The sequence below is a fragment of the Maniola hyperantus genome, chromosome 28, assembly GCF_902806685.2.
Source record: "Maniola hyperantus chromosome 28, iAphHyp1.2, whole genome shotgun sequence".
NCBI lineage: Eukaryota > Metazoa > Arthropoda > Insecta > Lepidoptera > Nymphalidae > Maniola > Maniola hyperantus.
Window position 1 is genome coordinate 3790045 of NC_048563.1, and position 72089 is coordinate 3862133.

General features: G+C 37.2%; 2 protein-coding genes and 1 long non-coding RNA gene across 4 annotated transcripts in view; all 3 read right to left on the minus strand.

The window, feature by feature from the left end:
* Positions 1-6767: 6767 nt before the first annotated feature.
* On the minus strand, positions 6768-9433 carry LOC138404471 (uncharacterized). Its single transcript, XM_069508515.1, has 3 exons — positions 9148-9433; positions 7231-8819; positions 6768-6908 (listed from the first exon to the last, which is right to left on the minus strand). The coding sequence occupies exons 1-2, from the start codon at positions 9223-9225 to the stop codon at positions 8349-8351; spliced, it is 549 nt and encodes a 182-aa protein (XP_069364616.1). The 5' UTR covers positions 9226-9433; the 3' UTR covers positions 6768-6908; positions 7231-8348.
* A 20001-nt stretch (positions 9434-29434) lies between these two features.
* LOC138404473 (uncharacterized) lies at positions 29435-35990 on the minus strand. Of its 2 annotated transcripts, none has more exons than XR_011238397.1 (3): positions 35771-35990; positions 34797-34992; positions 29435-30725 (listed from the first exon to the last, which is right to left on the minus strand). It is a non-coding gene; the product is annotated as an uncharacterized lncRNA (long non-coding RNA). The 2 variants fall into 2 exon arrangements; XR_011238398.1 differs by lacking the exons at positions 34797-34992; positions 35771-35990 and adding exons at positions 33353-33524; positions 34357-34543.
* A 31532-nt stretch (positions 35991-67522) lies between these two features.
* LOC117994956 (uncharacterized) overlaps positions 67523-72089 on the minus strand; it is a 13017-nt gene continuing 8450 nt past the window's right edge. Inside the window, exon 4 of the mRNA XM_069508120.1 lies at positions 67523-67638. Within this exon, the coding sequence (XP_069364221.1) occupies positions 67523-67638 (116 nt within the window). The remainder of the gene's footprint in view (positions 67639-72089) is intronic.

A 72089-nucleotide genomic window follows, 5' to 3' on the forward strand; every position in this document is an offset into this window, starting at 1 on the left:
CAAAGACATTACGAGTGTAAGACAGTCAAATTGATTTGCGATGCTACCGTATCGATATTTTAAAATATATCGATAGTTTTGCGTGACGTCTTTCCTGTGATGTTATTAGCAAACTGCCTTTCAAGAAGTTCTTTATTGGAAACTCCAATATTTTCTAAAATTCGTTTTTGTTCCTTGTCAATTAATAAATTTTTATTTATGATTTTTAAAATGTCTTGTAGAGAAGCTACTCTTTTTTTAAATATCTGTTTTTGGACTGGAGCCTTTTAATTTTTTTAGTTTGGTTGTCAATTTTCATTTTCATTTTTTTTTCCTTGGTGTTAGTTCGATGTTTGTTTCCTTGATTGATGGTGGAGTAGTACTAGAAGGACCTGGTTCCTGAGATTTATAATTCTCTACCGACTTGAACACCTGAAAAAAAATTTGTCGAGCAAATTGATATCCAAAGTATAAAATGTTTATCACAAGATGTTGCCGACGGCCTAATTTCATCAAAATCGGTTAATTATTCATCATAGTAGGTTGTTAAAGCGTAACACAAAAAGACACACAGTCAGACACCCTCAAAAATTGTTTCAAATTTTACATGTAAACACATAATATGGAAACACTTACGGTATCTGCTAAAAGCAATGTTGGTATGGCATGAGAGACTAATTTGCGACGTTTATTAGGCAAACATTCAAATTGGGACGAATCAAAGTGCGCCGAACAGATAGTACTTGTGCGGGTAGGTTCCCAACTACGTTTTCGATCGCACAATTGTGCCCACTTCATTTTAAAGTGGGCGTCTTTAGGAAATCTGTAAAAATAAAACGATTATGATAAATTATTACCTAATCCTCATCCTTGAGAAAGGTACACCTTTTAGCTACATATTACCCAGTTCAGAGACACCCTACCCCGTTTCGCGCCTATCACTAAAATTGCGTTGCTTTAATTTTTTTTTAAATGTATTAAGTACGTGAAATCACAGAAATCGACCAGTTTTATTACACGTATAGGTAGCGAAAAAATTGTGGTAATTAATAATAACTATTCTTTACTTGACTTGAAGACGGTAATTTAGTCGACGGTAAGAAAATGTTTTCATCGATATCGATAATCGAACCGCAATCACTATCACATGATTCTTAAAAATCGAACCTTATGTCCTATGCATTTAAATCTAATACTGAAAATTTTTGTAAAAATAACACTATAGTCTCGTGGGGAGTGCGGTATACTATAGACGGAGAGCCAGGGCCCAAAATACTGTTTGAATTTATTAAGGCTAATTTTTTTATAGTTCATTAGAATGGTTGCGTACACAAACATACTGCGGTCAGTCAAGTGAACCTGAGAACAGTGACTCAGGTGCGCTATCAAAGGTGTCGTACCTGCGAGGTAATAAAATGAATTTACTAAGGCTGAAAATTGTTATATAACTTGTATATTGCATATAAATAAAAGTTGTAATGGTTAGTCAGCAGAATATGGGAACAGAGCTGGTCAGTATGCGCAAAAATTAGCCTTAGTAAATTCAAACAGTTTTTTGGGCGCTGGCTCTCCGTCTATAGTATACCGCACTCCCCACGAGACTATAGTGTTATTTTTACTACTATGTAATTAAATGCTGTTCACGCGTATTCAAATTTTAACCTAATTTGTATATATCGAGGGTTGCAATTGTTTAGAAAAAACAAAATATAGTCTCGTGAGGAGTGGGACTCGTTTCTACCGAATTATTACGTACTCAATTACTGAATCGGTAAAGTTCTCGATTGTTATTTTATTATAATAATTTATGTAATTTAATTTATAGAAAGCGTATATTACACCAAAAATACTTACTTATGAAATGAAATTCCATCTTTTTGTAAATTTGATGTGTTTGATTTGTTCTTGCACTCACTAACGGCACAAACAGGCATTTTTCACCCAGCGTGTAAGACGTCGTCACACATCGAAAACGATTCTGACAATGACAAAATCGATTCCGCAAACAGTGTTTATAAACGCAGTGAATTAAAAATCCATTACTATTGACAGAGGGGAATAATCATGCGATGCGCGTCCTTAGGTTAGATCGTCTAAGAAGAAATAGCACCTAATTTTCATGGCAGACATTATTTTTATTACTTACTAGCGACCCGCCCCGGCTTCGCATGGGTGCAGTGTAGATACTAATGTGGTGTCAGTGAGATTTCAATTTTTCTAGGGATCTCTAATTTTTTGAAACTTAAACTATACCTATAAACCTTCCTCTTGAACCAGTCTATCTATTGGTGAAAACCGCATTAAAATCCGTTGTCTAGTTTAAAAGATCTTCGCGTTCATACATACAGATAGCGGGAAGAGACTTTATTTTAAACTATACTAGCGACCCGCCCCGGCTTCGCATGGGTGCAATGTAGATACTAATGTGGTGTCATTGCCTTGGAAACCCTCAAATGAGGGGATTTTTTTTCCAACCTAATTCACATTATTTCAATTTCTCTAGGGATCTCTAATTTTTGAAGAATTAAACTATAGCTATAAACCTACCTCTTGAATCACTATCTATTGGTGAAAACCGCATTAAAATCCGTTGCGTAGTTTAAAAGGTCTACGCGTTCATACATACAGACAGACGCGGGAAGCGACAGTGATAATGCGGCCTAAGATGGGACGCGTTTACCTAGAAGATGTCTATTCACTCTTGTTTCAAAGATACCCGGGTTGTAATTGGTAGGAAACATATATCATGGAAGAATATTCCAAACCTTAGCCATGCATATGAGGAATGATGACGCAAAACGTTTCGTGCGTGTAGATGGAATGTCGACGACATAAAGATGGAAACTCGCCCGACGTCTTGCGGTTCAGTGGTAAAATGGTGGGGGGACAAGATAGAAAAGTTCCTGAGCACACTCTCCAAATATATATTCTATAAAACACCGAAAAGCCGGCAACCTTGCGGCGGTGATCAAGACTTTGTAGTTTCGCCAATAACGGAGAGTCTTTACCTATGAGTCTCTTAGCTCGACGATCAACGGCATCCAGAGCCGCTAGCTGGTGTTTAGCGGAGCCATCATAGAGGTGACTGCAGTACTCCATGCACGACCTGACTTGAACACCAGGTATTGTATTTCAAATACCAGGTATTTCGTCGTACCTTTCATAACAAAATCCCGCAAACTATTTTGGACTTGCATTTACACAAGTTTAAAACATCTATTAAAAGTACGCTGCTGAAAAAACCATATTAGGTACTAGCTGACCCGGCGAACTTCGTTCCGCCTAACAGTCGATTCAATTTTTTTTTTTTTTAAATATCAATTCACTATCTGAAATTCTAAAATCCCCATACTTTGCAGCATCAGGATTGAGGAGTTAGGATCCGAAGTTCAATGATGTAGCCTATGCTTGGTACCTAAAATAATTTTGCATCATCCGCAGTTCCTGAAACATTATAGTTTAGGAGTGCTGTACATCATCAGGGTTGAGGAGTTGAGACTTGAAGTCTGAGAATAAAGTCGTTGCTTGGTACCTACAATATGAATTCACTATGAACACTTCCTGAATCTTGATAACTCAGGCGGGCAGTAACCCTGCAGCATCAGGATTAAGGAGTTGAATCCAGAATTTTTTATGTGACCACTACGAAAACTTTTTTGTTGATTTAAAAAAAAAATTTGCAAATCGGTCCAGAAATCTCGAAAAAATCGATGTAGAAAAAAGAACCACCTCCTTTTTGACAGTCGGTTAAAAGCCGATGACCTTGAAATATTTACGGAACAATTTTTAAAATATCCCCTTTCTAACAAAAAAAAGAATGAATAAAATCGGACTACGCGTTAATGAATTACAACTCAGTATACATTTTAACTTTCATCCCCTCTCCTACGGGAACCATGCTGAATTTCGGGATAAAAAGTATCCTATATTCTTCCTCATAGTATGACCTCAAATCGTACCAAGTTTCATTGGAATCCATTCAGTAGTTTCAGCGTGATGCGCGGCCGTGATACAGACAGACAGACAGACAGACAGACAGACAGATAAAAATGAAAAAAAATACAGTTTTGGGTTCAGTATCGATTATAGTGCCCTCGAAAAAAAAATTTCAAAATATCTTCAATGTATAGAATTTGACCTGTTACAGTTTTATTATAAGTATTGATACAATTGAAGATTACCTAAATGATAAAAGAGCGTAGATTTAACCTGCAGCTCGTTCCAGCAACGCGCAGGACTGCAAATACTTTCTTATACATGGCATAATATTGTATATATGTCAAATCTTTGAAAAGAGCCACCACCGAGTTTCTTGCTGGTTCTTCTCGGTAGGAAAGGCATTCCGAACCAGTGGTAGATGCTGTTGACGATTCAAAAATAGTTGTAAAAGTTTAATTGAATACAAAATATTTTTATTTATTTATTTATTAGTACGTAAGAATGTCTCCTCACATGTCTGACACATATCTCCTCTGTATATACAATATGATATGACAGCCTTCTGAATGGTAGTGATTAATTTTTTTCAAAAAATTAAAACGCCATAATTATAGCTTTTCGTGCCTTTCCTGTAAAGATATGCGGTTCTTATGACTTTTCTCACATTCGGAACCAAGTTTTTTGAGCAAAGAGCGTAAAGTGCTCAAACATCCGTCAAAACCAATTTTTTCTCTCAAAATTGACTTAAGTTTTGCTAAAGATGGTATCTTTTTGTGTTCGATCTGAAAATTTTCAATTGTAGTTCGAATAATCTCTGTTTTCGCATCGTCCAACATGAATTTGCTGCGCCTTTTACGTCGTTTTGTCATGGGTGAAGTGAACTTGGAGGAAGGTGACGCCAACTCCTTTTCTTCTTTCAATATTCTAGATACGGTGCGCTCAGAGACGCCTGTTGCCTCCGCAGTACGTTTAAGTAGATTAGCCAAAGGACTCAAATCACATTTGTCACTATTACTCGCTTTCATAAACTTATATTCTTCTTGATAAAAGTGAAAGACTTTAGCGATAATTGCTCGTCCCTACAAACAACAAAACAAACGATTAAATATCTAAAACACTTAGAAAATTGTTGCATCTCAAATGACATCTATACGCGGCCGAAGGTAATGTACATCGACCTTTAGAATGCTATTTCGGCTTTATAGAGCGTTATCTCTTTCACTCATACCTATATGACGTTTTGTCAGTCTCACCGACAGAGACAGTGCTCTACAAATTTGATATCTCCTAAAGGTCGATGCACATTTTTTTTCACCGTCTATTGCCATCTGGAAAGATCAAAATATACCTAATACTATTCCTGAATTAATCAAAAAACGATTCAAAATAAAAAATGAATTACCTCACTATGAACAACTTGGCGCTTTGACATGCTGACGGTACTTCGTGGTAATGAGCGTCGTGGAAACAACAAGCACATGTGACCATAGCGACGGACGGCTCGGTCGCAACTGATCGCTCCGTCAGAGTTCAGGCACTCACACTACCGCATTGAGCACGATCAACCACGAGTAAAAGTCGCTCGCCCTCGTGAATTGCAAAAAGTTAAACTGTGTTCGAATTTATTTTTAAAACGATTATATCTAGCTACTTATACCGATGGAAAGTTATTCCTATGGACTTATTCGTATTCCTTGCCTATTCGTACAATATACCGGCAAAGCCGAGCCGCCAAGCGATTTAGCGTTCCGGTACGATGCCGTGTAGAAACCAAAAGGGTATGGGTTTAGTAAAAACTGTCATACCCCTTCCAGGTTAGCCCGCTATCATCTTAGACTGCATCATCACTTACCATCAGGTGAGATTGCAGTCAAGGGCTAACTTGTATCTGAATAAAAAAATTAAAAAAAAAATTTAAGTGCATACCACGGTATATTTAACAAATTAAAAGGGGTTTTTTAGGGTTCCGTAGTAGACAAGGAACCCTTATAGTTTCGCCATGTCCGTCCGTCCGTCCATCCTCGGTTAATCTCAGACACTATTAGTGCTAGAAATCTGTAGTTTGGCATGGGTATGAATATTAATAACGCCGGCAAAGTCGTGAAATAAAATTGTGATAAGTATTTTTTAGGGTAGCTCCCCTACATGTAAAGTGGAGATGATTTTTTTTTCTCATCTACCCCATAGTGTGGGGTATCATTGAATAGGTCTTTTAAAAATACTGCGGGTGTGGGAGCACCATTTTTCGATTTCTAGATCCGTTTGTAAAATATGATGTTCTAAAGTGCTAATTTTTTTAATTTTAAAGAACAGAATTCCGAACCAGTGGTAGATGCTGTTGACGATTACAAAATACTTAATTTTAATTTAATTTAATTTAATAAAAACATTTTTATTCATTTATTTATTAGTACGTGAGAAGTCAGTACACATATTTATCTCCTTTGTATATACAATATGATATGACAGCCTTCTGAATGGTAGTGATGATTTTTTTTCAAAAAATTAAAACGCCATAATTATTGCATTTCGTGCCTTTCCTTTAACGATATCCGGTTCTTATGACTTTTCTTACATTCGGAACCAAGTTTTTTGAGCAAAGAGCGTAAAGTGCTCAAACATCCGTCAAAACCAATTTTTTCTCTCAAAATTGACTTAAGTTTTGCTAAAGATGGTATCTTTTTGTGTTCGATCTGAAAATTTTCAATTGTAGTTCGAATAATCTCTGTTTTCGCATCGTCCAACATGAATTTGCTGCGCCTTTTACGTCGTTTTGTCATGGGTGAAGTGAACTTGGAGGAAGGTGACGCCAACTCCTTTTCTTCTTTCAATATTCTAGATACGGTGCGCTCAGAGACGCCTGTTGCCTCCGCAGTACGTTTAAGTAGATTAGCCAAAGGACTCAAATCACATTTGTCACTATTACTCGCTTTCATAAACTTATATTCTTCTTGATAAAAGTGAAAGACTTTAGCGATAATTGCTCGTCCCTACAAACAACAAAACAAACGATTAAATATCTAAAACACTTAGAAAATTGTTGCATCTCAAATGACATCTATACGCGGCCGAAGGTAATGTACATCGACCTTTAGAATGCTATTTCGGCTTTATAGAGCGTTATCTCTTTCACTCATACCTATATGACGTTTTGTCAGTCTCACCGACAGAGACAGTGCTCTACACATTTGATATCTCCTAAAGGTCGATGCACATTTTTTTTCACCGTCTATTGCCATCTGGAAAGATCAAAATATACCTAATACTATTCCTGAATTAATCAAAAAACGATTCAAAATAAAAATGAATTACCTCACTATGAACAACTTGGCGCTTTGACATGCTGACGGTACTTCGTGGTAATGAGCGTCGTGGAAACAACAAGCACATGTGACCATAGCGACGGACGGCTCGGTCGCAACTGATCGCTCCGTCAGAGTTCAGGCACTCACACTACCGCATTGAGCACGATCAACCACGAGTAAAAGTCGCTCGCCCTCGTGAATTGCAAAAAGTTAAACTGTGTTCGAATTTATTTTTAAAACGATTATATCTAGCTACTTATACCGATGGAAAGTTATTCCTATGGACTTATTCGTATTCCTTGCCTATTCGTACAATATACCGGCAAAGCCGAGCCGCCAAGCGATTTAGCGTTCCGGTACGATGCCGTGTAGAAACCAAAAGGGTATGGGTTTAGTAAAAACTGTCATACCCCTTCCAGGTTAGCCCGCTATCATCTTAGACTGCATCATCACTTACCATCAGGTGAGATTGCAGTCAAGGGCTAACTTGTATCTGAATAAAAAAATTAAAAAAAAAATTTAAGTGCATACCACGGTATATTTAACAAATTAAAAGGGGTTTTTTAGGGTTCCGTAGTAGACAAGGAACCCTTATAGTTTCGCCATGTCCGTCCGTCCGTCCATCCTCGGTTAATCTCAGACACTATTAGTGCTAGAAATCTGTAGTTTGGCATGGGTATGAATATTAATAACGCCGGCAAAGTCGTGAAATAAAATTGTGATAAGTATTTTTTAGGGTAGCTCCCCTACATGTAAAGTGGAGATGATTTTTTTTTTCTCATCTACCCCATAATGTGGGGTATCATTGAATAGGTCTTTTAAAAATACTGCGGGTGTGGGAGCACCATTTTTCGATTTCTAGATCCGTTTGTAAAATATGATGTTCTAAAGTGCTAATTTTTTTAATTTTAAAGAACAGAATTCCGAACCAGTGGTAGATGCTGTTGACGATTACAAAATACTTAATTTTAATTTAATTTAATTTAATAAAAACATTTTTATTCATTTATTTATTAGTACGTGAGAAGTCAGTACACATATTTATCTCCTTTGTATATACAATATGATATGACAGCCTTCTGAATGGTAGTGATGATTTTTTTTCAAAAAATTAAAACGCCATAATTATTGCATTTCGTGCCTTTCCTTTAACGATATCCGGTTCTTATGACTTTTCTTACATTCGTAACCAAGTTTTTTGAGCAAAGAGCGTAAAGTGCTCAAACATCCGTCAAAACCAATTTTTTCTCTCAAAATTGACTTAAGTTTTGCTAAAGTTGGTATCTTTTTGTGTTTGATCTGAAAATTTTCAATTGTAGTTCGAATAATCTCTGTTTTCGTATCGTCCAACATGAATTTGCTGAGCCTTTTACGTCGTTTTGTCATGGGTGAAGTGAACTTGGAGGAAGGTGAGGCCAACTCCTTTTCTTCTTTCAATATTCTAGATACGGTGCTCTCAGAGACACCTGTTGCCTCCGCAGTACGTTTAAGTAGACTAGCCAAAGGACTCAAATCACATTTGTCACTATTACTCGCTTTCAAAAACTTATATTCTTCTTGATAAAAGTGAAAGACTTTAGCGATAATTGCTCGTCCCTACAAACAACAAAACAAACGATTAAATATCTAAAACACTTAGAAAATTGTTGCATCTCAAATGACATCTACAGTACGCGGCCGAAGGTAATGTACATCGACCTTTAGAATGACATTTCGGCTTTATAGAGCGTTGTCTCTTTCACTCATACCTATATGACGTTTTGTCAGTCTCACCGACAGAGACAGTGCTCTACAAATTTGATATCTCCTAAAGGTCGATGCACATTTTTTTTCACCGTCTATTGCCATCTGGAAAGATCAAAATATACCTAAAATACTATTCCTGAATTAATCAAAAAACGATTCAAAATTAAAAATGAATTACCTCACTATGAACAACTTGGCGCTTTGACATGCTGACGGTACTTCGTGGTAATGAGCGTCGTGGAAACAACAAGCACATGTGACCATAGCGACGGCTCGGTCGCAACTGATCGCTCCGTCAGAGTTCAGCTTCAGGCACTCACACTACCGCATTGAGCACGATCAACCACGAGTAAAGCTCGTTCGCCCTCGTGAATTGCAAAAAGTTATACCTACTGTGTTCGAATTTATTTAAACGATTATATCTAGCTACTTATACCGATGGAAAGTTATTCCTTTGGACTTACTCGTATTCCTTGTACTATTGCGAAAAAATAGCTGTGATAGCCTAGTGGTTAGGACGTCCGCCTTCTAATCGGAGGTCGGGGCTTCGATCCCGGGCACGCACCTCTAACTTTTCGGAGTTATGTGCGTTTTAAGTAATTAAATATCACTTGCTTTAACGGTGAAGGAAATCATCGTGAGGAAACGTGCATGCCTGAGAATTCTCCATAATTTTCTCAAAGGTATGTGAAGTCTACCAATCAGTGGTAATGGCCAAAACCCTTCTCACTCTGAGAGGAGATCCATGCTTGGTAGTGACCCAGCGATGGGTTGATCATGATGATGATGATGATGATGTACTATTATATTCGAACAATATCTAAGTGCACACCACGACATATTTAATAAATTAAAAGGGGGTTTTCTCGTTTACGTGTGTTTTAACGTTTGATAAAAAGATACTGCAAAGCATGCTTGAGGTCCATTTGTGGTGCGAATATGATGGACAGCTGCCGGCCTTTATTTAAATGTCACGGCATACTCCCCTTACCTAGTCTCTATATATTAGAAATATGTTTACTTGTTAAAAAAAATCCAGGATTATTCTTGGCTAATGAGGTCAATCCAAACTTGAAAAGCAGAAGAAGGAATAATAAAATTCAGCTACCTCACACGAGGATAAATCTTTTTTCTAAAAGCGCATACTACATGGCAATAAAAACTTATAACAAGCTACCCGAAGTGATAAAAAACACGCCTAGTATACTACATTTCAAGCGGAAACTACATGATCTTCTTTTAAACAAAATGTATTACAAAATTAATGACTATTTCATGGATAAAAATTTATAATATAATTGATGAATTTGGACTCTTATATGCGCTGACAAACTACGCTTTTGTTCTGCTTCTTTTAAATGACTGGTTTATATTCTGTAATCACTGTATATTTTATTTTGTTTTTAACTACGACATGGAAATCCTTATTTTATTTTATCTGATTGAGTAATGTTTAAATTTATGATTTCGTAAATGTAATGAACTAGGAAAAAAAATTTGATGTAATTGTAATATTCTTTAACCATTTGCACACCAGGATCTGGTAGAATGTGTCAGGCAACTCAACTGATGTAACACCTACATGTACCCACATTCCAGCGAATAAACGTTTATTTATTTATTTATTATTATTTATACTGATTTAACTAGGTAGTTCTCAAACATCAGATTGCAGGTAAGTGTATGAAATAATATGGAACCTTTTGTTTGCGACGCCTATTTTTTTCGTCCTCGTCAAGCAAGAGACTAAGTAATAGTAATTCTTCATCGGAGCTCTCCAAATCCATTGTCACACAACCGCACGCTCACACGTCACAAGCACGACTGACTCGAGTCGACTGCTTTGTGGTAAATTTTGCAATACTATCGATAGTATTGCCACTATCAATAGCATTTCTTGTTATGCGCTATCGATACTATCGATGGTATGTCACGATACTTTTCGGGGTCAACTATTGATGATCAAACTATGGATAGATTTGCAACTCTGACTCGGTAATGCCGATTGCCGAGTCGGCAGCATCGTAGAGACAGTGTTGCCAACTGCGTTTCCGAAAATGGGCTAAATAAACCTAAACCAATGGGGGTTTGAGAATTGTGTAGTGTAAATGACTAGATTTATTTTTAAACTAGCGGCCCGCCCCAGCTTCGCATGGGTGCAATGTAGATACTAATGTGGTTTCATTGAGGTATCATTGCCTCGGAAACTCTCAAATGAGAGGATTTTTTTCAGACCTAATTCACATTATTTCAATTTCTCTTGGGATCTCAATTTTTTTGAGAATTAAACTATACCTACAAACCTTCCTTTTGAATCACTCTATCTGTTGGTGAAAACCGCATTAAAATCCGTTGCGTAGTTTAAAAGATCTACGGGTTCATACATATACAGACAGCGGGAAGCGACTTTATTTTATACTATGTAGAGAAGATGACAATTTAATGTAGATAGCTTGAGCCCACAGAGCAGAAACAAAGAGGAGATGTTGTATTAAGATTTCCCTATGAAATATCGAGTGACATTTTGCGGGGTGAGGGGTTGTGGAACGCCGCCCACTTCTCAATTTTCCATCTGCGGGTTAGTAGCAAAACTACTCGCTTAGCGACCTAACATCGATATATTGATGTCACTACATAGTTCAGCTATCTCACACTAGATGTCAATAAGTGTAGAAAGCAATGGGACGTACTCAGAACTTTGAGCTTCAAAAATTTTGTATAATAAATGAATAAAATAAGGGTTAACATTTTTACTGATTTGTATGTGTACTTACGTACTTAACATAGGGAGGTACTTGATTTAGAAATAATCTTTGGTGGTACGTGAAGCAAAAGTAGTGTGGCACTAGACAAGTACCTTTTTTTTCAAGCGCTTAACTTTCATTTGAAGTCTTCTGATCTTTAATCCACTCTTTTTTTCTCTACATCGAAGTTGTTCTATTTCTTGCTTAAGCTTCTTTTTTCTAGGCGTATCATGAAGTATCAAGAATTCGTTTAAACCACTTGTGGTAGGCTCCATAGATGATAGTACGGGCTCTGGTAATTTTCTTTTAAGCTGTAATATTAAAAAAAAATTAAATACATACTTATTCTCCCAAAATAATTAAAATTCGGTTGTACAAACAATGTCGAAACCAACCGACAAATCCAGTTTTAAACTAGGTAAAGTGCCTTTCTTTAATTTTTTATGGCCTTTTTTTGTCACTATGAAGTCTGCATCATTAAAATGGCAAGAACAAATCTTTGTATATTTAGTCGGAGTCCAACCCTGTCTATTCATTTTTGTGATCCATTGTTGTTTTAAATTATCATCCGATGGAAATCTAAAAAGAAACAAAAAAAGAAATGAAATTAATTAGGTTCTAAATTATCATTAATATGGATAAAATGATTATTTAATATTGGAAGTTCTTTCAATTGATGAACAGTCACGGAGAATAATATGTATACATCGCCAGAACTTTGTTACTTAAAAATATTTGCTATGAAAATGTCATTTCATACTGACCATAACCGTGTATTATTCAGTAAAATTATTTGATTCTAATTACGGCCCTGGATATTTGGTACGTTGAAAATACTTAACGATAGATGGCGGCCCGTTCACAAAATAATTATAAAAACTACTAAGGCACTGTTTTGGTGACTAAAAAGTATTTTAGGACTAAATGAATACTTTAGTTTTCAGTATCCACGAATGATTATTACAATATACTAATGCGGAACATTACGTACTTATATTTTTAATACACAAAAGTTAAGCCATCTAGTGTCAAGTAGTATAATTTATACTTGAAAGCCGAGAATTTTCTAGAACTATTTTAATAATTACGTATAAAATTACTTACAAATGAAATGTGATACCATTCATAGCATCAGAACGTCTGTCTGAATAACTTTGACACGATAAAACACAACACTTCATCCTTTTGTTCTTAAAAACGCGAAAACACACCGATAATACGAGTCTCCCTGACGAACGCAGACAGCATACTAAGTAAGGCCCCGCCCACAGTGATGACGTCAGGACCTAGTTGAAAATCACAGTGCACAGTTGCTTAGGCCAACTCCTCTTTGTTTCTGCTCTATGCTTGAGCCATTTACTAACTATACAGGTACATGGTATTTCAGGTAAAGTTTTGTATAATTTAGGAACAGTACATACATGAAAATGCTTTGGTACTAAAAACCGCTTCAATTGAACTTTTTTCTTTTTTTTTTCAAAAGCATCTTCAGTAAAATGTAAACAGCAAACTTTAGTGTATTTTGTTGGTCGCCAATTTTTTCTGCCGGTCACTTTTATCCACTTCTCTATTTCCAAATTATCCAATGGGTATCTAAGTGATAAAAATAAAATTTAATTTAATTTATTTTAGTTTTAACTTAATGTTGTTTTTTTTTATTTTTTTTAAATTTAAGTATGAAAAAATTACTTTTTTTTAGGGTTCCGTACCTCAAAAGGAAAAACGGAACCCTTATAGGATCACTTTGTTGTCTGTCTGTCTGTCTGTCAAGAAACCTACAGGGTACTTCCCGTTGACCTAGAATCATGAAATTTGGTAGGTAGGTAGATCTTATAGCTGACATTTGGGGAAAAATCTGAAAACCGTGAATTAAGGGTTAGATCACACAAAAAACTTAAATTGTGGTCATGAACTAATAATTAGTATTTTCAACTTTCGAAGTGAGTGACTATATCAAGTGGGGTATCATATGAAAGGTCTTCACCTGTACATTCTAAAACAGATTTTTATTTATTTTTATGCATCATAGTTTTTGAATTATCGTGCAGTGTCGAAAAAAAATACGACTGTAGTACGGAACCCTCGTTGTGCGAGCCTGACTCGCACTTGGCCAGTTTTTTTTTTGTATAAGTCCCGCAAATTGCTATTGCGCTGGTACCATGTCTCATTAACATCGAAATGACGTCATTTCGACGTCTATTTAAGTAAAAATATACCATCAGTTCGAAACTTCAGTCTAGTGCTGATGTCACTAAAATGGCGGCCACGCTCATTAGCAATTTGCGGGACTTATATTGTAGTAAGTAAATAAATAAAATACAATAACATTTAACAATATATAATCCACCATTAAAAAAACCGGCCAAGTGCGAGTCAGGCTCGCGCAACGAGAGTTCCGTATTACAGTCGTATTTTTTCGACATTTTGCACGATAATTTAAAAGCATGATGCTTAAAAATAAATTAAATGCACAGGTGAAGACCTTTCATAATATGATATCCCACTTGATATAGTCACTCACTTCGAAAGTTGAAAATACTAATTACCTATTAGTTCATGACCACAATTTAATTCTTTTTGTGTGATGTAACCACAAATTCACGGTTTTCAGATTTTTCCCCGAATGTCAGCTATAAGATCTACCTACCTGCCAAATTTCATGATTCTAGGTCAACGGGAAGTACCCGTTGACCTAGACGGGTGTAGGTTTCTTGACAGACCGACAGACAGACATACAGATAGACAGACAGACAACAAAGTGATCCTTTAGGTAAGGGTTCCGTTTTTCCATTATGAGGTACGGAACCCTAAAAACCTAAATAATATTATTATTTAAATAAGTAATATAATTTACTAAAATAGTTAAATCGACAGTCAGCAGTTTCTTAATGATTCTAAATCATATTTATAGCTAAATTTCAATGATCCTAATATTCATTGTATGGTGTCACTTTTACTCGAGGAGATGACATTTTGTAGGTGGATTTTGTAAAACCTGCATCAATCATTATTACAATCTCAATTGTTCTGATTCAACCCATCGCTAGCTCACTACGGGTCTCCTCTCAGGTGAGAAGGGGTTTGGCCATAATCTACCACGCTGGCCAAGTGCGGATTGGTAGACTTCACACACCTTTGAGAATGTTATGGAGAACTCTCACGCAAGCGAATTCCTTCAAGATGTTTTCCTTCGCCGGCTAAAACGGGCTAAAAATTAAAAAACCGACCAAGTGCGAGTCAGGCTCGCGCAATGAGGGTTCCGTACTACAGTCGTATTTTTTCGACATTTAGCACGATAATTCAAAAACTATGATGCATAAAAATAAATAAAAATCTGTTTTAGAATGTACAGGTGAAGACCTTTCATATGATACCCCACTTGATATAGTTATCTAACTTCGAAAGTTGAAAATACTAATTATTAGTTCATGACCACAATTTTTTTTGTGTGATCTAACCCTAAATTCACGGTTTTCAGATTTTTCCCCAAATGTCAGTTATAAGATCTACCTACCTGCAAAATTTCATGATCCTAGGTCAACGGGAAGTACCCTGTAGGTTTCTTGACAGACAGACGGACAGACAGACAACAAAGTGATCCTATAAGGGTTCCGTTTTTCCTTTTGAGGTACGGAAACCTAAAAAAAAACTGCTGACAAAAATCACACGTGAACGCGGTACAAAGTAGGTAACCTACCTATCCTGGCAACACTTTTATTTTAACAAATTCATATTATACAAAATTATGCTTATAATACACATAAGTTAATGTTATTTACTAAAGTAAGGAACTTTACTGAATAGCATTAACAGAATATGATATAGGCACTATAACAAACACCTAAATATCACTATCCCAAAATCAAGTAACTAGGTAGGTAGGAATAGTTATTTGTTTACTTACGAATGAAATGTTACTCCTTCTATTTTACGTTCGCTTCGGCTCTTACAGCCGAGTATACTGCAATTCACCATTGCACAATAACTTAATTTACGAAACGAATAAATTATTACTTTAAAATACTCGAGTCAACCGTAACCAAAATAACCTCACTCGCGTTGTTTGCCACAACCTAATGGATATTGCCAAACAAAAAACCTGGCAACGGTGACAAGGACAGGAAATATCATTCGTCACGCTTCTACTAAGGGCTTAAATGCATATTATAGCTATCTTGCTTTAACACGCCGGGTCCGCCACACGAGTAGATATCCCCTACTCGTGTGGGTCCGCTGCGCCATGTTTCGTGTTTGCTCAACGTGCTTATAACGAAGGTCATGTTAGCTTAGGGCTGCCAAAATACGGTACTTGACAACTAGTCAAATCTAACTTTTTATCAAACGTCAAAACGCGCGCTTAGTACCTATGCGAGATTCTATGAAATACCGGTGTGTGACGTCACAATCATTTGACGTGCTTTTTTTAGTTTAATCGATAATTTAAAATGGTTATTACACTTAAAACTAACAAAGGACGTGGATTTTACGTATTTTGGAAGACCCTCTATTTAATAATCACTGAGAAATAATTTAACTGAGAAGCAGTGATAGCCTAGTGGTTAGGACGTCCGCCTTCTAATCGGAGGTCGGGGGTTCGATCCCGGGCACGCACCTCTAACTTTTCGGAGTTATGTGCGTTATAATTAATTAAATATCACTTGCTTAATTTAACGGTGTAGGAAAACATCGTGAGGAAACCTGCATGCCTGAGAGTTCTCCATAATGTTCTCAAAGGTGTGTGAAGTCTACCAATCCGCACATGGCCAGCGTGGTAGACTATAGCCAAAACCCTTTTCACTCTGAGAGGAGACCCGTGCTCTGCAGTGAGCCGGTTATGGGTTAATCATGATGATGATGATGATGATTTAGTCAAATACCCAATTGCTGAAACGACGACCGGGATATTTGTATAATGATACTGTAAATGCGAAAGAGTCAGTCTGTTTGTCTGCACTTGGAAACGGCTTTTCATCCCGGAATATTAGAGTTCCCATGGGATTTTTTAAAAAACCGGCCAAGTGCGAGTCAGGCTCGCGCAATGAGGGTTCCGTACTACAGTCGTATTTTTTCGACATTTTGCACGATAATTCAAAAACTATGATGCATAAAAATAAATAAAAATCTGTTTTAGAATGTACAGGTGAAGACCTTTCATATGATACCCCACTTGATATAGTCATTCACTTCGAAAGTTGAAAATACTAATTATTAGTTTATGACCACAAATTAATTTTTTTGTGTGATCTAACCCTAAATTCACGGTTTTCAGATTTTTCCCCAAATGCCAGCTATAAGATCTACCTACCTGCCAAATTTCATGATTCTAGGTCAACGGGAAGTACCCTGTAGGTTTCTTGACAGACGGACAGAGGAACTATAACAATTCATACATCTAAATATCACTATCCCAAAATCAAGTAAGTAAGTAAGTATAGTTATTTGTTTACTTACGTGTGAAATGTTACTCCTTCGATTTTACGTTCGCTTCGGCTCTTACAGCCTAGTATACTGCAACCCACCATTGCACAATAATTGAATAATAATTTTATAATTATTTCATAATTTATTTAATAATAATAATTATTATTATAATAATAATAATGAGTCATAATAATAATAATTTAATAACTTTAAGTTTTCAATTTACGAAACGAATTATAAATTATTTCTTTAAAATACTTAATTCAACGTAATCAACATAACCTAACTCGCGTTGCTTGTCACAACCTCACGTACAAAATGGATTTTGCCAAACAAAACAACTGACAACGGTGACAAGGACGGAAAATATCATTCGTCCCACTTCTACTAAGGGCTTAAATGCATATAGCTATCCTGCTTTAACAGGCCGGGTGCGCTGCGCCATGTTTCGTGTTTACTCAGAACGTGCTTATCCAAGGTCATGCTAGCTCTACACGTTCGCAGAGTGGCGGCGAGTGCGAGCGGGCAAGAGGGATCGTTTTCTCGCTCGCACTTGCCTTCACTCGGCGAGCGTTTAGAGCTAGGATCTAAAATGGTGAATGAGATCTCAAAAGGTACAGTGCGAAAATCGGAACTAACGTTGTCGTCAAGTGTCCCCTTTGTTCTTGTTTGAATAGTCTAAGCCTTTGTTCTCCAACAGCGCCCCCCTGTCAATGTCATTCAAGTGCCAAGAGCATACAATACGGTACCTACTTGCCTATGTCCAAAATAAATTATTTCTCAGTGTTTATTAAACAGAGGGTCTTCCAAAATACGTAAAATCAACGTCCTTTGTTAGTTTTAAGTGTGATAAGGATAACCATTATAAATAAGCACGTCAAATCGTTGTACGGAAGTACCACGGAACAGGAAAAACAGTTCAACTTCGAAACATTCATGAAGTCGACTCTTTTTAGGGTGCGATTTAAAGTCAGAACTCTCCGAATCACTTTGTCTTTTTGAAGAACCTGGAGTGACCACATTATCATTTTGTGGCTGAAACCAAAATTAAATTTTGAGAATATTTTACCTTCCTATATAAAAATTAATAGCAGAAAAATTAATTAGTGTGTTTATGAATTAAATTTGATATTTAGTCAGCCAATCTTCATACAAAAATATAACTTAGAGGTGTGTTGTTTAGTATTATAATATCAAGTATTTCAATACTTACTGAAAGTGATAAAATAAAACAAGGTTACTTACTTGATTGTAAAACTTAATGATTTTCATTGATGGAAGCGCAGTAGGTTTCGTATATCTATATCCTTTATTTGATAGTATTAAATCGACTTCTAAAAAATGTTCAGAGCATATCGTGCTTGATTTAGTTGGCATCCAATTAACTCTACCCGTTGCATCTATCCATTTCTCTTTGATGCTTGCATCTTTGGGAAACCTTAAAAATATTTTAAATGAAGGTTAGAGGAACTACTCATGTCTATTTAGTGATCAATGCAATGTCTCACTCATTAATAAATTATAATTATTACGTTACTATTTATTTATTTCCTTGTATCGATATCAATCGATAAATTCAATAGGTATTCGACTTGGCCACATCACTACTTGAGTAGCGGAACACGGAGCGAAGTACTTTCGGAATGTTTTATTGAATAGAATCAATCCAAAATAAACTTTATCTTAATTGTTTAAGGTTGATTTTGACTAACCGTTCTATTAAATATTAGTAAATTGAAATAAATTAAGATTTATTAGAAAACAATGAAAATTGTACTTACCGATGATACGAAACACCTCCATTTTTAAGATTTTTTCTCCTACTATCATTTTTACACTCCAAAACGGAACAGTACGGCATTGCTAGGGCAATATGAATTTGTCGCGACTCGCGAGACTACCAACTCCACGCGGTGTTAGAACGCGACTGAGATCAGTTAAGCGTAACGACGCGGACGCTTAATTGTGGCACGCGTGCGGCGTGCCACGCCTACTTAGCACTTCCACTTTTTTTTCTATTCCGTGGTAGGTACCATGCCAAATGCCAATATTTCATAGAAGCTCGCATACTAAGCGCGCGTTTTGACGTTTGAGAAAAAGTTACTGATTTGACTAGTTGTCACTTGTCAAATACCGGATTCAGTCATTCCATAGCCATAGATTAGATAAATACTAATTATATTTTACTAGGTGATACCCGCAAATGTGAACAAATGATGTTTCAAATAAACCCTGGGTTGGTAGGTATTTAATAATTTTATTAAGTAGTAGGATGGAGATCAGAAAACTATTATTTTGCAATGTCTGCACTCTGCATAGGTAATATTATAAGCTAAGATGTCAGTACCTTTCTCACGAGATCGGTGCTCTATACGTAGTGAGCCGGCGCGGCGATGGGTTGATCATGATGATAGGAACTGACATAGATACATACATACATAGAGGTTAAACACATAACCCTCCTTAGACTTTCGCCCCAGTCGAGTAAATGATAAGGTCATTTTTGAATACGTACTATGACTGATGATTTTTCTACTGTAGTCGTTTGTACTGAACCTGGCGCTATTGTGTGGTCCTGAGATGGTCCCTGTGAAACCATATACGATTTTACTAAAAATATACAAGACATTCATACAAACTCATATATTTTTAGGGTTCCGTACCTAAAAAGGAAAAAAGGAACCCTTATAAGACCACTTTGTTGTCTGTCCGTCGTGTCTGTCATGTAAACCTATAGGGAATCAACTTCCCCATGACTTAGAATCATGAAATTTGGCAGGTAGGTAGGCCTTTTAGCATAATAAAGGAAAAACAAATCGAATACCGTGAATTTGTAGTTACAACACAAAAATAATTAAAATGTGCTTACGAAAAAAATAATTTACTAAATCACATATAGATGGCGCAGTCTGTCATTAACTCGCAGTTTCAGGTATATCTTGTACGGTGGTACGGAACCCTTCGTGTTTTTGATTTCATGGATGTGGCATACCAAAAACGGTAACATGAGCGTAGGCCTGGCGTATGTATACAGCAAACGTCGTCCAGTCTTTGTGATTCGGAAAGAATCTTTAGTGAAATGACGAGAGCAAATAACAGCATCTTTCTTGGGAAACCAATTTTCGTCTCGTCTTGTAGCATCGATCCATTCTAGTTTCATATTTGGACAGGATGGAAACCTTTACAAAAAGTAAATATACTTACTTATCTTTGTAATTGTATTATTTTTGTAATCTGTATTCATATTTAATATTATAAATGCGAAAGTGTGTCTGTCTGTCTGTCTGCTAGCTTTTCACGACCCAACAGTTAAACCGATTTTGATGAAATTTGGTATGGAGTTAGCCTACATCCCGGGGAAGGACATATGCTACTTTTATCCCGGAAAATTAAACAATTTCCATGGGATTTTAAAAACCTAAATCCACGCGGACGAAGTTGCGGGCATTAGCTCGTATTTTATAAATGAAAAAGTTGACTGCCTGACGGATCTATCAACGCACAGCTCAAACCACAGAACGGATCGGACTGAAATTTAGCATGAAGATAGCTATTATGACTTAGATATCTATCTAAGAAAGGATTTTAGAAAATTCAATTCTCAATGGGGTAAAACAAGGGTTTGAAATTTGTGCCGTCCACGCGGACTAAATCACAGGCATAATCTGTTATCTATAGCAATAGTCTGTTAATAGTACTACATATTAAAACCATTCGATAATAATTTTCAATGTTCGCATTTATCGATAAATTATAATTGGATTAGACGCCATCTTTAATATTATGATAGAGCGGAAATGCGTTATGTACATTACCGTAAGAGAAAAAGAGATGGCGATATAAGAAATCAACGCGGGGAGCAGGTACCTGGCACCTGCTTCCACATTGTGTTTTGCTATAGATTACTAATTAAAATTAAAATAATTATACCCAAATGTTATCGCATTTTTGTATTTGGCGCCTTTTGGAATGGAAGTCACGTGATCTGTTATGACTTGTGGGGCAACCATCTTGAATTGATTGGTATAAATGCGGGTATTTGATAATTCTTAAGGCATGCAGTCTTGTTCCGACGCAAGACTCGATCGACTAATAAATACTTTTTGTGTTTTGGTCGCCATTCTGACTGAGTGGTCACAATAGCAATTGGACCCTAGTCAAGTTAAATATTGCAGTAAGGTTTATTATAAAAGGTAAAACTCTCGATAAGCTTGTGCGCGTCGTGATAAATATTTAAATTCACTTCTGGTGTGTTTATACAAATAAAAGAATATGGACTTACCTATGAAATGTAATTCCGTCCTTTTTAAGATTGGATGTTGTACTACATTTGCCGCACCATTTAACTGTACACAAGGGCATTTTTGACACAAAAAATAACACGGCTTCACACAATGACGCTCGCTTGCGGAATGAGGTACCGAATGGGGGCGGGCCGGTTTTTACGGCATGTAAATGCATAAGCTTGGTGATCGCGAATGTTAAATAGGGTTGGTGTGGAATTCATGGTGTTACTTAACCAATGGTTAGGTAATCGACCGGTTAATTCCTTATAGACGTTTAACTATGAACTCTTCACCACGTCAAAATCGGACTAACACCATCTGTTCAAAGCGAATGAACAAATACATATAGTAGCATGAAATAAAATACTTTCAACTGGATACCTATAACACCTAAACATGTACACAGTTGATGCAATTATAAAATCTTATTCTTATAACACCACGCTATGGGGACGATAAACTACCTATAGACAGATTGAGATGGAAATCAGGGTGGAAACGCCCCGCACACCAGCACAGCCCCCGCACTAACCAGACAAGCGCGGGTGACGTGCGGGTAGATACCCCGATTGAGATCTCGACCTGTCGCGTACTGTAGTTCAGTTGGCAGGTAATAACCGACCAAAATTTATAAAGTCGGGAGCCGTGACGTCACAGTCGGACACGTGTTGACAGTTGATTTTTGGTTGTCGTATAGCCATGATTATTTTTGCGTGCAATAAATATAATTTAAAGAGAGGCCAAAAATAAGCGTACAAGTAATTTCTCAAATGACGACAAGCGCACCCTTTCGAAAGTTTTAAATTACCAAAATATAGTGGAAAGAAAGATAAGTAATTATCTACCATTACATTAAACACTGGCTCCATGTTTACTGGCAGTAAACAACACAAAGACAAATTAAAATAACCTAATGATGTGAACACAAGGGCACAAAATATCAAAATGTGGTAACCGACGATTATACCACCCTGTCGAACTCGGTTAGGTTGAATGGCCGTTGAAGGGCTGTAAACCTTGTTTAGGTTGTGGTGAATACGACAAAAACATTTAATCAGCCGTTTATCTTATAATCGGCCGTTTTAAAAGTCGGTGAACACCACCTTTAGTCTGTGGCGCCCTATCTGTGGAATGAATGTAATATAGCGCTTTCTCTTTTTGGCTCTATAATTTCTTCGGGTACATGAAAGAGAGCGCTATTCTAATTTCTCCGCAGAATGAAGGTACATAGTATAACGCTCTCTCTTTTTAGGGTTCCGTAGCTCAAAAGGAAAAACGGAACCCTTACAGGATCACTTTGTTGTCTGTCGGTCTGTCAAGAAAACTAAAGGGTACTTCCCGTTGACTTAGAATCATGAAATTAAGCAGGTAGGTAGGCCTTATAGCAGACATAAGGGGCAAAATCTAAAAACCGTGAATTTAGGGTTACATCACACAAAAAAATTAAATTGTTGTCATGAACTAATAATTAGTATTTTCAACTTTCGAAGTGAGATAATTATATCAAATGGGGTATCATATGAAAGGTCTTCACCTGTACATTCTAAAACAGATTTTTATTTATTTTTATGCATCATAGTTTTTGAATTATCGTGCAAAATGTCGAAAAAATACGACTGTAGTACGGAACCCTCATTGCGCGAGCCTGACTCGCACTTGGCCGGTTCTTTTCTGAATAAATAATTTGAGTTTGAGTTTGAGTTTACCAACGGATCAGTTTGAGTTTGCTTGTCTTCTTTTCGAGAGAATCCAGGATCAGTATTGGCTGAGCTTGGCAGCATCAACAATGGTAGAGCATTCTTTTTTTAAAGTTTTCTATTTGACGATACCCTTATTATAATTGCGAAAGAGTGTTTGTTTGTTTGTTTGTCCTTCAATCACGTCGCAACGGTCGGTGCAACGGATTGACGTGATTTTTGGCATGGGTATAGATAAGGAACCAGAGAGTGACATAGGCTACACGCCAATGACATTCTAAGCATGGACACATCGTGGCATACAACACAAGAGCCCAAACATCAGGCAGGGAGCTGAAAAATAAAACCAAAATGGCGGATTCAAGATGGCGGCCATACAAATTTCATGGTGTCTATCTCGGAGAATATAAAAGATACAAGAATGCTTCTTTGGCGAAAGATGATCAGAAGTGCGATTGCGTAAGTTTTAACCATCATGGCAAATCTAAGCGATTGGTCATAAATGGTAAAACCGAATTCGAATTGCGTAAATTGTATCATCATATGAAGACCTACTGGTGACCGGTGACTTAAAAATTTTTCATTAGAATCGCGTTTTATTATACAAATAGCATTAGTGAAAGTCAATATTTTTTGTTTTTAAGAATTATGTCGGACACAAAAACAATGCAACTTAAAAGTTAACTTATTAATTTCATCATAAAAATTACCTTTCATACTTAAAACATTGAATTCTAACGTTATTATTATATAATGCATTTGCAATAACTAAACGCTTTGAACGAATGAATAGTCGAGTTTACTGCTATTCGACAATAGGTGGCGTTAGTGGACTTATTTTTTCCTATGTTTTTCCTCTTAGATTATGCTTTTTCCTGTAAGTCTACGTTTCAAGTGTCAATTAAGTGACAAGTGACAGTGGTGTCAATGTCAGTAATGACAAATTACGAATTTTACGAGAACAAATTACAATAACAAATTAGACAAAATTCTCAGTTCGATATCTATTCCATAATTTCCATACGTTAATAAAATTAAGAAGTCTCCGGCAGAGAAATGCCTATAAGCACTCTGGCCTACTAGAAGCCAACGAGGGGAACGTGGGGGCACAAAGTTATGAGAAGCAACGCCTTGAAATTGCTTGGATATCAAATGGAGATTGCAGAACAGGCACTGAAGAAGTTGTAAAGGCATTATCCTTAACCCTAGAACCCTACTTGGTTTACTATGAACAGCCCAGAGTGTTATCGGAGCCTCAATAGCTCAACGGTTCGAGGAGCGGACTGAAATCCGAAAGGTCGCCGGTTCAAACCCCACCCATTGCACTATTGTCGTACCTACTCCTAGCACAAGCTTTACGCTTAGTTGGAAAGAAAAGGGGATTATTAGTCACCATAATAAACTTGCTAACATTCTTTATAAAAATAAATCAAAAATCAAATGTTAAGTTTTCTCACATTAAGACTTTTTGAGTTATTTATAGCATATAAGTAGGCAAATAATTTATTATTTACTATGTGTTCATAATTAGTAATCTTTGATCAAGAGCGGTGATAGTGTAGTGGTTAAGATGTCTGCCTCCAATGTGATAAACCAGTGATGAGTTGATGATGATGAGTTGTGTGCCGTGTTAAAATTGACTGTGATTCACATTCAACATTTTAGCATATTATAAGTAGGTAAATTTTCCTATGTTTATCATAAGTAAACAGATAAACCCAACTAAAACCCAAAGAAATACCTAATAATACCAAACGGGTGGGGCTGAGTAGCTAGTAGGTTCCTAATCATCTGTCGCTTATCCTATATTTTTATTATTTGTAATAGTTGTAGACAATAAAGATGTTTAATATCGTAATTTACATACTTTTTATTTTATGAACAGAATTTTCTCCTCTTTCATTTGATATCCTACTTACCTACTCATTACCATAGCAAAAAAATTTTCAGAGACCTACTATTTAGGGTTCCAAAAGAAAAAAACCGGCTAAGTTCGAGTCAGGCTCGCGCACCGAGGGTTTTGTACTAGTATTTTTTCGACATTTTGCACGATAAATGAAAAACTGATGCATAAAAATCTGTTTTAGAATGCACCAGTGAAGCCCTTTCATATGATACCCCACTTGATATAGTTATCTTACTTTGAAAATTGTTAACACTAATTACCTATTTGTTCATGACCACAATTTTTTTGTGTGATGTAACCACAAATTCACGGTTTTCAGATTGTTCCCCTTATGTTTGCTATAAGACCTATCTACCTGCCAAATTTTATGATTCTAGGTCAACGGGAAGTACCCTGTAAGTTTCTTGACAGACAGACAACAAAGTAATCCTATAAGGATTCTGTTTTTCCTTTTGAGGTACAGAACCTTAAAAAGGAACCCTTACAGGATCACTTCATTGTATGTCTGTTGTGTCTATCAAGAAAAGGGAATCAAAACCTACAGGGTACTTCCCGTTGACCTAGAATCATAACCACAAATTTCATGGTTTCTGGATTTTTTCCTTTACTTGTAGTATAAGACCTACCTACCTGGCAAATTTCATGATTTTAGGTCAACGGGAAGTACCCTATACTTAGGTTTTCTTGGCAGACATGACTATTCTATCCTAATTTTTCTTATTTTCATCAATACGTACCTACCTACTATAATATAAGACCAATATATTTTTAGCGTTTAGTTAGTACAGCCGGGACAGATAGTATTTATAATAAGACCAATACTTTGAACTCTGTAGAGATACGTGTAGATCTCTGCCTTGGCTGCAAGTATGGGTGTGAGTTCGTCGACAAGTTGCTGGAACAGTGGCAAAGATAGCCTGTAATTGTCCACAAATTCCCCTTCTGGGATGTGGCAGGGGCTTTCGGCAGCTGGGAACTCCTCATTCCCATTCTCAGCATGTATGGGTGAGCTATTTTCACAATTACAATTAGGTAGGTACTTAACAAGATAAAGTAAAAAGTTAAACAGCTAGGTACCTAAATATAGCTACCCTGGGGTCTAATCAACTAAGTAAAACTCTCTCCAATGTATGAAATGAATAGATTTAATTGCAAAAAACACTCACCAAATATTTACACGGTTTAAACCTATGATGAAACAGAAAACTTACTTACTAAAACATAGCAATTAATTAAATAAAACTGTAACTAGGTTCCTACCTAACTGATTAAACTGGCATGGCCAAATAAACAGAATTAATTGCATAGGTACCTACTTAATATTGTACTAACGAATCGATTGAGACCACATTTATCAAAATCGGCTCAGTAGTTTAGGAACATAAGTACTTAAATACAAACATCTAGGTACAAAGACTGCTAAAATCATATCCTTACCTTTTTGCTTTGCCGTAATAATAATAATATTAAAGCCCTTTATTTACTGAACTTAAAAATACTTAATAGAGTTTTAATAAGTACCTAGGTATCGTTCCTACCTACCTAGGTAGTAGATAGGTATAACTAGTACAGTACATTCATTAATAACATAAATAAAAAATGCTTTATCATTATTATTGGTAGGTACTTAATAACATTGCCCTTGAAACCTGTTACATTACTATTTCCTAAAAATTTTAACATAAATGTACCTACCTACTTTTACTTATTAGTAAGTATATTTTTGCTATTATATGTAGTAATAATGCATACTTCTTTTTCTCGTTTATTTTATCTTCAGTATTTCTATATAAAAAATATAAGTACCTATTAGGTAGCTACTTTCCTTTAAGTATAACATTCTAGAATTTTAGTCTTTGACAATGTTTTTTCTTAAATGATAGTAGATAGTTGGGTAGGTCCTTATAACATTCTATTAAATAATAAAAGATGTAAGTAGCTATTTTCATTCTTTTTGACTGGAATATGGAAACCAAGGTAAATTAAATTGTTGAATAAATGATCAAATTAAAAGTTGTAAATAATATTCATTCTTATGTAGGTACTTGTCTAGTGTAGTGTAGAATGCAAATAACTAATTACTAACTTATATTATTGATATTGTATCCAAGGAAGTAGGTTCTTTTAATAATAAAAATGTAGGTATGTAAGGTTGTGTCTGCCAATCCGCAGTTGGCCAGCGTAGTGGACTATGGCCAGACTCTTCTCATACTGAGAGGAAACCTGTGCTCCGTGGTGAGCCGGCTATGAGTTGATCATGATGATGTTTTAAGTAGGTAGTTAGGTATAGTCTATACAAAATGCCTCCTCACGCACCATTTTAACTCTATGAGTCAACTTTCACCTCAAAGTGTGGTACCTTTGACATGAAATTTGACACATAAAGTTAAAATGGCGCGTAAGGAGTTAAATTTTATACCATTAAACCATTTAATGTGTATAATAAAGTAAGCTATTTTACATAACATAAAATACTACATTAAATAAACAAACAAAAATTTAATTACCTACAAAACTCAGGTACCTATTAGATTTGAGTAGGTAGGTACATACATAAGTACCTACAACATAATTATACCTAAGCCAATTTAAACTTAAAACAATCTGTCTGTAATCAGTCGAGTTCTTTTCTAAGGTAATCAGTGAACAAATTACTTAAATGCTAATTTGTTTCCAGTAGATACCTAGGTAGATACCGTTTAGCTGTGCAGTACACCCTAGGCCCTAGGGTGTGAGGCCTCCTTCAGGTGTTTTCTGTGTCCATTTAACATACGGTACCTACCTAGTCAATCAAAACACCTATGAACTGTATTTACACTGAAGGTTATTGGTCTAACCTCTCAGGGTGACCAGCCGGATTGAGAGGCGTCGATACCTAGTGGTTTTCTAGCATCTAGCATCACTAAATTATTATCACTAGTTGTAGTTTAGCTAGGTACTTAGGTATGTAATGAATTATTAAGTACCTTTTATTGCAATAATAACGTAAATTTTTGTTTTAAAACACTTTTTGATAAAGAGCTGTGTTAATTTGTGCACTGTTGAGCCTTCGGCTTTGCCGTAGTCGAGTAAAAAGGTACAAAATTTACCGCGGTGAAGTAGGAATTGGCTTAAAAAAGTTAGATAATTATATTTAAAACCTATATTAAGACCATTGTCATAGGTCTCGAGTCACAGTTATTATTTGACATAAGCAATGGCCTCAAAAAAGTTACACAATCGAAATTAGCTGTCAAATCTTATCAAATCATTCACTCAATGGTCTAAAAACCAATCTCATAACCATGTAATGACTAAACAATCATGAACACCTTACACAATTCGAAATTGTCGTTTGACAACTGAAATCGTCTGTTTACGCCATGAAATGAATACCATTTCCATGGTAATTTTTTACACAATCGCACCTCAGGACCCGAAAGTCTACTTGGTGAACAGAAAAAAATTCAAGATGATGGTTTTTTTTTTTGATATAAAATATATGGCGAATATTGAAGAGACTAAAAGTTGGGAACTATGCAAGACTTTGATACGGTTTCTTTTCAAAATTTGTTTTTATAGAATTCTCATTCTGACAAATGATGAGAGCTGATGATTGAGGATTTTGGAGACGGGTGAGAAGCACGGCCAGGGTATTGAAGATAGGTGGGGGGTGCTCGAACAAAAGTCTTTCAGAACCTCATTCAATTGACAGGGAGCTAAAAAAAACTCCAAAATGGCGGATTCAATATGGCGGCCATACAAATTTCGCCGGTGTCTTATCTCGAAGATTATAAAAGATGGAAGAGTGGTTTCTTGGCAAAAAATGATCAGGACCCGAAATTCAACTTGATGAGCAGAAAAATTGCGGTCCGCTTGCGCTCCACTTGCGGGCCGCGAACTCACGCGCCCTACTAGTTATATGTACCTATATGGTTTTACGTGGGATGATTTATATTTAAAAAAAAAAAATTAAAAATTCAAATTCATTGATCACTGATTATAAACTTAGTGTGTGTAAAGAAAAACAATTAATTTAAGAAAATATAAGTTTATTCCACTTGAAGTATAAATTATTCTACTTGAAATATAAGTTTATTCCACTTGAAGTATAAATTATTCTACTTGAAATATAAGTTTATTCTACTTGAAGATTGCAAAAAGGCAACTTTTCACTACTAAGGACAAATAAGTTTCATTACCAAGGACAAATAACTGGACATCATTTGTTACATACACTTGCCACAATCCTCACTCACAACTAACCTTAATATCGGGAACTGCTGTCTTTTTTAAACGCTTAAATCCTTTAGCTGTGCAGTATACATCAGACTCTATAAAATGATCCGAGCAAATGACGCTTGACTTATTTGGTTTATAAAATTCTTCGGATCTTTCTCTTGCCACCAACTTGCGCCATTTCTCTCTAGTGATCTCGTGTACAGGAAATCTAGAACAGCCATTACAGATTGTGCAACTTACCCTATGTAATTTATATTTTGATCGAGTAAAGATAAACAATATTACCTTCGAAGCATGTAATATGTTTTTCTTAACTGGGAAAACTTGCAAGTTTTTTTATTCACTACAAGCTAGCCCTAGATTGCAATCACACCTGGTGGAAAGTGATGATACAGTCTACGATAGTAGCGGGCTAACTTGTAGGGGTGGGGTAAAATCCACACCCGTTATAGATGTTTCTATATGGCATCGTACCGGAACGTTAAATCGCTTGGCGGTAGAGTGGTAAGTAGCCACGGCCAAAGGTCTCCCACCAGCCGACCTAAACCAATTAAGAAAATCTCAATCGGCCCAGCTGGGAATTGAACCCGGGACCCTCCTCATACAAATCCACCGCGCTACCACTGCGCACCGGAGGTCGTCAAAATATAATAAAATAAATGTGATATATAATGGCCAATAGATTTTACATTGAACAAAAAAAAGCTACTCCACAGTTTTGTTTTTCCGACATTCGTGACGCGCCCTTCCATCTGTCTCTTTCCGATGTGCGTGAGAGAAAGGAATGGGAACATTGTAAATAATTTTAGATATTTCTAGTGTTTTCAATGGTTTTACTAAGTATTTTACACTTTTTCGCATGTTATCTTACGTAAATAAAATTAACTTACCGGTGGTAAGTCACACCATCTATTTTCTGCGTCGTTAACGTATTATTTCGGCACTTTTTGATCGCGCATTTAGGCATCTTGACAGCTTTGCAGTCAACATGCGACTAATGAAGAAAGTGTCCTTACACCGAGTATAAGCACACTTACTTGGTCCCTAGTTATGCGCGGCAGTGCGATGTCCTTGCTTAGAATGTCATTGCTACACGCGGACGACGCGAGCATCAGCTAGAGAGATAGCGAGCAAACAAGCAGGCGGGTCACCTGCTGTTAAGTGATTACCGCCGCCCATGAACATTTGCAGCACCAGAGGAACTACCGATGATATTTCTGAATAAATAATTTGAGTCTGAGTTTGAGTTTACCAACGGATCAGTTTGAGTTTGCTTGTCTTCTTTTCGAGAGAATCCAGGATCAGTATTGGCTGAGCTTGGCAGCATCAACAATGGTAGGGCATTCTTTTTTAAAAGCTTTCTATTTGACGATTGTAGTATATCCTTCGAATCAAAATGTTTTTCGCAAACTTGGTAGGAATAGAACTTAGGTTTGTTTTCCAAATCATCTCTACGGATCAGTTGCAACCATTGAAGACGTCTGAAAAAAAATGCTTTTATAGGAAAAAAATCTGCTGTCGACTTTTTTTTTCTCTAGGAGGAGGAAAAATCCCTAACGGACTTCTGTCTATATCGACAGGGTGTCCAACTAGCACGGACTAAAAAAACTAAAAAAAATTGACGACCTCCCTGGCGCAGTGGTCTTATTAGTGGGAGGTCCCGGGTTCGATTCCCGGCGGGGATTTGATATTTCATAATTTCTAAATTTGTGGTCTGGTCGCTCAGTCCTGTGCAAACCTGCGCGCGCATTACACGTGTTCAAGCGAGCGAGCATCGCTGAACGAATATCGCTGAGCGAGTTAATTCTTGAAAGCTCGTCGCTCAGCGACAAAACTAGTAAAGCGAGTCGTCGCGCGTCGCCGGCAGTGTGAACAGTCAGAGAGCAACTTTTGATATAATTTATTTAGGTATTTATTTACTATAATTTAATTTATAACCTTAAACTAAGTTCTTTTTTATTAAAGTAGGTACACTAGATGTTAATTTAAAATAAAAATAAAAATTATATAGGTATGTATGAATGTTTGTGAGAGGTCGATGAATTTTGTCAGCCCTAGCACAGACTACGGTCTATTTGGGCTGCAAACTGCCAACACCAGTCTCGGCTTTTTATCTAGTGCTTTGGTCTAAAAGTGTGGTGTAAATTGTTTACTTTTCATATTGTCAAAATAAAAAATAAAAAAAATAAAAAAATCATCTCTTTCGTTTACACGGAATGTACATTTATTGTGCGTTTCTTGAGAGAGAAAATCGCCGATAGTCGTTTCCTCGCCGGCGGCGTCGGACCAACCACTGCCAGGAACGCTTGTGTCAACCGTATCGTGATTCATGAACCGCCTATAACTACCTATTTCACTCGTGTCCATCACTTTCACTTTCACACTCTATTCACTTTATTTATTAATCCAGACATCTTGTTTTTCGGGAGATAAAAGGAAATACCTTATCCATTAAAAAGACACACATTATGTAGGTACCTACGTCCTACAGTGTGACAAGGCTATCTTGGCGCGTGGCGAAAGTCGGAACTAACGTTGCCGTCAAGTGTCCCCTTTGTTCTTGTTTGAATATTCTAAGCCTTTGTTCTCCAACAGCGCGCCCCTGTCAATGTCATTCAAGTGTCAAGCGAGCCTTGTCGCACTGTACCTACTAGTAAGTACCTAAAATTATTTTAAAATCTTACCTTTCAGAGGTTCCAGGTAATCTAAAAAAAGTTATCTCTGGATGCGACAGTGACGAATTCATGCAACCAAAAACAGCACAATATTTCCTACTCGTCATATTAAATATGCACTTGAACTTATTTTCAGTGAAAAAAATCGCGCGGTTATTATTATTATTTTTTTTTTTCTAAAAAATCAAAACACCGTCCGTTCGTCACTGCGGCACAGTCGCGACTGTCTGCACGCCGAGCGCACGCCGAGGTCGAGGCGCCTGATAGCTCACGCTTCGTCCGTTTGTAATATTTTTTAATACATATTTATAAATCGATTGTAATACCATGACAAAATCATATCGCTTCGGGAAAACAACCATTACAATTTCAGCGTGTACTTTTATAAAAAAAAGTATAGAGTACTAGCTGATGCCCGCGACGTCGTCCGCGTGGAATAAGGTTTTTTAAAAATACCGTAGGAACTCTTTGATTTTTCGGGATAAAAAGTAGACTATGTCACTCTCCATGTATTTATCTATATCTACCCATGCAAAAAATCACGTCAATCCGTTGCACCGTTGCAACGTGATTGAAGGACAAACCAATAAACCAACAAACAAACACACTTTCGCATTTATAATAAGGGTAGGTACACTCGTATTTTTTCGACATTTTGCACGATAATTCAAAAATTATGATGCGTAAAAATAAATAAAAATCTGTTTTAGAATGCACAGGTGAAGACCTTTCATATGATACCCCACTTGATATAGTTAATACTAGCTTATGCCCGCGACTTCGTCCGCGTGGAGTACCTACACAAATTTTAAACCCCTATTTGACACCCTTAGGGTTTGATCGTTAACAATGAGAATTTAACATGAGCTTAATAAAATATGTGATACTGCTAATTTCAAAAATATTAACTCTAAATATCGCGATTCTAACTTCAAAACTGACAGACTTTCATACAAAGTTCAAACCCCTATTTTACCCCTTTAGGGGTTGAATTTTGAAAAATCCTTTCTTAGCGGACGCCTACGTCATAATAGCTATCTGCATGCCGAATTTCAGCGCGATCCGTCCCGTAGTTTGAGCTGTGCGTTGATAGATCAGTCAGTCAGTCAGTCAGTCACCTTTTCCTTTTATATATATATATATATATATATATAGATATGTTACTTCGAAAATTGAAAATACTAATTATTAATTCATGACCACAATTTAACTTTTTTTTTTGTGATGTAACCACAAATTCACGGTTTTCAGATTTTTCCCCGAATGTCTGCTATAAGATCTACCTAGCTGCCAAATTGATTCACGATTCCAGACGGAAGTACCCTGTAGGTTTCTTGACAGACCGACAGACAGACAGACAACAAAGTGATCCAATAAGGGTTCCGTTTTTCCTTTTGAGGTACGGAACCCTAAAACAAATAAGCAAGTCTTACTTTTGTAAAAATTGAGGGTATGGCGTTAATTTTCAATCTCTTCTTGAGTGCATAAGATTCTGACGCAAAGTCGTCCGCCTTAAAATGTAATCCGCAGACTGCAGAGTTTTTGGTCGCTTTTGCGGGAACCACGTCAATCCATTTTTGCTTTAACTCTTCATTTTTAGGAAATCTACAGTTAACAACAGAAAAAATCTTTCACTAAACGACCAAATTGTGATACCTCAACATCTGCCGTAACGAGCAAAAAAAACATTTTTTGAGTTATTGCCAAAAAAACCATACGAATTTTTAAAAACATGTTTCCAAAAAAAGTGCGAGTGAAGGGTTCCTTACCATCGTACAAGAAATAAATACTAAACGTTTGTTATTATTTTTTAATTTCCAAGGCGACCATTTTGAAATAGTTATTTTTTGTTGTTATAGCGGCAATAGAAATATAATATATTCTGTTAATTAAAATTTCAACTCTGTACCTATTACGGTTCACGAGATACAGACCGCTGACAGACAGAAGGATGGACGGACAGCGGAGCCTTAGTAACAGGGTCCCGTTGGCATTCTTCGGAAATCCTAATAACAATGATTTATTGTTCGGTCCTACGCAGCATTCTTTTTTATCCAAAAATATTGTTTTGCCAGTAACGGCTTTCAGTAAAACAATAACCGAAATGTACATCGGCCTTTAGAATGACATTTCGGCTTTGTAGAGCATCGTCTCTGTCACTAATACCTATATGACGTTTTGTCGGTCTCAACGACAGAGACAACGTTCTACAGAGCGACAAGCCCGTGGCGATAATCGGAACTTACGTTGCCGTCAAGTGTCCCCTTTGTTCTTGTTTGAATATTCTAAGCTTTTGTTCACCAACAGCGCCCCCCTGTCAATGTCATTCAAGTGCCAAGAGAGCCTTGTCGCACTGTACAAATCTGTTATCTCTTAAAGCCCTCTCTTAAGCCGCGTACTGTAATACAATAGCATGTCTAATAGGTAGGTTACTTACTTATGAAAAGATATGCCACTTCCTAAATAAGCTTCACTTTTACACGCTTTTACACAACAAGTAAGCACCATTTTATGGAAACTACAAAAAATGTGTGATGCTCGCAACACGGTCACGATCAATGTGATTGTGAACAGCAGTCAACACGCTAACAGAATGTTCGCCATATTGGTTTCGGTGACACCCCAGTGTTGCCATCCTATCATTTTAATAATAAACAAGTTGTATTCAAAAAATTACAAACACGACTGCCCTACCAATAAACGAACTAAAAATTAATATAATAATAATTAAACATAACAAAATTATAATTAAAGATATTATTATCAAAATTGCGACATACAGCCGCCATATTGAATTTTTACCAAAAAACTATAGGCAATGTAAAATAATTTCTACTAAAGCTAATAGTAGAAAGAAGTAAAAGTTAGCAAACTTACTGGTGGTGGTGAGAATATATAACGCAGTTTCAGTGTAGGTACTGCCCACTTATAGAGTCTACGACTTTTTTCAAAGGGGAGAAAACAGTGCTCAGCAAAATGGCTGGAACATATAGTGCTGCTTCTCAATGGCCACCAATTTTCTCTTCCAGTGGCACTTATCCATTCTCCCTTAGTTTTTGGGTCACTTGGGAAACTGGTTGGAAATAACAACAAAATCATTAAGCTGATGATAAATTAATTATTTAAATTTTTTATGGTTTAGTAAAAAAATTATTTGTCGAATTAGCTGTGCTTTAATAAATCAGTCAGTCACATTTTCTTTTATTATTTAATTATTTAAATTTTTCTCTCCGTAAGAACCATCCTCGTACTTCAAGGAATATTATAAAAAGAATAAGCGAAATCGGTTCAGCTGTTCTCGAGCTTTGCGATCAGCAACACATTCAGCGATTCATTATTTATAAATTAATAATCCTAATCCTATATTATTATAAATGTGAAAGTGTGGATGTTTGGATGTTTGTTACTCAATCACGCAAAAACGGCTGAACGGATTTGGATGAAATTTGGAATGGAGATAGATTATACCCTGGATTAACACATAGGCAACTTTTTATCCCGAAAAATCAAAGAGCTCCCACGGGATTTTAAAAAACCTAATTCCACGAGGACGATGTCGCGGGCATCAGCTAGTGTACGATAAAGTCGATTATATAATATTTATGCATCCGCCATCACTATTACGACGTCGAACGTATTCAACCGGTATTTTTCGGTGTGAACGATATTTTTGTAAGATTCCAAGTTTTTTTTTCAACTTTTCATTGCGCAATTGGGACATGGGCGCGCGTCTCTATATTATGTTAAAAAAGCAATGCATTATTTACGAAAAACCCAATCGACCCAAGATTTGCGATTGTTTTATTTTTAAATTAATTTAATGATTTAATCATAACAATAGTTGTACTTACAGGTGATAAGAGATGCCATGTTTATTATAGTTTATTTGATTGCTTCTATTTTTACAGATTAGCACTGAACAACACGGCATTGTGTTATAAACAACGAGCACACTGTCTACCCGAGCGTTGCTAGCAAGCGACTGAGGAATTTTAACGCGTGTATTGCTAAATGTGGCATATTGGCGGTATCGACCACGCCTTCTCACCCCCTCTCCCTCTCCTTACGGCGTGTTCCTATTCTGACGTCACCGTACAGTACGCGGCAGAAAATAATGTACATCGATCTTTAGAAAGAGACAGCGGTTTTGTAGTGTCGTTGAGACCGACAAAACGTCATATAGGTGCGAGTGACAGAGACAACGCTCTACAAAACCGAAATCTCATTTTATTACAGATCGCTAGCGTTGTTGTGCTATTATTTTCAGGCTTTAAGTAAGCCCGTATCTAGGACTGCCATCTTTTATTAGACGAAATAGAGTATATCTGATCTCAAAGGAGGTAAATAAAGAGTAGGTACGGATTTCCAAAAAAGAGTACATATCATTTATTTTATATTTTTAAAAAGGTACACAATGAAAAATTCGTGTTAAGGTAACCTCAAAACCACCTCAAAACACTTCTCAAAACATTGTGTAACATTGACGTAATGACATTAGTGACTGCGCGGCGTTCAGAAATATCCGAATTGGGGATACCAACATATTAACAGTAAATAGTCGACCATTTTGGATATGAAATGGGTTTGCATAACTGACACTAGTATAACACTAGTATATCAACGCTTCGTACAACTTTTAACGGCCAGATGATCAAAATCAAGTCAAATGATTCATTCAAAATAGGTAACAAATTACTCTTTTCGATTGTCAGTTGTTGGATTTGTATGATATAGTGGTGATAATTATTTCACAAGCTTAAAAAAAAAGCTACGAGGGTTCCAAACGCGCCCAAGTCTGAGAAGAGCCCACAACAAACTCAGATCAAAATAATTAAGACTTATGTATATTGAAATTTGTAAATTTTAAAAATAAAATTTGAGTACCTATTCCAAGGTATTAAAATATTTTTTACCCTATTTGGTACTGCATCAGGATACAAAACTGTTTTCTTCTTTTTTTTAATCAATACATATTCCGGAAAATGGCGGCTACATATTTTACTATACTTCGTAGGGCTCCAATTTGTTCGACCTGTTGCTATGATCCATTTCTCACGAAGATCTGGATCGTCTGGAAAACTGAAAACAATTTTGTTGGATTCTCCTTAAAGGGGATGGTCAGTCTATTACAAATCAGAAAATCTATGACGATCACAAAATAACAGAGTACTTGTCTTCTTCTTCAAAATATAAAAAAGGAAAAGGTGTCTTACTGACTGACTGACCGACTGATCTATCAACGCACAGCGCAAACTACTGGACGGATCGGGCTGAAATTTGGCATGCAAATAGCAAATATGACGTAGGCAACCGCTAAGAAAGGATTTTTGAAAATTCAACCCCTAAGGTGGTGAAATAGAGGTCTGAATTTTGTGCAGTCCACGCGGACGAAGTCGCGAGCATAAGCTAGTTATAAATAAAAATATATTTCTAGATACCGAAGCATCCCAGGTATATATTTCAATATGTAAACATTTTTACTGCAAATCGGGACTTTGTATAAGTACCTAAGGCTGGCAACACTCATACGTATACTAAATTTTGGTTATAAATAGTAAAAATTTTACAATGTCCTCCTATTTAGCGATTTTTAACACAATCATTTTTTACTACGTGTTATGGATTATGGAATTAACACTAACAATATATATACAACTATAAACAATATATAAAACTATAAACAATAACCTATACTTACGCGTGAAAAGATATTCCGGCAACTTTCTTCTCACTATTACAACTGCATGAATTAACACAACAATGTACCATTGTTTAGTACTCAGTATTTGTATTAACCGATCAACAATAATTATATTAAACGTTTTTTACGTGAAAACAAGTAAATAAATAATGAGAGATACAATGACGCCACGAATCGTCAAAGTTTGTTTTGCAACTAAAGTTGTAGACCTTGAAAAACTGGTAACACGATGAGGGACAAAAAAAAGGTTAGCTGCGTCTCTGTTTATCACATTATTAACTCTATCTGTGGTCTCTTTTATTGTGTGAATGAGAAAGCAAACGTTCCTTTGCCACCTTTATTTACTCTCGCGTTCCAATACGCTATTAGACAACTAATCAAATCAGTAACTTTTTATCAAACGTCAAAACGCGCACTTAGTATGCGATATTCTATGAAATACTGGAATGTGACGTCATATTATGACGTACTTTTTAGTTTAATAGATAAATTAAAATGGTTATTACACTTTAAGGTGACGCAATACGCTCGACCAAAATTGGCGGCGCACGTGGGTAACCTGTTTGTTTTTCACTGAGAAAAGTGAGAGGCACGATGATTTTCACAGAAATCAAGCGCGCGAAAAGGGTTTAGGAAAAGTGTTTTTGAGAAAAAATACTAAATGTACCTATAGGTATGTTTGCTAAGTAAAGAAGAAGGATGGGATAATCGTACACTAAAAAATGTCCATGATATATTAACGAATGGGATGATATCACCTAATATACCTAATAAACCTAAATAGTCTCCATATATTAACGGATGGGATAATATTACCGCCTATACCTTTCATATTCTAGAGAGGACCAGTGTTCAGCGATGGGCCGGCGATGGCTTGAAACAATGAAGCAATACATTCACTGAATAGTCTCCATATATTAACGGATGGGATAATAATATTATCGCTTAAACCTTTCTTATTCTAGAGAGGACCAGTGTTCAGCGATGGGCCGGCGATGTCTTGAAATGAAGCAATACATACACTGAATAGTCTCCATATATTAACAGACGGGATGGCCGATTTGAGCAAGGTGCGCCTCTTCGTTTTGGTACAAAACTGCTCGTTTTTGAAATGTACGGAACATATCCTGCTGTTGTTGGAAGGGGACCAGTTCTTCCTGCCCGTCACCGATACCCATACAGCCTTTAGGTACGGATCTTTTGGGAAACTGGAATATAGAGAAACATTTTTTTTTAATTTATAGACTAGCGCTTGGCTGCAAACAGACCTGGTGGCGAGTGATGATGCAGCCTAAGATAGAGCGCGCTTGCTTAGAATAAGCCTATTCACTCTTGACGAATCTAATGACGGTTCATATCGAGATAGATTGAGCCGTTGTGTAGTTACGAACGGAACTGGGCATGTTCCATTGGTTCCAACGGTTTCCAAACATATAAATTAAATGTACCTATATATTTCCGTACTCGCCTTTTAAAGCCCTTTATTTTGATTCCCCACTCGAGGGTCTTGAAAAAACAAAATTTCAGCCCGCACATTAAAGCGCACACATTCCGCCATTTTGATTTTTAAGAATTTTAGCTTCGTAGTGTAGGTACTAGTCATTTATTAAAATCGGCTGAGCCGTTCAGTAGTTACAAGCGGACATAGCAACGAACATACATACAGGTCAGACACATAACCCTCCTTTGGGCTTCGCCACAGTCGGGTAAAAAAAAGAAATATAAAAAAAAAAACTTACCGATGGAAAGTTATCCCGTTATTAGTAAAATTACACGAGCTAGAGGAGTTCCCACAATTGGATATGCTGCAACACACCATGTTGACGCGTCCGCGGTCAAATCGACACTGACGACCGAGGCGGGCACACGATGCGCACTGGTGCCTAGCCAGTCACCTGCGCGGACCGTGGGGCGCATGCGCGGTGAAAACGTGACGGGCGGCGGGGTGATTACGTATCTCGCGACAGGTTTGCGACAGGCGTAAATCTCGCGATCATTGCTGTCAAACTTCCGGCTAGAGAGAGACAGCAATAGCCACAAAGCAAAATAAGAAGAGAGACAGCAAATGAACTATCGCATTGCTACTGCTGTCCTGTTGCTGTCGCTACTGCAAAGTTTTACGTAGGTAATCACCCCGCGGAGCTGCGCTAATTATACGACTAACCAACAGATAAAAATAAAAAATAAAAATATTTTTATTCAATTTAACTTTTACAAGTATTTTTGAATCGTCAGCTGCATCTACCACTGGTTCGGAATGCCATTCCTACCGAGAAGAACCAGTAAGAAACTCGGCGGTTGCTCTTTTCAAAGATTTGATATACAATATTATGCCATGTATAAGAAAAGTATTTGCAGTCTTGCGCGTTGCTGGAACGAGCTGCAGGATAAATTGAAAACTACGATTAATAAACGCTGAAATGTTTTAGTAAAATTGAGTTTCTCCTGGTATATTTTATACTACATTAATATTTATATTTTAGCGTTTAATTCGTTTATATTTATGAATATTCACTCGATACGATAGCAGAAATAAAATTTTTAAGATCCCCCCACTTTTTTGGATCCATCAGATCGCTTTTGTTCGTATTAAATGTAATAAATCGGATAGCAACACACGTCTCCGCTCAACTCCGCTTCAGTGGAAACGCACCTAAAAGAGATTGCCCATTTTCTTAGGAGCTTTGGGCCCCCCCTAATATAATTGTTATGTCACCATGGTTTTAATTTTATTTTGTAGACAAATAATAGGCTACTTGACTCATATCTAATTTCGTCCAATAAATGATTATTTATTATAGTATTTTGCTTAAGACAACGAAATATATCAATAACAATTATTAAAAACGCAGGATGGATATATAAATCCAATTTAAAAAAATACAATTTTTATTTTTATTTGAAACGCAGAAAACGCTGTCAGCCATGATGTGACGTCATTAAATATGTAAACAAAGAAATGTCATCCCTATGTCACGCGGGGACTAACGTAGTATCCATATATATAAAATTTAGAGTCCTGACTAACTTATATATCAACGCACAGCCTAAACATCTAAACAGCTGGTCCTAGATACATGAAATTTGGTGGGTGTGTTCTTTGTAGGTAAAGAGAAGGTATCCACTAGGAAAGGATTTTTTGAAATTCCACCCCTGAGTGGGTTATATGGAGGTTTGAAATTTATGAAGTCCACGCGGGCGAAGTCACGAGCATAAGCTAGTTTTTATATATTTCTAAAAACTCATAGTAAACGTAAAAAAATAGCGTTTTCTCTTTATAAATTGAATAAGTTATTAAGTAAGACTTACAACAAAGTGATCTTTGCAAAAATAAATTTGGGTTGAAGTCGTTAGTCATATAGGATCCCTTTAAGCAAGTCTTTGCGTGTTACGTATATTTATTTCACTGGGCACTCTAATTCACAACTTTCCTGTGGTCTTTATCGATACGTTTTTTACATTCTTGGATGATACAATAACGATAATTACTATATTTTTCATGTAAACTAGTATAGAAGTCATGTTTATTAAACTTTGGGAGGTTATGCTGTTGTTTACAAATGCATGACGTCAGAGCACAGATAATCTATCGGCCAAACATGGCCAACAGTGTTTTTACCTGTCTAAGAAAAAAATATTTTTAAATTAAAGTTTTACGGTTTTGAGGGCGCAAAAAAATATAGTGTTAATTTTTTTGATATAATAGGACAAATATTAACCATTTAAGACCAACTTAAAAAAAGTGATAAGTAGCCTATTAACTCTTTATATTCTGCAAACGATTTCTATTTATTCACCCTGGTTATAAAGAAATCTTATTTTTTATATTGCTGATATTGAGGTTATATTTAATTAATACTTCTTCAAAATAAATGCATGTTTACGATTCTAACTGTAATTGTGGATATTTTCAATAATAGAGTGAAAAAAAGAAAAAAAGTCGTTATAAAACATAATCGTAAAAATAACACATTTAAAAAAAAAAAAATTAAGTTTTGACACGACGCCACAAAAGAGGGCCCGTTCACGGGCGATCTCCTTTTTTTAGCCAAGTTGCTGACTAATATTCCCCTTTCCCCTCAAATTAAGTGTAAAGCTTGTGCTAGGAGTAACTACGACGATAGTGCAACGGGTGGGGTTTGAACCGGCGACCTTTCGGTTTTCAGTCCGCTCCTTTGACCGTTAAGCTATCGAGGCTCTATCTCAATTCAAATCCGCTTCAGTGAAAGTGCACCCTAATTGGTTTGCTGAACACTCCGCTAAGCTTCACTCCGCTTTAGTGGACAGGCGCCCTTAGTGCAAAATGAGCGCTCTTTATACTACTCGACTCTCGCCGCGCTCGGTATTAACTTACGTACCTACCATTAAAACTCAAAACTGGAACTTACCTGTAACAATAAGAACAAATATATCAAGATGGGTAGGTAATTATAATAAAACTAGCTTATGTTCGAGACTTCATCCGCGTGGACTACATAAATTTCAAACCCTCATTTAACCCACTTAGGGGGGGGGAGGGGGGGGGGAATTTCGAAAAATCCTTTCTTAGTGGATACCTACTCTTAATAGCACACCCTCCTAAATTCAAGTCCCTAGGACCAGCGATTTAGGCTAAGCTTGACATACATTATAGAGAGAGAGAGAGAAAGAGAGCCAGCGCGTGCCAGACCTTCGTTATTTTATATAAAAGAAATAAAAGAAAACTAGTCAAGTTTATAATGATGACCAATATTCCTCTTTCCCTTCCAACTAGCTTGTGCTAGTATGGTACGAGTAATAGTGCAACGGGTGGGGTTTGAACCGGGACCTTTCGGATTTCAGTCCTCTCCTTTAACCGTTGAGCTATCGAGGTTCCATTTTGTTTGGATGTTTGTTTGGATCATGGTGGCTTTGGGAGATAACAGGTAGGTAATGAAGGTGTAAAAATTCTTTAATATAATCTAATTTTTTAATATAATATTCTTCAGAATAGCATAAGAAATCACGTCATGAATTGCCAGACACTTAGCAACATGGCAACCCCCTGCCAGAGTGTCTGGCAGGGCATATACAACGTTAGTTTTAGTATAGGTCAGTAAAGGTACGCAAAACCTGAAAGTAGTTTGTTCAGAATCAGTAACAGAATCGATTACAATCATTTTTACAATGTGTTATATTATTTTGACCAAAAAATACTTTAAAATCCTGCAAGTTTGGACACCTAGTTAATGATCGCATGCACCAGCTGATTCGAGCCGCGCGAGCGAGAGCGCGCACGATCGCCGCCAGCCGTCTCGTTCGCTCACAGCCGCTCGCTTAGGGTGACCATGTCTTTGTGATGACAACAACTCTACACAAGAACATAACTTCGTCAATTTTCATTAAATATATTTGAAATATTGTATATTATATTCTTCATGTGAAAATATTCGACAGATGTTTCGGTGTTTGCGTTACCTAATACTAACGTTGTACATAAAGCATAACTTGGTTAATTTATTTACGTGTATGAACAGCGTTGGAACTGACGAGGCATTTAAAAATGTCTTGTGATCAGTTTTTCTAAAGCAGTTTTCATCGAAATGCCTAGAACAAATCCGGGTGTTTCTTCCCGGAGTCCAGTGTCTGCGACCTGTTGATTTGATCCACAAGCCACGAACCGCAGCATTTTTTGTAAATCTGAAACATAAAATAACACTACAAGTAAGAACTGAATTTATGCACTAATTACCCACAATTGTGGGTAACTTTAATTCTTAATAACTGGTATCCCTAAAACAGGAATAACCCGATCAAATTTAAAACGACGTACAAAATGGCCGCATGACATTGATATCCATTGATTGTTGTGTATAACTAAACTTACACGGTTAATACTAAATTTTAAAATTAGAATTTCAGACAAATTTCTTATTATTTATGCATATTAGAAGCCTAATATTCTGTAATAGGTGTAAAGGAAACATTATAATATTGTTTGTACAATGCAATGGTAGGTATAAGTTCGCAAATTGCTAGTTATTGCGCTGGGGCCATGTCTCATTAATCATTAACATCGAAATGACCTCATTTAGACGTCAGCCGAAATAAAAATATACCTATTTACCATCAGCTCGAAACTTCATTCTAGTGCTGACGTCACTAAAATGGCGGCCACGCGCATTACGCCATACGCAATTTGCGGGCCTTATAAACAACAAAATAAGTCATACTTACGAATGAAAGGTTATGTTTTTTAATTTGCGCTCACTACGACTATTACAGCCGATCACACAGCAATGCACCATAATAATAATGACTTTTTTTATTTTTATTTTTATTAGTCCACAAAACTGACTACAATTATTGTATGATAACAAGTTAATAGATATACAGAAATATTAGTTGTTAATTGTGTCTACTAGATGTGGACGTGGCATGCGCGATTAGGTGGTACAATAACTACAGCGCATTTTTTTCTTTCTTTAAAAGAAAAAAAATGCGACACTAAATTAGAAACAGAAAACTAGTTAAATAAAACCACGTAATATTTGCAATAAATTACTATCGCAGAAGCACACGTCAGAGTTGTTGGGCACAGATGACAGCTGTGCCCACAGGGCCACAGACAAGAAGCAAAACTATGACAAAGACAAAAAATATGTTGTTATCTTAGTCACTCTTCCGAGCTTTTCAATACACTTCTTGCTCTAACAAGGTATTATTATATTGATGTCAAGTCAACCTTGATTCGCCCAAGCTTCGTCCGAACTCCGAGTCCTACAGTAGCCCTATTTTTAGGGTTCCGTACCTCAAAAGGAAAAACGGAACCCTTATAGAATAACTTTGTTGTCTGTCTGTCTGTCGGTCTGTCAAGAAACTTACAGGGTACTTCCCGTTGACCTAGAATCATGAAATTTGGCAGGTAGGTACATCTTATAGCTGACATTTGGGGAAAAATCTGAAAACCGTGAATTTAGGGTTAGATCACATAAAAAAAATTAAATTGTGGTCATGAACTAATAATTAGTATTTTCAACTTTCGAAGTGAGTGACTATATCAAGTGCGGTATCATATGAAAGGTCTTTACCTGTACATTCTAAAACAGATTTTTATTTATTTTTATGCATCATAGTTTTTGAATTATCGTGCATAATGTCGAAAACATACGACTGTAGTACGGAACCCTCATTGCGCGAGCCTGACTCGCACTTGGCCGGTTTTAATCATTTAGATAATCTTCAATTGTGTAATATGCTTTTTTCAGGAGCATATTTTTAATAGATTTTTTCAACTTGTGTAAAGGTAAGTTCAAAATAGTTTGCGGGATATTATTATAAAAGGTTATACCCACCGTTAGACGAGGGATCGCAGTTGCATTCAGTTTCCGTATCCCTGATTTAGTTATAGTAAAATCACTATCATGGAAATGAGCTGAACAAATTCTAAGGTACTTGTTTGCTCTAAAATATGGCTCGCCCCGTTGCTCTCTTAGCAAACGGCACCATATTTTATTTCTTTTGCGCTCTGCGGGCAATCTGAAAAAAAAAACTTAACAACGATTTTTATTATTATGTTATATTATATTATGTTATATAATTTTTTTTTGTATTACATAGGTACACTAGACGATTCCCTTTAATTTATTTACGTGGGTTTACGTTATTTTATCCCCTGACTTCTATCCCGAATTAAACCCAGGAATTTTCAAAAATCCTGAACTGATTTATTTCTAACCAAATGTTTTTAAGAATTTTCATGGATATAACTTGAAATTGACGGACTTTCATACAAACTTTCCTCCCCATTTCAACCTCTTAGAAGTGGAGTTTTCAAAAATCATTTCTCAGTAAACCTCTGGAGTACTCAGGGAATATTATGTTCTCCCAAGTCTATACAGTACGCGGCCGAAAGTAATGTACATCGGCCTTCAGAATGACATTTCGGCTTTGTAGAGCGTTGTCTCTGTCACTCATACCTATATGACGTTTGATCGATCTCAACGACAGGGACAGCGCTCTACAAATTTGCTATCACCTTCTAAAGGTCGATGTACATTACTTTCGGCCGTGTACTGTACATCAGCGGTAAGTACTGTACGTTATCTGTCAGTCAGGACAAAGCCTTTATATATTTTTATTTAGCAGATGTATTTATTCGTGTTTTCTTTTGCGACATTAATAAATAAGAGTCGGTAATCCTAATATATTGGTAACTAGCTAATGCACGCGACTTCGTCCGCGTGGAATTAGTTTTTTTTTAAATCTCGTGGGAACTCTTTGATTTTCCGAGATAAAAAGTTGCCTATGTCAATTTCCGGGATGCAAGCTACCTCTGTACCCCTCAAAATCGGTTAAACTATTGGGCTGTGAAAAGCTAGCAGACAGACAGACAGACACACTTCCGCATTTATAATATAAATATGGATAGTAATAATGTAACGCAATGCAGTATAAAAATTCCCATGAAACCAAATCAAAATCCCGATATGTCGACAGTACAATGTTATCTCGTACGCCCGTACATATCATGTAATGCGACCAAATTAAACTACGCGACTTGAATGCGTTCACAATGTATATATACATAAGTGGACATGGCCGGTTAGTCAGCTGTAAACGGTAATTATATGTTAAAAATACACGTAATTACATAATTTTTGTAATACTTACCGAAAAAAAGATATTCCATCCTTACTTTTAGTCACCTTTCTATCGGTATTATTACACTTTTTTACAACACAACACGGCATTTTCGCACTGCAAAGACACGTCTGCTCGCGTTGGAAATCCAGACGTCACTGAAGTCGCAATGGTGCGTAATAAACATTTACGTACCATTAAGTCGGTGCCATTTTGTTTGCTCAATGACCCGCTGCGCGATTGCGGTAGAATGACTTCTACAATGTCACGATCGCAGTCACCTCTGATTGGTTGTTGCCCGCTCACTATAAATGGCTACAATCGTAGATTGAGTAAAAAGCTAGATTAAAGTAGGTACTGTGTAACCGCGTATGACATAGCGATAGCACGACGTAAAAATCGGTTAAAAATAAAGAAATGGGGGGCTGTAAAAGTTGTCAGTTATAAATAATTTTTATGACAGGTTTTATCTCAAAAACGAAACCAGTAGCTATAACCAAAACCGATGTATTATGTACCGAGCCTTAAAAGAGCGAGGCTCGACTCGCACTTGTCTGGTTTTTTTTCGGTAGCAGAAATCCACAAATTAAGTAACTCAGGGTCATCAGACTCAAGGCAATATTGGCGTCAAATGTGATGTGTTTCTCTAAACTAAATTTAGAGTAGGTATCTGGATATTTTTTTTAAATATTTTTAAAAACGGACCGAAAATGAATGTCACACCTAAAGTCAAATGTTTGATAGTTCCAAATATAATTAAGTTTGTACTTCCTGGCACTTTATAATATTGTGTTCATCTTCATCTTACCCTGTTCAGAATGGCATCTCTATCTATTGGTGAAAACCGCATTTAAATCCGTTGCGTAGTTTAAAAGATCTACGCGTTCATACATACATACAGACGCGGGAAGCGACTTTATTATACACTATGTAGAGATAACAAAATAAAGTTTCGAAGGAACACTGTACAATTTTATTTTTTATTTTATTTTATTTACAATAAAGTTTTCTCCCAGAAAGATTGTTAAAAATAAGTATTATTGAATAGGTACGAGTACGTACATTTTAAGATTTTTAGGGTTCCGCACCCCAAAAGGAAAAACGGAACCCTTATAGGATCACTTTGTTGTCTGTCTGTCTGTCAAGAAACCTACAGGGTACTTCCCGTTGACCTAGAATCATGAAATTTGGCAGGTAGGTAGATCTTATAGCTGACATTTGGGGAAAAATCTGAAAAGTGTGAATTTAGGGTTAGATCACAAAAAAAAATTAAATTGTGCTCATGAACTAATAATTAGTATTTTCTAACTAATAATTAGTGGGGTATCATATGAAAGGTCTTCACCTGTACATTCTAAAACAGATTTTTATTTATTTTTATGCATCATAGTTTTTGAATTATCATGCAAAATGTCGAAAAAATACAACTGTAGTACGGACCCCCATTGCGCGAGCCTGACACGCACTTGGCCAGTTTTTCATATATGACTCGTACTCTTTTGCTGCCATGGCCAAATTCTGAAATATTATATATCTCATTAGATACTTATAACATACACGAATTCTCTGCTCAGATCTACGAAGTGAGGTAAAATAAATACATATATTTATAATATAGTATGTGATAAAGCTGTGACAGCCTAGTGGTTAGGACGTCCACCTTCTAAACGGAGATCGGGGGTTCGATCCCGAGCCCGCACCTCTAACTTTTTGGAGTTATATGTAATATGTGCGTTTTAAGTAATTAAATATCACTTGCTTTAACAGTGAAGGAAAACATCGTGAGGAAACCTGCATGCCTGAGAGCTCTCCATAATGTTCTCAAAGGTGTGTGAAGTCTACCAATCCGCACATGGCCAGCGTGGTAGACTATGGCCAAAACCCTTCTCATCTGAGAGGAGACCCGTACTCTGTAGTGAGCCAGCGATGGGTTGATCATGATGATGAAGATGTGATAAAAAAGACGGTTATCTACCTGATCTGGAAAAGCTTCTTTTCTAAGTCTTCTGTTACCACATTTTGTCTCATAAAAATATTTCTCTTTAAAATGAATTGAGCAAAGTACGCTTCGCTTTGTCGGTTTCCAAAGCTCATCTAGCCGTGCACTTCGTATGATTTTAGTCCACTTGATTTTTCTTTCTTCATCAGTAGGGAAACTAAAATTAACGAATATCTATATTAATGTAATTTGTAATGTAATAATACAAAAATTTTAATTGTTCCCCAGAACTAGGGTTGCCAATAGTTGTAATACTACAAACAACAATCCCTTAGTACACAGAATTAGGGAAAATCAAAAACAATCATTCTCCGTGGCAATCGACAACAGATTTCTTTATTCAATAATTAAATAAAACAATGACTGAACAATACTTACACATGGAATGTGATCCCATCATGTTTGTTTTTTAGACCAACAGCATTTTTACATGTTGGAACGGCACAAGACGGCATAATTCAATTTTTGACACTAATTGTAAAACACGTTAAGCGACACGACGCCGCGACGTCCACAGAGTGACTAATCGCCCGTTCCTAAAACTACACTATATAAGAGTCGTTTTTGGAGCTTGAAGCCTTGAATATTAGGCGCGTACACGGATTCTGGTTTGTTCTGTATTCTGAGGCTGGAGAAAAGTAGGTAGGTATGCTAATTTTTCCCCGGAAACGCGGATGTTTTAAAAACCTAACTCCACAAAAGAAGTCGTGAGCAAAAGCTGGTATAATATGGAGAAACGCGTAAGAAATGTAACCTTAGGGCCACGTGTGGTGTGTAGACGCGAGGTCATACAAACAGATGGTGAAGGGTCTTCTTGTATTGGAAGGTCGATGCATTTAATTTTATAAACCTTCTGAGGCATTTTAACCTTTAAAATTTCTGGAGACGACCTCTCATCACCTGAAAACAAATAAATAGGTACTTATTTATGTTGCAAGTGTAGCATAAGTAATCCATGATAGCCTAGTGGTTAAGACATCCGCTATCTAATCGGTAGGTCGGGGGTTCGACTCGTTTTTGGAGTGAGGTAATGTGCATTGTAAGCACTGTTACGTTGTTATTATAAATTCAATGATTTTAAGCAATTAGCTTGCTTTAGTGATGAAGAAAACTGTTGTATATGTGTGTAACGATTGTACATGTGTGCGATGGTGCCTCATCGTTATGTCTCTTATTTTATTAAAGCAGTGTGACTACAGCTACCGTGTTTCTCACTCGTGTTTCCCCGATGTAACAGTGGCGACGAGCGAGCGCGATAAAGTACCTACGTCCGGAAATTGTAAAAAAATGTCGGCTGAAAAATTTGGAATTTTGTCGACTTTTGACCACAGTATCCACTCGTGGAAGTCGTATAAAGGCCGGCTTTTACAGTGGTACATCGCGAATGATATAAACGCAACAACAGATGCGGCGGGGATTAGGCGCCGGGCTATTTTGCTGAGCGCACTAGCAGAAAAATCATACCAACTGGCGGTGGATTTGGCCTTGCCGAAAGCGTTAGAGGACGTGCCATTCGAGGAGATTCTAGATACGTTGGACGCGCATTTTACACCCAAACGGTTGGGCATCGGTGAGAGACACAAATTCTACGTTGCTACACAGCAAGCGTCGGAGTCGCACACAGAATGGGCGGCTAGACTGCGAGGGCTGACGGCTCACTGCAATTTTAGCAACGTGGAAGAAGCGTTACGGGATCGCTTCGTGATAGGCATGCGGCCGGGACTCGAGAAGGAGAAGCTGTATGCCAAGGACATCACGGAGCTCACACTCACAAAGGCAGTGGAGCTGGCGGAAAGTATACGCTGCGCGCACGCTGGAGCGGCTAGCAGCTCCGCTACAGGCATCAATGCGAGCGTGGTTGATGAGGAGCGCGGCGCCATGTTCAAGATCGAAGGAACGAAAAGTGATAAAAAAAATAGTGCGAGTGCGAGTGCTAGTGCGACAAAGTCTAAATGCAGCGTCTGTGGATTTTTCCATAAATCAAAAATCTGTAAATATAGGAATTTCGTCTGTAACCGGTGTCATGTCGCCGGGCACCTTCGTAGGGCCTGTCCTCAGATAGGGTACGTAGCCACAGGCGGTACCGCCGAGGACGACGATGACGATGGTAAGTTATATAATATACGTTCGGTGAAGGGCGAGCCCATGGTGGAATCGGTGTGCATCCGCGGAGTAAAAATAAAGTTCGAAATCGATAGTGGTTCATCAGTAACTGTTATATCCGAGGATACCTACACAGAGCATTTTAGTGACATACCGTTGACAAAAAGTAACAAAAGGCTCATAAGTTATACAGGAGATAACATTTTATGTGTAGGTATGATTCGCGTACCTGTCTCGTTCGACGGACGCTCGCGTACCCTCGACGTATTTGTTGTACGCGGCGGCGGCCCACCGTTATTGGGTAGGGATTTTATTTCACTTTTTAGATTGGAGCTAACTTCGGTTAATTATTGTAAAGAAACCGAAAATCAAGTTGAAAAGCTTCAAACGCAATATCCTTATATATTTTCAGGTAGATTAGGATGCTTTAAGAAATATAAAGTGTCATTGACCTTAAAAGACGATTCGAAACCAGTTTTTTTTAAGGCTAGGCCGCTCGCGTTCGCCTTACGAGATAAAGTTAATAAGGAAATCGATAGATTGCTCGAGTTAGGCGTACTAGAACCCGTGGAGCATTCTGAATATGCCTCGCCAATTGTACCCGTGCTCAAGCGAAATGGCTCAGTAAGATTATGTGCTGATTATTCGGTCAGTATAAATAAACAATTAGTTATTGAAAAGTATCCGTTGCCCACAGTGAGTGAGCTATTTTCAAAGCTTCACGGGGGCCAAAAGTTTACAAAGTTGGACCTCTCTATGGCTTATAACCAATTTGTATTAGATGAGGAATCTCAGAAAATTACCTGCATTAACACACATCGTGGGTTATATAGGTACACTAGGTTAGTGTTTGGGCTAGCCTCTGCACCGGCTATTTTTCAGCGCGCAATGGAGAGTGTATTGTCAGGCATGAACGGGGTACTTTGTTTATTAGACGATGTTTTAATAACCGGGGCCAACGATGGTGAGCACTTGGATCGGTTGCACGCGGTGCTGCAAAGGTTACAGGAGGCAGGGTTAACGCTACAAAAGGAAAAATGCGAATTTTTTAAGGATGAAGTAAGCTATTTAGGGTACATTATAAACAAAGACGGGTTGAAAAAATCGCCTTCTAAGGTCAAGGCTATTTTAGAGGCATCGGTTCCCACTAATGTTAATCAGTTACAGTCATTTTTAGGCCTAGTTAATTACTATCGCAGTTTCGTGCCCAGTGCATCAACAATCTTAAGTCCCTTATATGACTTATTAAAAAAGGGCGTTAAGTGGAATTGGGGTCAACTTCATAGTAAGGCATTTAATACAATTAAAAGGCTGTTAGCGTCGGATCAAGTGCTTACTCATTTCAATCCTAACGCAAAAGTAATTTTAACGGTCGACGCATCCCCAAGCGGGTTAGGTGCAATTTTGTCCCAAATCGGAAGCGACGGAACCGAAAAACCGGTGGCCTTCGCGTCGCGAACGCTTAGCGTTGCTGAGAAACATTATTCGCAAATCCAGAAAGAAGCCACGGCTATAATATTCGGGGTCCGACGCTTCCACCAGTATTTGTATGGTAGGGCAGATCCCTTCGTACTTCGTACTGACCATAAGCCTCTCATATCAATATTCGGTCCACACAAAGGTATTCCGGAAGTATCGGCGAACCGCTTACAGCGATATGCTATGTTTTTGAGTGGCTATAACTATACTATAGAATACGTACGAAGTCAAGACAACAGCGCGGACTACCTGTCACGCGCGAGCCTCCCCACCCCCGCGTCCGGGGGAAGCGGGCCGGGTGCGGCGGAGGGGAGCGCGGGGCAGTGCGCAGACGCAGCCGCGGCATTGCATGATCGCGCGGCCTATGTATGCTTCGTAATCGACGGGTCGCTCCCGGTGTCGCTAGACGAGTTACGTAAGGAAACGGAGAAAGATGCGATACTGTCGCGAGTGTCGAGGTATGTTTTACGAGGCTGGCCGCCTAAGGTAAATGATATCGAAATAAAGCCATATTATTTTTGTAGGATGCAACTCTCGCTGGAAAACGGTTGTCTTATGAGGGGGCATAAGGTCGTAATTCCAGGCACGTTAAGAGCGAAGGTACTTTCGGAACTACATTCTTCACACCTAGGCATGGTAAAAACTAAAGCGGAATGTAGGTCGCGTTTCTGGTTTCCCGGAATCGATGCCGCTGTAGAAAATTTAATAGGTACTTGTAACATCTGTCAACAGTTACGACCTGCAGCACCTCGGGTACCCATTTCGCCTTGGGAGTTCCCTTCGCACCCCTTCCAACGCGTCCACATGGATTTCCTCGGTCCGATTAACGGTCGTACCTATTTAGTTATAGTAGACGCGTATACCAAATGGGTGGAAGTATACGATATGGTCACCACTACCACAACGGCCGCGGTCATTGAAAAGTTATATGAGTTCATGTCACGATTTGGGTTAATGGAATTTCTTATAACAGACAATTTTGCCTCTTTTTGTTCGCAGGAATTTTTAAAATTTTGCGAAGTAAACGGTATCACGCACTTGACGTCGCCCGCGTATCACCCGGCTAGTAACGGCCAGGCAGAAAGCTATGTCAAAATAATAAAAAAAGGCATTAAATCGAGTCTAATGTCTAGTTGCAGTTTAAAAGAATGCAAACTTAAAATGTTAAAATACCTACTCGACTATCGAAATTCCGTACATTCCACCACGGGGTCGTCGCCGGCGCACCTAGTTTATGGTCGTAAATTAAGAACACGATTAGATTTGATAAATCCAATGTCATCGCCGCCCTCGTCTGTCGCCTTGGCTAATTTCGTTAAAAATCGACAGTATACGCAAGTTAAAGATCGTGGAGGAAAAGTGCAAAAAACATTTTCGTTGGGTGATAATGTCTTATACAAAAAATATAGCACAAATAACAAGTTCATTTGGTGCAAAGGAGTAATTGTTAAAAAGCTCGGTAGAGTAGTTTATTTGGTTAAGGATTGCGAAACGTTATCAGTTGTAAAGAAACATAAAAATCAAATGGTTTTAAGTAAAGAGACAATTAGTAACAACCTCGACTTCTGGGACGATGACAATATGGGACAACAGTCAGCATCCATTAACGTTTCTATGCCGACACAACCCGACGGCGGTGGGAGTAATGAGGAACCGGCAACGTCACCCGTGTCGTCCGGCACGTCGGGCTCGGCTGGCACGGCCGCTGCGGCCCAGACGCCGATTGCGGAGCCGGCATCAGTACTCGAGGCGTCCGACTCGACCGCGGCATCCGGAGCACCCGCCACGCCGCCGTCACCGCCAGCAGCAGACATTAGGTCGCCAGACCCATCTAGCAGAGTAACGATGACCAGAGGAGTCCGTCGACCCGAGACATCCGACGATGAGAGCCGGGAGTTCTTCGAGTGTATAGAGAGTGGTATCCGGAGGCCCTCTGCTCGAACTCGAAGGAGGTTGTTACGTCAGCGTCTCGATAATTAGATTAACAGTATTACTAAGTATAGATATTACACGGGATTGTCAATCTAGGGGGAGGAGTGTTGTATATGTGTGTAACGATTGTACATGTGTGCGATGGTGCCTCATCGTTATGTCTCTTATTTTATTAAAGCAGTGTGACTACAGCTACCGTGTTTCTCACTCGTGTTTCCCCGATGTAACAAAAACATCGCGAGGAAATCGGCATGCCTGAGAGAAAAAAAACCGGCCAAGTGCGAGTCAGGCTCGCGCAACGAGGGTTCCGTACCAGTCATATTTTTCGACATTTTGCACGATATTCAAAAAATATGATGCATAAAAATAAATAAAAACCTGTTTTAGAATGCACAGGTGAAGCCCTTTCATATGATACCCCATTTGATATAGTTATCTTACTTAGAAAATTGAAAATACTAATTACATATTAGTTTATGACCACAATTTAATTGTTTTTGTGTGATGTAACCACAAATTCACGGTTATCAGATTTTCCTACTATTCTTCCTACCAAATTTCATTCTAGTCATTCGGAGTCAATGCCACGTCGTAGGCGGGGCATTGACCCGAGTTATGCACGGTATACATTGCGGGTTTGAAAAATACTAAAACTACAAAATGAGGCAAATGGTTATTGGTATTGGATTGTGTTTATGTAGTAGGTATAACAAGTTTTTTCTAGCGTTCTGGTTACACTCTGTATATTAGGAATACCTACATGGTATATACTCGTGAGGTACAGCCTTCCATAGAAGTCTTGATCTCGCAGCATGTTTTACAACATCTTTAGCATCAAAATGATCCTCACATATAGAACGATGTTTCAATTCCTTTAGCGTCAAAGATTCGAGGTTTGCATTACCTGAAATAATATTCAGTAAAACAAATGGAAGCAGTGATACCTACAGTTCCTTATTAGTTATTAGTTATTACACTACCGAAAAACTACAGTCTCTTATTACAGTACCCAAAAAAGGAGTGTAATATTTTCAAGTTTCGTGCACCTATCTATACAAGGTGTTAGGTAGCTTACAGTACGCGGCAGAAAGTAATATACATCGGCCTTTACAATATCATTTCGGTTTTGTACAGTGTTGTCTCTGTCACTCATACCTATATGACGTTTTGTCGGTCTTAACGACAGCGGCAGCGCTCTACAAATCTGCTGTCCCTTCTAAAGGTCGATGTACATTACTTCCAGCTGCGGCTGTATGTAAACTCTTGAGCACATTACGTCCCTCCCGTAAAATATGTTGATTGGCATAGCACAGCCAATCAACATAATATATACTATAGCATGCTCTCACGCTTGACTTGATTAAATTATATGCGACTATTTCTTTTAATTATTTCTTTGTTAATTTATTATAAGTAATTATTATGTGACATATTGTGATATTATCTTCAATGCAAGTTGTGGTTTAGTCAATTTTTGAACTTCTGAAAATATGTTTACATAATATTATTATGAACTCAAGTGAGTAAATATTTGCATTTCATTGCATGGCAAATTTAGTTACTATTTAATTGAATTGTAAAACATCTTTGTTAACCTACATTTAAGCAAATAAAAGATTGATTTGATTTGGTTTGATTTGATTTGATTTGAAGCGATCATGAAGAGCACTCTTAACGCCCTTAGGGAAGGAGACGGGAGACCTAGACGAAATAATATAATAATGTAGGCTCTTACCTGAATGTTTTAACCACAATTTTAAGCGATGTTCATCCTTGGTGGGAAATTTAAACATGGACTTGATTGCATTCGTATTGGTACAACCATTGTAATAACATTTCACTGGAGCCATGGTTATTAAACCATGCAATTTATTGAATATATAAAAGCAATATTTATTCAATTTTCATTTTGAACCATATTTAATTTTAAAAAGTCATATTTTTAGAGGCGAAATGCGCGTGACACGTCCGTCGCGGATGCTTACAGAGCGACGACTGGTAAATAAACCACTACAGTGCGTCAAGTGCTATCTTGGCGCGTGGCGAAAATCGGAACTAACGTTGCCGTCAAGTGTCCCCTTTGTTCTTGTTTGAATATTCTAAGCCTTTGTTCTCCAACAGCGCCCCCCTGTCAATGTCATTCAAGTGCCAAGAGAGCCTTGTCGCACTATATGTATTTTTTTTTATTTTTTTTTATTGAATGGTTTACTAGCGATTTTAACATAAAACTTACTAACTATAATAAATACATAGATTTATACTATAAATGCGAGTGTGTTTGTTTGTTGGTGTGTATTTCAATCACAGCACTACGGAGCAACGGATCGACGTGATTTTTGCATGGATAAAAAATAAATAAATAAATATATTTTTTATTCAATTAAACTTTTACAAGTACTTTTGAATCATCAGAGGCATCTACCACTGGTTCGGAATGCCTTTCCTAGTTCCTACCGAGAAGAGAACCAGCAAGAAATTCGGCCGTTGCACTTTTTAAATATTTGATATACATAGGTACAATATTATGACCTCATGGGTCAGATCTTGCACTTTTGTGAAAATTTATAATTTTGCTTTTTAAAATTTATAATTTTAACAATTTTTGTAAGTATGTTTATGTTAGTTTGTACTCGTAGTTTAATTAGTGTAATTGGCTTTATGGCCGTTCTAATTAAATAATAAATAATGTACCTATAAGAAAAGCATTAGCAGTCCTACGCGTTGCTGGAACGAGCTGCAGGTCAAATCCACGCTCTTTCATCATTTACATAATCTTCGAATGTGTAATATGCTTTTTTCAAGAGCATACTTATAAAAGATTTTTTAAACTTGTGTAAAGGCAAGTCTAATATTGATTATGAAATTTTGTTATATTATTTTGTTATAAAAACCTACCCATTGATTTTGGTAAATCATCGATGAGTAGAGTAAATTATCTAAGGGTTATTATACCCACGGAGTACAAAATAAGTTTTTTACAAAATTATATTTTCTACTTCGTGGATATGGATGAAAAACAATGTTGGCAATGTTGGAGTCCTATTCCCATCCCTTTACCTTTTCGTTTTATATATTTAGATATGTACTTACTTGGATAGATATCTCCTGTAATGGTGAGGGCTTTTCAGAAGGAGGTGGCGCGTCTTCTTTAATTTCTTCCTTAATTTGTATGGAATCTTAAACAGTTTTAAAGAAAAACAAATAGTTAATCAGCACCCTTATTATAAACGCGAAAGTGTGTTGTTTGTTTTTTGGTTTGTCCTTCAATCACGTCGCAACGGTGCACGTCAATCCGTTTTTGCATGGGTATAGATAAAGACCTGGAGAGTGACATAGGCTTTTTATCCCGTAAAATCAAAGAGTTCACACGGGATTTATAAAAACCTAATTCCAGCCGGACGAAATCGCGGGCATCAGCTACTTGACCATAATGGAATTATACTGTCATGTCCTTGATAACCATGAATTCACGGTTTTCGGATTTTTCCTTCACTTACGCTATAAGCCCAGCAAATTGCTATTGCGCTGGAACCATGACTCATTAACATCGAAAGGACGTACTTACGTCATTTTGACGTCAGCCGAAATAAAAATATACCATCAGCTCGAAACTTAAGTCTACGTCACTAAAATGGCGGCCACGCGCTGTAGCAATTTGCGGGACTTATATACGACACTGCTGACTGCCAAATATGATTCTAGGTTAACGGGATGGCCATTGATTCACCTTTTCTTGACACAGACGACAGACAGACAGACAGTCAGACAACGAAGTGATCTTATAAGAACCCTATTTCGTTTGAGGTACGGAACTCTAAAAAATATTTAAAACCATATCACTACCTTTTGTACATTTAGACGTTTCTTTATTTGCTGCATCTTTCAAAGCATCTTCGACTAATTGTTTCCTTTGCCTCTTCAGAATAACACTACGTTCAGCTATTGGGGCGGTTCTCCGTCTATCTGGTTGACAGGTAAACCTTGAGGGTAAGCAGCCTTCTTTCATACGAATCTTCTTTATTCCTTGTATTCTGTATTGCATGTAATTCGCCATATCATTAGGTAGCTGGAAACGTTAGTCAAGATATATTTTAATGTAGGTAACGGGTATATACCACGATTAAACTAAAGATTAAACTAGCAACTTTAAGCGTAAGTCAGAAAAGTAGGCGTAATTTAACTAATTTTATAAGTTATTAAAATGTCCCCACATATATAAAGCTTGCACGTGGATAATAGACCACAACGCGTAGATGCTTAAATCGAGAGTTTTAATCTTTATAATAACCTAACTAACTGCAATATTAACTTGATTAGGGCACAATTGATATTGCAACCACATAATCAAAATAGCGACCAAAGCTCAAAAGTATTTAATAGTCGTCGAGTCTCGAGTCGGAACGAGACTGGGGTAAAAACCGTCAAACACCCGTATTTATACAAATCGATTCAAAATGGCTACCCCACCACAGATTGCGTGACATCGGATGAGTCAAATATTGTCTAATTCATTAAACTACCTTCAATAAGCTAACACAAGTATATGGAATCCAATGGTAGAATTATGCAAATCAAGACAGCATCGAATTGCCGGATAGCTCGTGAAGTTCCACGGATACGTACGAAGCGATTTGCCTCCTCATTTCTAATTCGAACCGCTAAGATTCGAACATCCTTCCAGCATCCGTTTTCCCCTCCAATTGGGTATTTTCCTACTTTTGAATTTGATTAATATTATTACTTTATTATAAACTAGGATAAAAATAATGACGTACCTACACTGAAAAAAATATTAAAATCCAACAAAGATTTACAAAGTTACAGGCATTTTAATTTTGGAGTGGGAGGGTCTTCTATCCCTTTCTCGCAAAACGAAAATTTGTATGAAATGTGCTACTATGGCATTAGTAGGTGTGACGTCAAACTGCTGTATCGCTATCTCTGTCTAATCAGAAATATTTAAATGCTTATAACTTTTTTGTTATTTGATCAATTTAATTAGTTTTCTCAGTTTACTAGCGTATAACGAACGTACGTATATTCACACATGTCATGTGACCAGTGCCACCAGCGCCATTACAGAAATGACAGAAATGTCGTTTATGGCGAGATAAAAAAAAATTAAATTTTATCATTGAATTTTTCGAAAAACGTCAATATAGTGTGCTAATTGATGTAATAAACTACGGTAAGAAAGAAAGAATTTCAAAAATCAGTCAACCTATTTCAGTATTTTGCTCATTAACTTCATAAGTACAGTGCGACGAGGCTATCTTGGCGCGTGGCGAAAATCGGAACTAATGTTGCCGTCAAGTGTCCTCTTTGTTCTTGTTTGAATATTCCATGAATATTTTAAGCCTTTGTTCTCCAACAGCGACTCCTTGTTAATGTCATTGAAGTGCCAAGAGAGCCTTGTCGCACTGTGCAAAATTGAGTTAATTATGACTTACATCAAAGTGATCTTCACACATAAAAACGTTTGAATTCATTGATATGCTCTTTGGATCTCTTCGAGCTAATTGTAACCACATATTTCGTCTTTTAGGATTCGTTGGAACCCAAACAAACAATTTGTTTGGACTGTTTATAGACGTATTTTTACACTGTCTCACTACACAGCATTTATACCCCATTTTATTTAATAAAATTGGAGAAAAGTGGTGAAATTCATTTGAGCTACACTGTTATGTTGTGGTTATGAGAACCTACGTGAACTTATTAAGTACGATTCAAACTTAAATGCGTCTGCGTGAAGATAGCTTTGCGATCTTGCGCATGGTACACTCGAGAACTAAATCACTTAACGGGCGGCGGTAGGTTCCACCTCAGCTTAAGCAAGCTGAGGTAGTAACAAAACAAAGTAACTTCTCAATTCGACTGTACAAACAAACAACACACGTATAGCGAGAGAGAGACCCAATAAGGAACTGGCGGGAATGTAGGAGCGAGACGCGCGCTGTTACCCTCCCCGCTATCTCGGGCGACCTCGGACACCCAAAATGTGTGTTCTGCGCAAACGTCGTGCGCAAACTTCAGGGGCGCGTTTACGTTCGAATCGTACTATACTTACTAGCAGCTAGCAGAAATCTTATATTTGCTTACTAGCGTATAACGTCAGTACATACCATTTATACCCCATTTTATTTAATTTATTTAATAAAATTGTAGAAAAGTGATGAAATTCACTTGAGCTGCGCTGTTTCGTTGTGGTGGTCGTTCATCAAGTGAACTTGCTTACTAACGTGTGACGTCACACATGTCACGTGACCAGCGCCATTACAGAAATGTCGTTTTTGACACGGTCATCAAAACTTAAACTTTATCATTGATTAATTCTTAATTCCGTAGATCTTCCGATAAATATCAATGTAGTTAGTAGAGTGCTTTTTACGTAATAAAAAGAATAATTTGAAACGATTTAAAAATTAACTATAATTGAAAATTATCGACATACCTATATCGAAATCGATATAGGTATGTCGATATATTTTTTGACTCAATTATTTTAAAGAAATGACTGATTTGTTTGACAATAGAATACGATCTTTCTTTTTGAAGTTATTGTGCAGTATGGCTACAATAGCCGAAGCGAACGATAAATAGAGGGAATAACATTTCACAAGTAAGTACCTCTGCTTGAGCGAGATGGACTATAGGAGCCACGCTAGTTTCATATCTGTAGGTATAACTCGTAGATAGAATAATAGGTAGATGTAAGTACTGTGTAACCGCGTATGAGATAGCGATAGCACGACGTAACGATGAATAACACGACAATTATTACCATTGTTTAGTACTCAATATTTGTATTAAACGTTTTTTATGTGAAAACAAGTAAATAACTCATGAGAAATACAATTACGCCACGAATTCTCAAAGTTTGTTTTGCAACTTTTTGTATGTATTCTTGAAAAAAAAAACAGTTACACAATAAGGGGCAAAAAATAGGTTAGCTGCGTCTCTGTTTATCACATTAGTAACTTTATCTGTGCTCTCTTTTTAGTGCGAATGAGAAAGCAAACGTTCCTGCATCTACCTTTATTACTCTATCTACGGTGGGCACTGACCAGTGTTTCGTCTGGCAACATGTAGGTATAATTAAAAAATAAAGGTATAATTCATTATTCAATGAATATTGTAGTCTGTAATGCATACTTACATCAAAATGATCTTCACAGAAATAAACCCTTGATTGTAAGAATTGGTTCTTCCAATCTAGTCCTGCTAGTTTCATCCACTTTTTTCGCATATTATTTTTATCATGGGGCACTTGGGGCACACGTATAAACAACTTTTCGGGTGACTTATTGCTATTGTTTTCACACAGCGGCACGGAACAATGCTTTGGATTCATTTTCGATATGCTTGTTTTTTTTTAATTTATTTTACGGCCCTGGATATCAGTCCTTTAAGGCCTCGATATTTTTGATCCCTTTCAAGTCCACATATTATTACGGAATAATTATAATCGAGCCGCCTGCAGTCCACACGCGCTGTACGGAAAATGACGTCACGCTCGACGCTTGTCAAACGAGTGAAGTTATTGCGCCAAATTCAAAAGTGAAAAACATTTTTAAATTTTTAGGATTCCATACCTCAAAAGAAAAACGGAACCCTTATAGGATCACTTTGTTGTCTGTGTCTGTCAAGAAATCTACAGGTACTTCCCGTTGACCTAGAATCATGATTTGGCAGGTAGGCAGGTCTTATAGCAGACAGAGTAAAAATCTGAAAACCGTGAATTTGTGGTTACAACACAACACACCCAAAAAAATTGTAGTTATGATTAGTATTTTCAATTTTCAAAGTAAGATAACTATATCAAGTGGGGTATCATATGAAAGGGCTTCACCAAGTGCATTGTAAAAAAGATTTTTATTTATTATTATGCATCATAGTTTTTGAATTATCGTGCAAAATGTCGAAAAAATACGACTGTAGTACGGAACCCTGGTGCGCGAGTCTCATTCGCACTTGGCCGGTTTTTTAACATAATATCATATTATATAGGTAATTCAATCTACGAAGACGCGCCCCACCCTTTTACGCAAGCGCTTACAGACTACAGTGCAAGTGTGCAATGTAAACTGCACGAATGTGAGTTCTACTACTACGCATCGAGTAGCAATGTGTCACACGCACACATACTTAAATAGCAAACAAAATCATAATTAACTGGAAGTATGCTCCACTTCATATTTTCACCTAATCCTAATAATCTCTATATATAAAAATGAATCGCTGAATGTGTTGCTGATCGCAAATCTCGAGAACAGCTGAACCGATTTCGCTAATTCTTTTTTCATAATATTCCTTAAAGTACGGGGATGGTTCTTACGGAGAGAAAAATTTAAAATAAATCCTGAAATAAGAATCGACTGTTATAGGTGGTACGAAGTTCGCCGGGGCAGCTATTATTATTATAAACTAGAGGATGCCCGCGATTTCGTCCGCGTGGATTTAGGTTTTTTACATCCCGTGGGAACTCTTTGATTTTCCGGGATAAAAGTAGCCTGTCCTTCTGCGGGATGTAAGCTAACTATGTACCAAATTTCATCAAAATCGGTTAAACTGTTAGGCCGTGAAAAGCTAACAGACAGACAGACAGACACACTTTCGCATTTATAATATTATTATGGATTTATAATATAAGTATGGATGTGAAAGTGTGGATGTTTGGATGTTTGTTACTCAATCACGCAAAAACTACTGGACGGATTTGGCTGAAATTTGAAATGGAGATAGATTATACCCTGGATTAACACATAGGCTACTTTTTATCTCGGAAAATTAAAGAGTTCCCACGGGATTTTTAAAAACCAAATTCCACGCGGACGTAGCCGCGGGCATCAGCTAGTTTAAAAAATAAAATGTAAGACATAATTGATGTCCTGCGTATTATAATTAATTAATTGTATTATTGGCATAGACATAGAATTATACTAGATATTGGTTATAAGTCCCGCAAATTGCTATTGCGCTGGAACCATGTCTCATTAACATTGAAATTACGTCATTTTGACGTCAGATGAAATAAAAATATACCATCAGCTCGAAACTTCAGTCTAGTGCTGACGTCACTAAAATAGCGGCCACACGCATTAGCAATTTGCATTACTTATAGTAATAATATTTTAATCACAAGTAATTTTTGTTGGTGTCACTCGTCTCTTTTTCATTGGTGGCACAAAAACTTCAGTATTTGTGCTCGCTTCGCTTGTCGTAGGTTCATTACTTTGTTCACCTCTTGCCTCATCCGTACCTGCCGTGGGTTTCATCCCATGCACCCTCTTTTCACGTAAAATTCTAGTGATCGTGCTCTCTGACACTCCAACAGCCTGTGCAGTTCTCCAACGCGCATCTGTTAGTTTTTCTGCATAATTATTACGTGCTTCTTTTTTCATGAAATCGTACACTTTCGAGATTATTTCTCTTGCCTAGAAAAATCAATTAAATTATTGTTATGTAAGTCCCGCAAATTTCTAATGCGCGTGGCCGCCATTTTAATGACGCTGAAGTTTCGAGCCGATGATATATTTTTATTTCGGCTGACGTCAAAATGACGTCATTTTGATGTTAAATGAGACATGGTTCCAGCGCAATAGCAATTTGCGGGACTTATACCTAAATTCTATTTATAAAACTTCAAAGAATATAAAAAATAATAATATAAATATAAAGTGATAAAACTTCAAAGTAGGTAGCTGTACCTACCTGGCTTTTAAGTACAACACGTTCTGTTTTTCTGGGCATTATAAAGTAGAGCAACTTTCCGATGTGTCACGAATCACGATACGCAGCAAAGCAACCTAAAACAACCGTGTACGCAGAGCCGTGGTCGACTCAAGACTAATGTTCGGATTGAACTCCCCGCACCCCGTGCTTTCCCCTCGCGATAAATAGTGGGGCGCGTCTTAATGGATTGAAATATCAATACCTACCTAGGTACCAAGTTCAATGCCTGCCACACTTGAACGTATCAACCCCAACTAGGGGGACTAGGGCTGAGATCTATAAAGCGCACTTTGACTTTGCTCAGACTTAAGACTGAGTTAAAACGAGACAGATTTATGTGAGAGATATAGCACTGTCTCGTTTAACTCTGTCTTAAGTCTAGAGTGCGCCCTAAGTATAATGGAATATGGAGTTTTTAACTTACCTGGATAAAAAAGTGTATATCAAAAGTGGATTTAAGGAGGTTCTTATCCTATTCTTTTGAAAGCTACTGGATTCAAAATGTCTAGAGCAAATTCGGGAGTCATGATTTGTATGCCAATTAACTCGGCTCGTACACTCAGTCCATGTGTTTTAAAAATGGTAGTGACGTCAGCACTAGACTGAAGTTTCGAGCCGATGATATATTTTTCTTTCGGCTGACGTCAAAATGACGTCATTTCGAGGTTAATGAGACATGGTTCCAGCGCTATAGCAATTTGCGGGACTTAAGTACGAATAATTTATTTATACTTTATTGCACACAACACAAGTAAACATAATGAAAACATACAAGGATCTTAATCTAATAGCTGTAGCATGCAAAGGCGGCCTTATCGCTAAAGCGATCTCTTCCAGGCAACCTTTGACGAAAAGAATCACGAAAGCAAGGGTTGGTGCGGCAACCGAATAATGTTTTTACCATTGACTTATATATTACTTCGTATGGACAGGGTTATTGAACAAACAAAATGGCACCGACTCAGTCGTGTTTTAGCACCAATGCAACCTCAGTGACGTCTGGATTTCAAACGGGTCGTTCACTAGTATAGTAGTTATTATAGTAGTTACTTTAGTCGATTTTAGTTTGTTCCGTGTTCCAAGTTGTCACCTACCTAGTTTTTATGCGCGTGCTATGCCCAATTGTTTGGTTGTGGACATAATTTTTATAATAAGTGTTTATTTCTCATTGGAGACTGCGCTTAGGTTTAAGTGTTAGCACGCTTAAGGTATTGAAGATAGGTGGGGGGTGCTTGAGCAAATGTCATTCGAAACGTCATCCAATTGCTAATGAGCTAAAAAAAATTCAAAATGGCGAAAAAAAGATGGCCGCCATACAAACTTCGTCGGTGTCTATCTCGGAGAGTATAAAAGATGGAAGAGTTGTTTCTTCGCAAAAGATGATCAAAATCGACGAATAGAAAAAAAATTCATAATATTTCAAATTCGTATGGCAAATAAAGTCCACATTTTGAAAAACTAACGCTGCATGCTCGCGGACCACTTCAGTGGTCCGCGCACCCACGCACCCTACTAGTATAATATGTACTTACTAATTATTTATTTTATGTAATTGTAACTTTTTGTCTCTATAAAATAAATAAATTAAATTGCCTAAATTAAATCTAAGAGGTGGCGCTGATTAATTTGGTAACCGTGAAAAATTTTGTTCGCTTGACCATATCTTGTCAGTTATATCGATGTGTAAGTACCTTTATGATAGGAACAGCATATTCCGTAAGCTTCAAACGGCCTTTATTCGCTGTATAATATTTAACTTCTTTTGGAAAATGATCACTGCAAATGACGCTCGTTTTAGATGGCTGCCAATTAGGACTTTTGCGTTGTTTACGGATAATCATAATCCAACGACGAAGTCTGTACGTATCTGATGGAAACCTACCGGGCAAAAAAAGAATATTGACAGTAAATTTTCAATATCAGATACAGTGCGACAAGGCTTTCTTGGCACTTGAATGACATTGACAGGGGGGGCGCTGTTGGAGAACAAAAGCTTAGAATATTCAAACAAGAACAAAGGGGACACTTGCCGGCAATGTTAGTTTCAATTTCGCCACGCGCCAAGATAGCCTTGTCGCACTGTAACATGACAGTTGACATATAGAGCAAATATGGCGAGTAAGTTTTCAAAATTTATGATTTATCCATGCTAAAGCGATGATTAAGTTGAGTATTTACGTTGTTAATTGTAATGAGGATCACTTTTTATGCTATATTAGTTGTGGCAGGTAACATTCGCTAAAATCAGTGTTGCCAACTGCATCCCAAAATAAATCAACCTCAAAAATGGAAATAATAATAATAATGTCCAAAAAAATTACCTTAATTTTAGAAAAATTTAAAAGATCCAATGCTTGCAACACTCCCGGCAATGTGTGTTTTATAATATCGAATCATATTTTGTTTCTCTATTTAAAACAAATAAATGTAATACTTACTTGTGATAAGTGACTCCATGCATCTTATTTTGCTTTCCTGAGTTATTTTTACATCCTTTGAAGAGGCACTGCACCATCTTTTTTTAATTATTGATTGTCGGTCCGCCCCCCACGGACGCTGAAGTGACACTGACGCGACTCGTACATATTTGGTCCAAAACCAAGCTATACGTCACAGTTTAAGCATACTTGTAAATAAAATTGTATTCAATAGTGATGCGCGGCAATGGTGGCAACATTGATATCGATAAAATTAATTCATTTCATACCTTTAATAACCTTTTTTTTTTAGCACCTAATCTTCACAATCCAATAGGTCACCACGACGTTCGAGTAAATCACTTTAGCCTCTTGGGCTCCCCTACTCTCGTTGAGATGTGTAAAAGGAGATAATATACGCGGCCCATACAACCTTGTCACCGCGAGCTGACACTGAAATCTCTCATGTATAAAAATGAAACGCTGAATGTGCTGGTCATCGCAAATCTCGAGAACAGCTGAACCGATTTCGCTAATTCTTTTTTTATAATATTCCTTGAAGTACCTACTTACGAAGATGGTTCTTACAGAGAGAAAAATTAAAAAAAAATCCTGAAAAAGAAAGACTTTTAGGCTGTACGAAGTTCGCCGGGGCAGCTATAGTAACCTAATAAAATATTCTACTTACTTCAATTTCTTCTAACTTCTTGTGCCTTCTATATAAGTAGTACATGATCAGAATTTCTTTCATTTTTTCACTTAACATTTTTAACACTTTTAAAAAGTCAATGGGTAGGTAGTTATAAAATTAAAAAAGGATTAGGGACTTCTAGATATTATTTTTTAATTTTCAGCCTGCGTTTAACCTACGAGACGTGCGATCAGCTACGCGAATGAAACGCGACTGCCTATATACACTGTAGTCTGTGCGCGACTGATCACTGAACTGAATTTAGAAAGAAAGAAATAAAATGCATTTATTTGTTGCAAAATAACAAAGTAGGTATACAAATTAATGTATAGGCCGTAAAAATGTCTTTTCATGCGCCATTTTAACTCTATGGGTTACTATGTCAAAATACGGTTCAACTTTAAATTAATACAGTGCGACAGACAAGGCTCTCTTGGCACTTGAATGACATTGACAGGGGGGTGCTGTTGGAGAACGAAGGCTTTGATTATTCAAACAAGAACAAAGAGGACACTTGACGGCAACGTTAGTTCAGATTTTCGCCACGCGCCAAGATAGCCTTGTCGCACTGTAAGGACTAAGTTGACACATCTCTACATAGTATAAAATAAAGTCGCTTCCCGCTGTCTGTATGTATGAACGCGTAGATCTTTTAAACTACGCAACGGATTTTAATGCGGTTTTCACCAATAGATAGAGTGATTTAAGAGGAAGGTTTATAGCTATAGTTTAATTCTCAAAAAAGTAGAGATCCCTAGAGAAATTGAAATAATGTGAATTAGGTCGGAAATAAAACCTCTCATTTGAGAGTTTCCGGGGCAATGACACCTCAATGACACCACATTAGTATCTACATTGCACCCATGCGAAGCCGGGGCGGGTCGCTAGTAACGTTATAATGGCGAGTGAGAACTTAAAATGTATGAATTAAATTAATAGCTAACACTAACCTGTTTTTTCTTCTGCGCCTTGACTCGACCTGGGGTAGACTTGTAGAATTTTCCCGAGGCGTCCTTTCTTATAGAGTAGTAGGGCGGGTTCGTTTGGGGCAGGGGATGAGACTGCAAACAAGGTTTCACTTTAAAGGGCAACAGTCACTTAGGCTGAGATCTAATAGAGCGCACTCTGTCTTAGCTTAGACTTAAGACAGAGTTAAAACGAGACAGAGCTATATCTCTCACATAAATCTGTCTCGTTTTAACTCAATCTTAAGTCTGAGCAAAGTCAAAGTGCGCTCTATAGATCTCAGAGTAAGGCTGAAATCTATAGAGCGTACTTTGACTTTGCTTAGACTTAAGTCACTGTTTAAACGAGACAGATTTATGCCAGCTATATAACGCTGTCTCCTTTTAACCGTATCTTAAGTCTGAGCAAAGTCAGAGTGCGCTCTATAGATCTCACCCTTAGTGTTGACAGTCCAGAAATGTACTATAACCACCGAGAGAAGTTAATAATTAGGCCTCTTATGTAATCTATAAATATATATATAATATATATTATTATTATTTAGATACAAGTTTAGCCCTTGCCTGCAATCTCACCTGGTGGTAAGTGATGATGCAGTCTAATGGAAGCGGGCTAACCTGCAAGGCAGTTTTTATAAAACCAAAATGTTAGGTATAAGTCCCGCAAATTGCTATTGCGCTGGAACCATGTCTCATTAACATCAAAATGACGTTATTTTGACGTCAGCCGAAATAAAAATAGGTATACCTATACCATCAGCTCGAAACTTCAGTCTAGTGCTGACTTCACTAAAATGGCGGCCACGAGCATTAGAAACCTACCATTTCTGCACTAGATTATGTAAATAAAATCGGTCAAGTGCGAGTGTGACTTACACACGTAGGGTTCCGTACCTCGTACAAGTAATAACACTTTAGTAACGCGTATCCAAACGTGCATAGACATATAAACCTCTACTCTTGGTTCTGACTTCTGACCACCTGACAGATCGAGTTGTCTAAAGAGATTTTTCACTTGTCGGTGAGCAAACAGAGCCTCAATAGCTCAACGGTTAAGGCGTGGACTGAAACCCGAAAGGTCCGCAGTTCAAACCCCACCCGTTGCACTATTGTCGTGCCTACTCCTAGCACAAGCTTTACGCTTAGTTGGAGGGGAAACGGGAATATTATTCATGATAAGCATGGCTAATATCCTTTAAAAAAACCGGCCAAGTGCGTGGCGGGCCACGCGCAGTGTAGGGTTCCGTAGTCACAATCCTCGAAAAACAGATATAACTCCTTAACCTGTGAACCCTACTTAGCCATGATAGTTTTCCTTTAAAATTGATTATATAATATACTATTGCTGTGAATTTTTTTACGTTCCTATATATTGCCATTTGGCTGATAGAGGGGGGGGGGGGGGGCACTTGAGTCTAATAAAAATTAGCACTTTAAAACATCACATTTTACAAACGGATCTAGAAATCGAACAATGATGTTCCCACACCCACAGTATTTTTAAAAGACCTATTCAACGATACCTCACACTATGGGGTAGACGAGAAAAAAAAATTCATCCCCACTTTACATGTAGGGGAGCTACCCTAAAAAAAAATATTTATCAAAATTTTATTTCACCACTTTGTCGGCGTGATTAATATTTATACCCATACCAAATTACAGATTTCTAGCACTAATAGTCTCTGAGATTAACCGAGGACGGACGGACGGACATGGCGAAACTATAAGGGTTCCTTGTTTACTACGGAACCCAAAAAAATTATATTCTGCGCCTCGTGTCTCTTTTTCATAGGTATAGTTATAATTTTAACCTGTCAAGTACCCCTATGTGTATTGTGTTCATAGAAAGCTACACATTTTTGATTGTCAGGAAAAGACCGGAAGTTGGTGGGGAATGATCGGAATACTATACTCTATTCACAGAAAGAAGTTAGTATAGCGCCCTCTCTGTTACGTAATCCCATACGAATGACAGAAACAAAAATCTCAGTGGGCACTATGCATTTCCAGTCACAAACCGATCACTGCTATAACTAACTGACTTCCTCCGTGGATAGACTACCATATAAAATAGGTTCGGACGAAAGAAGATTATAATGCATTGATAATGCACTCGCCATATTATTTGCCCTATATGTCAACTGCCACCCTCATATCCCGATCGCCATCTTGACCTGTCGCGGACTATAACTAAACGTATGTATCAAATGTAACTTAATACTAGAATTTTAGAGTTAGTTTTTTTTAAAATTGTGTTTTGCTTGAGATGGCATAATACTATTTTGTTGCTCATGCTTACGTTTGACTGCAAACATTCCGGTGAATCTCTCGTACAAGAGACACTGACTGCGTTTGACTCTATCTCTACATAGTATAAAATGAAGTCGCTTCCCGCTCTGTATGTATGTATGAACGCGTAGATCTTTTAAACTACGCAACGGATTTTAATGCAGGTTTCACCAATAGATAAAGTGATTCAAGAGGAAGGTTTATAGGTATAATTTAATATTGTTTTATGCTAATTTGTTGAAAAATGACGATAATTGTTCAAGATTTCGGAAGAAATCAAGCTGACTGAGAGCTTTTATCGAAAATGCTGTCTTATTGTGTTAATATATATCAAAATAACCACAGTGACAACATTAGTATCTACATTGCACCCCGTGCAAAGCCGGGGCGGGTCGTTAGTAACTTATAATTTAAATAACTCACGCCAGATGATGGAAATATTGAAGCAACAGGTTTCGACGTCGATGAATCCAAGCTAATATTTGACTGCAAGCTTTCTAGTAAATCTTTCTCCCATTTAACTCCGGATGACAGATTTGATTTCTCACTTTCAATTACAACATTCAAAGAAGTCACATCTGATAATTGCGATGTTAATTTAATAGGATCTACTGTGAGTAAATGAGAGTTGATAATACTGACGCAAATATTATAAAGGCTGTCAGGATTTTCGAGCATTTGATCTTCATTTTGCGATTTACTTTCCAACCATCTTTTGTATGCTTTTGGGTCGAAATTGTCTTTAGATACTGCATCAGGATTAAAAGGAACTATTCCAACTGTTCTGAAACCATTGACTATTGTTTCAGGTTTTGTTTCGCTCCATATTTCAGCAAAAAGCTCAGAGAACTCTTTTTGGGGAATATCTTCACCGATATTACGTCGTTGCCATTTGACCAATTTGGCATTCCATTTCGAGTTAAGCGACTCGAATACTGTGCAATGAAGAGGTTGCAGTAAACGAGAGGTGTACGGAGGTAGTTTGAGGATTGTGACATTATGACTCTTTGCTAATTCGACAACTTTAACGTCAACATACGTACTATTGCCATCATAAACAATCAGAACAGGTCTCTCTGTTCCAAGACCAGTAATGAGGATTTTCTTTATATAATTGAAGAAAACTTCTGTTTCCATGCACCCTTTTCGACTGGCAGCGTAAGCTAACTCGAAATTATACTCATTCTTTTCTTCAGCCATCCACTTATCTAAGACATACTTGCCTTTAAACACAATCAGAGGAGTTAAGGATTTTCCTTCAGCATTTACAGTCGTGAGAACTGTTATATTTTCACTTCCAGTACTATAAATGTTTTTGGAACATTGAACTTCCTTCTTGGCTTTCGTCTTCGATGAATCCAATGCTACTGAAGTTACACTTAGGTTCCAAATTCGATGGGGACATTTTTTCAAGTTTAGGTCTCGTAAAGTGACTTTAAGTAAATTGAAATACTCGGCGATGATGAAAGGATCAGCCATCCTCTTTTTCAAATACTCCTCTGGTTGGGCCTTTTTCAATGAAAGTCCATGTCGTTGTTGAAAGTTGGAGCACCACTCAGTTCCAGGTATGCCATTTTTAAACGGCGTTTCGATGTTGTTCAGCTGGATGAATTCTCCGACGATCTGTATTACCTCTTTCCTGGACAAACGGAAGCCCCATTTCTCTAAAATTATGAATGCGTTTGCCAACCTCTGTTCCGCTTCATATGGAATAACTGTTGGTCTACCCAAGGTATGGCTGCCTACTCTAGTCTTGCTGTGTGAACGGTCAAAAAGAGTGGATGTTGGAATATTATATTTCTTTGCCGCCGCATATATTGTACTTCTACCCTCCTTTATACTCGCTATTGCAGACTGCATATCTTCTTGTGTGTAAGACATCCCACGGAGAGATTTCCTTACATAATGACGTGGCATTCTGGATCTAAAAAAATATGTTTTAACAAAATATGTCTTTTTGCAAGTCATTCCTACTTTTTAACCGACTTCAAAAAAAGGAGGAGGTTCTCAATTCGTCGGAATCTTTTTTTTTTTTTTTTTTTATGTATGTTCCCCGATTACTCAAAAACGCCTGGACCGATTTTGAAAATTCTTTTTTTGTTTGAAAGGGTATACTTCAAAGTTGGTCCCATTTCAATTTGGTGAAGATCTAATGAACATCTTCGAAGATAGATACTGGAACTCCTCAACGGATAAGAGTAAATTGCTCGCGATCAGTGTAATAGCTTAGTAAACAGTAGATTTTTAACCAGTCA

What these genes read in the sequence shown, in the direction of transcription:
- LOC138404471 (XM_069508515.1), bottom strand. Translation starts at nt 9,225, where the DNA reads ATGTGCTTGTTGTTTCCACGACGCTCATTACCACGAAGTACCGTCAGC. An exon ending in GCCAAGTTGTTCATAGTGAG is followed by an intron (nt 8,820 to 9,147) that starts GTAATTCATTTT and finishes TGTTGTTTGTAG; the next exon opens with GGACGAGCAATTATCGCTAA.